The sequence below is a fragment of the Nicotiana tomentosiformis genome, chromosome 11, assembly GCF_000390325.3.
Source record: "Nicotiana tomentosiformis chromosome 11, ASM39032v3, whole genome shotgun sequence".
Lineage (NCBI taxonomy): Eukaryota > Viridiplantae > Streptophyta > Magnoliopsida > Solanales > Solanaceae > Nicotiana > Nicotiana tomentosiformis.
Window position 1 is genome coordinate 117,983,507 of NC_090822.1, and position 72,089 is coordinate 118,055,595.

Consider the following 72,089-nt stretch of genomic DNA (forward strand, 5'->3'; position numbering starts at 1 on the left):
CTATCTCATCTAAATTAAAACGAATGAATTACTAACTAGTGTTTATTTAGTCAAATAAATTTAAAAGCCGTTGGTCAGGTTAATGAACAATTTAGTAAATCTAACTCTTCTAGTAACCTTAGTGACAAACAGCTTTGTGAGATGAAACACTATTAATGATGCTTGTATTTGTGCTTGATTGAGCAAGAAAAATATTTGAACAAATTTGTTTACCCTTAAAACGGATAACAATTGAATTTATACGCGGTTTTAAGGATACGTGGATTGATTCAACACAAGTAATCAAGAATGTTAGATAAACGAATTAAAGATAAAATAAATAACCAAACCAGTTGCGACGTTAAGGCCAGACTTGGACTTGACCTGAACAATAGTTTTGTCCTCGACCGGGCCCTCGATACGAAGTCAAATATATATTTCTATTATATAGAAATGAAAAGATGGTCGACCAAGGGCATATATGTCATTTTAACAAACTCCTGCGTTGTTTGTATTTTTTAAATATTGCATTTCTTAACGGATAATGTTTGATATAAGTGGACCCCAGTACCCCTCATTCCCATAGCCACAACTCTCCTTTTTGCATAAAGTACTGTAAAACTTTTTTCTTAAATGCACTGTATGTCACTGCAATTAGACTATTTTACAGGAAGTACCGTGAACCTTTTTCCTCATTTGATAAAATGATTAATTTTGTTTTAGCCAAATAGAAGTTTTCATAGAGATAGGAAAATTCTTTTTTTATAATAAGGCAACAAAAGGAAGTATTGATAGATATTTACAAGCTTTTCATATTTACCCATACTATTTTACAGCAATTTAAAAATGAAAATTAATAGTTTCATTTATGCACACTATTTGAAAGCGATTTCAAACTAAAAATTTTTATATTCAAAAGTAATTTTAAAAAGTATAGTTTGCTAAACCTCAAAAGTTAATTTAAGTAATGAGATTTGTACTGGGAGGCTATCTTTTATATACTTAATTGATGTAAAAATATAATCTATATGGTTTGAACTCCATTCTTCCATAATAAGTTTTCAACTATCAATAAATTGTCTTAAATATTATCTGTTATAATTTTTACATTGTTTCATTATGAAAATTAATATATGACAATTCTATAAAAAAAAAATTGCTTAAATTGAGGAAAAAAATTAAAATCCATATAATTTATATAGACCTCTATCAAATGTTTATTATTTTATCACCAGTTAACATCATTTTAAATGAGTTATAATAAAATATAATTTGAACTGCTATATTGAATTCCTACCATTCTACCATTTATATCATGTAAAAATATGTAATAATAAAAAACAATAATTTATATTATGTTAATACTTATTTTAGTGCCTATTGTTCTCTTAGTTTGTAGCAGTTAATTGCCTCATTAGGAATGCAAATCCCCTTGGAAGTTCTCTTTGCTTATTGTACAAAAAAAATTTGTAATTTTGATGTATACAAGATATGAAGTAAAATCATAGTTTCTTTTCCATCTTTTATTATATTATAAAGAATGGCATTTCTTTCATCAAGTAGCTAATTGTTTCCACCGTAGAAACACCTGCAAAACCAATTTGGATGTATTCCAGATTAGTTTACAGAAGATAGATTGGTATGCTTTTTATTCTTGAAAATTATTAATATAGACGACACTTGCAACTTTTTAATGTATTCTCTTGTTAAATATTCAAATACATTGGGAAAATAATACCATTGATATCAATTTTTCAATTTGATGTTTGTGTTTGACATTAACCGGAGGTTAAAATGAGTATTATAGCACGTAATCTTTTTATGTTAATTAAAGCAAATTAAACATGTTATAATTCGTAGCTTAATTTTATATAAATTATTATTTATTAAAACAATTATTATGATCCCCAATATCATTCTCTATCCATAATTAAATGGATATAATAATAATAATTCATTTATAAAAAAAAATTAACTGAGCACAGACAAATAACAATTTTAAAATTATAATATTGGGCCCTTACACGGGCCTTTCCTCATCTAGTATATATATATATATATATATAGAATAGTGATTAACATAAGAACTTTTCAATAGCTAGAAAAGCACAGAAGTAAGTTTGTATTGCCTTGATATGCGTATTACAATGTGTCTATTGAATAAAAAACTTTCCATTTATATAGTTTGAGAATTTCATCCCTAGTACAATTCTAAAAAAGGTAAAAATCCTCCTTTCACGTCAATCATTGATACACTACTCATATCGGGAGAGATTCGCACCGTGATATCTGGTTGGGTGCGGATATCACGACCCTCTGTTAGTCGTGTGCGACTGTTTGTAGTACTTTCCGAGGTCTTGGAGCTCGTTTCGAGTTCGAGGAGTGTTGTCTTGTCAGGCTCGGTGATAAGTACCCATTTCCAGCCTCGATTCAAAGAGTTCTCAGATTCGGTCTCTATCTTATAAATTCATACTTCTTACTTCGTTTGACTTACCGAAAATTCGGATGTGCGCTAACCCGGAGTTCACCCGTATAGAGATAGTCCCCTCGTTCCTCAGAGAGTAGGTTCACCGAAACGATCGGAAACGACAAATGAACCCCGGTTCCTTCCTTCAGACATTACAACCGAGATGATGAATAAGCCGAAACGTCCTATCAGTCGCGTCGTTCTAACTTCGAACACATGTCGATCATCGGCTGGTCGCCTCCGAACATGAAACGTTGCGTATTGATTACATTTCCTTCTATAAATACTTCGACCTTTTGTACTTCTTCTACTTCTCAATCCTAGTATCAATATGTGGATCCGCACGGACAACTCACGTGCCATAGTATCAATACCTCATAGACAGGCCCTCGGCCTCACTCAGTCATCAACCTCTCTAGTCTCTCGGGCTCTCGAAAATCACAAAGATCGGCCCAAATAAAGATAACATAGTGCATCAACATGAATAAAGAAGAGACTGAGATATGATACGCAAGTAAAACCATGAACGAGTACAAGACATTAATTAGCAAATAATTCAACAAGTACGCGACCTATGCGGGTCCCAACAGTACCATCACATAGCCTAACCATGATTTCTAACATGATTTGCAGTCAAATTTCTATAACACAGGGAGAGCATATGGCTAGCAACAAGTTATTCAACTTTACAGTTTCATGGAATGGACCAAGTCCCAATTCCTACGGTGCACACCCACACGCCCGTCACCTAGCATGTGCGCCACATCCAAAATACTCACATAATCCAATAATCTAGGGTTTCATATCCTCAGAACTAGATTTAAAATTGTTACTTACCTCAACCGCACAAAAATCCTACTCCGCAATGCCTTTGCCCCTCGAATCAATCTCCAAACGCCCCGAATCTAGCCACAAGCAGTACGATATAATTAATATAGACTAAAAGAATCAATTCCACAAGAAAAACACGAAATTATAAGCCAAAATCCGAAATAGGCTCAAACCGACTCCCGGGCCCACATCTCGAAATCCGACAAAAGTCATAAAATACGAACACTCATCCACTCACGAGTCCAACCATACAAGAATTACTCGAATCCAACCTCAAATCACCTTTCAAAACTCAAAATTTTAGCCTATGAAGTTCCTATCATTTCCCCCCAAATTTACAACTCAAATCCCTAATTAGATGATGAAAATAGCAATAGATTCATGAAATATAGCCCAATCCGAGTTAGAATCACTTACCCAACAATCTTCTCGAAGAAACCTCAAAAACTCACCTCACATCGAGCTCTCAAAGTCCCAAAATCGAAATGGAAATCAAACCCTCGAAATCCCATTTTCTACCCAGTTCTTCCGCATCTCCGGATACACTGTCGCACCTGCGACGCTGCACCTACGAAATTTCTCTCGCAGGTGCGGAAATGACATAAAGGGTTGGGTCCGCATCTGCAATGAAGGGGCCGCACCTGTGTGTGCGCACCTGCGGACAATGGTCTGCTTCTGCGATCACCCCCTCCAGCTCACTCTCCGCATCTGCGGAACTTCATGCGCATCTGTGGGTTCGCAGATGCGGAAATTCCTTCGCACCTGCGACCCCTGGCCATCTCTTCCATTCCCGCTTCTGCGCTCGTTCACCCGCACGTGCGAGTACGCAACTGCGGTCTCCCCACCACAGGTGCGAAACCACCAAATATCATAACGCTTCAGCCATTTGCCTAAGTCCAAATTCAATCTGTTAAGCATCTGAGACACACCCGAGGCCCTCGGGACCTCAACCAAATATACCAATAAGTCATAAAACACTATACGAACTTAGTCGAGCCCTCAAAACACGTCAAACAACAACAAAAATATGAATTACACCCGGATTCAAGCCTAATAAACTTCTAAGCTTCAAATTCCATAAACGACGCCGAAACCTACCAAACCATGTCCGATTGACCTCAAAAGTTTGCACACAAGTCATATTCAGCATTACGGACCTACTCCAACTTGCGAAATCGGAATCCGACCCCGATATCAAAGAGTCAAGCCCCGGTCAGACTTCCTAACAATTCGATTTTCGTCATTTCAAGCCTAAATTAGCTACAGACCTCAAATTCACAGTCCAGACACGCTCCTAAGTCCAAAATCACCCAACGGAGCTGACGGAACCGACAAAACTCTATTTCGGAGTCGTCTTCACATAATTCCGACTACGATCAAAATTCTAAAACTTAAGCTTCTATTTTAGGGACTAAGTGTCCCAAATCACTCCGAAACCAAAAACAAAACCTCCCGGCAAATCACATAATCAGAAACAGATACGGGAAAAACAATAAATATGGGATCGGGGCTAATACACTCAAAATGACCGGCCGGGTCGTTACATCCTCCCCCTCTTAAAACAATCGTTCGTCCTCGAACGAGCATAGAGACATACCTGAAGTGGTGAAAAGATGAGGATAACGGCTGCGCATATCATGCTCGGTCTCCTAAGTCGCCTCCTCGACCGGCTGACCCCTCCACTGAATCTTCACAGAAGCAATATTCTTCGACCTCAGCTTTCAACCCTGCCTATCTAAGATCGCCACCGGCTCCTCAACATAAGATAAATCCTTGTCCAACTGGACTGAGCTAAAATCCAATACGTGCGACGAATCGCCGTGGTACTTCCGGATCATAGAAACATGGAATATTGGATGAACTCCTGCTAGACTGGGAGGCAAGGCAAGCTCATAAGCAACCTTCCCAACACGTCGCAATACCTCAAATGGACTGATAAACCTCGAGCTCAGCTTGCCCTTCTTTCCGAACCTCATAACACCCTTCATGGGTAACACCCAGAGCAAGACCTGCTCTCCAACCATGAATGCAACATCGCGAACCTTCCGATCTACATAACTCTTCTGTTTGGACAGGGCTGTGTGTAGTCTATCCTGAATCACCATAACCTTCTCCAGAGCATCCTGAACCAAGTCGGTACCCAATAACCTAGCCTCGCTCGGCTTGAACTAACCCATTGGAGACCTACACCGCCTACCATACAGAGCCTCATACGGTGCCATCTGGATGCTCGACTGGTAACTGTTGTTGTAAGCAAACTCCGCTAGAGGCAAGAACTGATCCCACGAACCCCCAAACTCCATCACACACGCACAGAGCATAGCCTCTAATATCTGAATAGTGCGCTCGGACTGTCCGTCTGTCTGAGGGTGAAATGATGTGCTCAACTCCACTCGAGTACCCAACTCATGTTGTACGGCCCTCTAGAACCGTGATGTAAACTGCGTACCCCGGTCAGAAATGATAGATACCGGTACGCCACAAAGCCTGATGATCTCGCGGATATACACTCGAGCCAGCTGCTCGGAAGAATAGGTAGTCATCACAGGAATGAAATGAGCTGACTTGGTCAGCCGGTCCACAATCACCCAAACCGCATCAAACTTTCGCTGAGTTCATGGAAGCCCAACAACGAAATCCATAGTGATCCGCTCCCATTTCCACTCCGAAATATCTAACTTCTGAAGCAACCCACATGGTCGTTGATGCTCATACTTCACCTGCTGGCAATTTAGGCACCGAGCTACATACTCTACTATGTCCTTCTTCATTCTCCTCCACCAATAATGCTGTTTCAAGTCCTGATACATCTTTGCGGCACCCGGATGAATAGAATACCGTGAACTGTGAGCCTCCTGTAGAATCAACTCACGCAAACCATTTACATTGGGCACGCATTGCCTGCCTTGCATCCTTAATGCACCATCATCCCCAATATTGACCTCTTTAGCATCACCGTGCCGGACCGTGTCCTTAAGGACAAGCAGATGGGAGTCATCATACTAACGTTCCCTGATACGATCATAAAGAGAAGACTGACACACAAGCCAATACTCGACTCGACTCAGAAATATCCAATATAACAAACTGGCTAGCTAAGGCATGAACATCCAATGCTAATGGCCTCTCTACTACTGGAAGATATACTAAGCTCCCCAAACTCTCCGCCCAGTGACTCAAGGCATCAGCCACCACATTGGCCTTCCCAAGATGGTACAAAATGGTGATGTCATAGTCCTTAAGAAGCTCCAACCACCTCCGCCGATGCAAGTTAAGATCCTTCTATTTGAAGAGATGCTGCAAACTCCGATGATCAGTGTAAATCTCACATTGGACCCCGTACAAATAGTGCTGCCAAATCTTCAAGGCGTGAACAATAGCTGCTAACTCAAAGTCGTGGACAGGATAGTTCTTCTCATGGGGCTTCAACTGGCGCGAAGCAGAAGCAATCACTCTACCCTCCTACATCAAAACACACCCAATGCCGATCCGCGAGGCATCACAATACATTGTGTAAGAACCAGAAGCTGATGGTAGAACTAGAACTGGAGCCGTGGTCAAAGCAGTCTGGAGCTTATGAAAGCTCTCCTCGCACTCCTCCGACCACCTGAAAGGAGCACCCTTTTGGGTAAATTTAGTCAAGGGCGATGCAATAGATGAGAAGCCCTCCACAAAACAACGGTAATAACCAGCCAAACCGAGAAAACGCTGAATCTCCGTGGCTGAGGACGGTCTGGGCCAACTCTGAACCACCTCTATCTTCTTCGGGTCTACCTGAATACCCTCATTGGACACCACGTTCCCCAAGAACGCCATTGAACTGAGCCAAAACTCATACTTGGAGAACTTTGAATAAAGCTTCTCCTCCCTCAACCGTTGTAACACAATCCTCAGATGTTGGGCATGCTCCTCCAGGCTACGAGAGTATACCAGGATGTCATCAATGGATACAATAATGAACGAGTCAAGATAAGATTGAAACACATTGTTCATTAGATGCATGAACGTTGTTGGGCGTTGGTCAGCCCAAAAGACATCACAAGGAACTCATAATGGCCATATCGGGTCCTGAAAGTTGTCTTAAGAATATTTGAGTCTCGAATCTTCAGCGGGTGATACCTTGACCTCAAATCAATCTTGGAGAACACCATCGCTCCCTGAATCTGGTCAAACAAATCATCAATACGCGACAAGGGATACTTGTTCTTAATTATGACCTTCTTCAACTGTCTGTAATCAATGCACATTCTCATAGTACCATCCTTCTTCTTCACAAATAGAACTGGTGTACCCCAGGGTGACACTCGAGGCCGAATAAACCCCTTATCAAAGAGTTCCTAAAGCTGCTCCTTCAATTCCTTCAACTCCGTCGATGCCATACGATATGGAGGAATAGAAATGGGCTGAGTGCCCGGTACCAAATCAACACCGAAATCAATATCCCTGTCGAGCGGCATGCCCGGCAGGGCTGCAGAAAATACATCCGGGAAATCTCGCACCACCGGAACAGAATCAATAGCAAGGGCCTCAGCACTAACATCCCTCACAAAGGCCAGATAAGATAGACAACCCTTCTCAACCATCCGCTGAGCTTTCAAGTATGAAATCACTCTACTGGGAACATAGTCTATGGAGCCGCTACACTCAACCCTCGGCAACCCCGGTATTGCCAACGTCACGGTCTTAGCGTGACAATCTAGAACAACATGACATGGAGACAACCAATACAAACCCAAAATCACATCAAAATCGATCATACTAAGCAACAAGAGATCCACTCTAGTCTCCAGACTCCCAATAGTCACCCCACATGACCGATATACACTGTCCACAATGATAGTATCGCCCACTGGAGTGGATACATGAACAAATAAAACTAGAGACTCACGGGGCATATCTAGATAATGAGCGAAATACGAGGACATATATGAATAAGTGGAACCAGGGTCAAATAATACAGAGGCATCTCTATGAAAAACTGAGACAATACCTTTAATCACAGCATCTGAAGCAATGGCATATGGTCTGGCAGGAAGAGCATAGAAACGGGCCTGGCCGGCCCCTGATCGGCCTCCCCCTCTTGGGCGACCCCTAGCTGACTTGGCTCCACCCCGAGCTGGATGAGCGGGTGGTGGAGTTGCTGGTGCTGGTGCCATCGGTCGAGTACTCTATTGTGGAGCCACTCAACAACCTAGGGTAATTTCTCTTAATGTGACCAAAATCCCCGTACTCGAAACAACCCCTCCTCTGACGGAACTGCTGCTCCTGATGCCCTGAAGAACTACCCGTAGACACCTGAGCTGACGAGGCAGGGTGAGAACTCTGCGCTGGTAGTGCACAGAATGAAGACTGGCCTTGTTGATAGCTGTGTGAACCATGGCCAGATGATGCACCACGGTGAACTGGGCAAGCCGTCTGAGCATGTCTGAAAGGACGATCCCTACCATGGTGAAACTGTCCCTAGAAGGAACACCGCTAAATCCACCCTATCCACGAGGCCTCTTGACCTCCCTCTCAACCCGCTCCTGGCTGCGAACCATCTCAATCTGACGAGCAATGTCGACAACCTCATCAAAAGTAGCACCAGACACTCTCTCTAGTCATAAGCAATCGCAGCTGAAAAGTGAGGCCATCTATGAACCTCCTGATCCTCTCCCTGTCTGTGGGAACCAACCAGATAGTATGACGGGTCAACTCTGAAAATCTCATCTCATACCGCGTCACGGACATATCAACCTGACGATGCTGCTCGAACTGCCTGCACAGCTTCTCTCTGCGAGAATGAGGCACGAACTTCTCCAGGAATAGATCGAAGAACTGCTACCATGTAAGGGGTGTTGCGTCGATCGGCCTACGCCTCTTGTAAGACTCCCACCAACTGAATATAGCCCCAAAGAACTGAAAAGTAGTGAACGAGACCCCACCGGTCTCCAGAATACCTGTCGTACGGAGTATCCTCTGACACCTTTTCCACAAAGCCTTGTGCATCCTCTCCCTCGGTACCACTGAAAGATGGAGGCTGGAGTCTCCCAAACCTCTCCAATCGACGCTGCTCATCATCAGGCATGAAAGAAACCACATAGTCCTGAGCAGCTGCAACCGACTAGGTTGGTGGTGCCCCAGGTGTCTGGAATCTGTATACCACCTGCTCTGGTGTGCGGGCGGCGGGAATCTGAGCGCCTCCCTCGGCCTGAGAAGTGGCTGCTGCGGCCAGAACAGAGACCGCTTGAGCAAGACTGGTACACGCGGTCAGAATCTGAATTAAGGCCTCCTGAAGGCCTGGAATCACAATAGGCATAGGTAGTGCCTGAGTTAGTCCCACCTACTCATCCACAACTGGAGCCTGCTCCTGAACTGGGCAACTGGTGGATCTGCAGGTGCTTCCCTAGCTGCGGTGCGAACTACACCTCTGCCCCTACCGGTGCCTCTACCGCTACCCCGGCCTCTCGCGGCCCTGATTAGTGGTACTGGTGGATGTCTATCCTGCCCCGTAGTACACGTCTTCACCATCTGTGAGAGAATTAGAACAACAGAAATTTAGTCACCAGAATCAAAAGATTTGCACGACAAGAATTCAAGAATGTGAAATTTCCTAAGGGTTCGGTAGCCTCTCGAAGATAAGTACAGATGTCTCCGTACCGATCCGCAAGACTCTATTAAACCTGCTCCTGACTCGTGAAACCTATGTAACCTAGGCTCTGATACCAACTTGTCACGACCCAAAACTAACCTGTCGTGATGGCGCCTATCATGATACTAGGCAAGCCGACATCTCCAAAACACTTTCAACATTTAACAGAAATAAATTAATATATTTAAAATAACCGGAGTCTTTCATAAAAATGGGGTAAAACCCAAAATATAAGTGCGGAAAAAATAAATAGCATGACATCGGGGTGTCACTGAGTCATGAGCATCTAGACATTCAGTCTAATACAAACAGTGTCTAAGTATCAATACAGAAAAGAAAGAAAACATACAAGGAGAGACAAGGTCTGCGGACGCCGGCAGCTACCTCGTAGTCTCCGGTACTCGATCGCGCACGAACTCAACGACCTCCGTGATCAAACACACCTGGATCTGCACATGAAATGCAAGGTGTAGCATGAGTACAACCAACTCAGCAAGTTACAGAAATAAATAAAGAACTGAGAAGGTAGTGACGAGCTATACAAATACAGTTCATTTTCAATAATTCCAGCAACAAGTTGACATGCTTTCAAATCCGGCAGTTCAAATCAAATCAATTTATACAGTTAAAGTGCAGGTAAATCCGGATATAGAATCTTTCAGAAATTTCACGACAATAGGAGATAGCAACTAAGTGCATCAACAAATGAAAAGGCAAGTACAGCCTCTTACGGCAACAGTCACTCGACTCGTCACAACAGCTCAATCACTCGACTCTCAGCCCTCAATACTCACACTCAATAGGTACCTGCGCTCACTGGGAGTGTGCAGACTCCGGAAGGGCTCCTTTCAGCCCAAGCGCTATATTCGCACGAACAACTCACGTGCTGCATGAATAACTCACGTGCTATAATATCAATATGTGGATCCGCATGGACAACTCACGTGTTGCACGGACAACTCACGTGTCATAGTATCAATACCTGACAGACAGGCCCTCGGCCTCACTCAGTCATCAACCTCTCTAGTCTCTCGGGCTCTCAAAAATCACAAAGATCAGCCCAAACAAAGATAACATAGTGTATCAACAAGAATCAAGAAGAGACTAAGATATGATACGCAAGTAAAACCAAGGCTGAGTACAAGACAGCAATTAGCAAATAATTCAACAAGTACACGACCTTTGTGGGTCCCAACAGTACCATCACATAGCCTAAGCATGATTTCTTACATGATCTGCAGTCATATTTCTATGACACAGGAAGAGCATATGGCTAGCAACAAGTTATTCAACTTTACAGTTTCACAGAATGGACCAAGTCCCAATTCCTACGGTGCACGCCCACACGCTCGTCACCTAGCATGTGCACCACCTTCAAAATACTCACATAATCTAATTATCCAGGGTTTCATACTCTCAGAACCAGATTTAAAACTGTTACTTACCTCAACCGTGCAAAAATCCTACTCCGTAATGCCTTTGCCCCTCGAATCAATCTCCAAATGCCCCGAATCTAGCCACAAGCAGTACGACATAATTAACATAGGCTAAAAGAATCAATTTCACAAGAAAAATACGAAATTATAAGCGAAAATCCGAAATAGGCTCAAACCGACCCCCCAGGCCCACGTCTCGAAATCCGACAAAAATCATAAAATACGAACACCCATTCACTCACGAGTCCGACCATACAAGAATTATTAGAATCCAACCTCAAATCACCTTTCAAAACTCGAAATCTTAGCCTATGAAGTTTCTACCATTTTCCCCCAAATTTACAACTCAAATCCCTAATTAGATGATGAAAATAGCAATAGATTCATGAAATATAGCACTTTCCGAGTTAGAATTACTTACCCCAACAATCTTCTCAAAGAAACCTCGGAAAATGGCCTCACACCTAGTTCTCAAAGTCCCAAAATCGAAATGGAAATCAAACCCTCGAAATCCCATTTTTTGCCCAGTTCTTCCGCATCTGTGGACACACTGTCGCACCTGCGACGCCGCACCTACGGAATTTCCCTCGCAAGTGTAGAAATGACGTAAAGGGATGGGTCCGCATTTGTGATGAATGGGCCGCACCTGCGTGTGCGCGCCTGCGGACAATGGTCCGCTTCTGCGATCACCCCCTCCAGCTCACTCTCCGCATCTGCGGAACTTTAAGCGCATCTGGGGTTCGCAGATGCGGAAATTCCCTCGCACCTGCGACCCCTGGCCATCTCTTCCATTCCCGCTTTTGCGCTCCTTCACCCGTACGTGTGAGTACGCACCTGCAGTCTGCCCACCGCAGGTGCGAAACCACTAGATATCAGAAGGCTTCAGCCATTTGCCTAAGTCCAAATTCAAATCGTTAAGCATCCGAGACGCACTCTAGGCCCTAGGGACCTCAACTAAATATACCAAAAAGTCCTAAAACATCATCGGGTCATCAAAACACGTCAAACAACAACAAACACAAATTACATAATGATCCAAGCCTAATGAGCTTCTAAGCTTCAAATTCCACAAATGACACCGAAACCTACCAAACCACGTCTCATTGACCTCAAATTTAGCACACAAATCATATTCAGCATTACGGACCTACTCCAACTTTCGAAATCAGAATTCGACTCCGATATCGAAAAGTCAACCCCTCGATCAAACTTCCCAATAATTCGACTTTCGCCATTTCAAGCCTAAATTAGCTACAGACCTCAAATTCACAGTACGGACACGCTCCTAAGACCAAAATCACCCAACGGAGCTGACGGAACTCCATTCCGGAGTCGTCTTCATACAATTCTGACTACGGTCAAAATTCTAAGACTTAAACTTCTGTTTTAGGGACTAAGTGTCCTAAATCACTCCGAAACCAAAAACAAGACCTCCCGGCAAGTCACATAATCAGAAACAGATACGGGGAAAATAGTAAATAGGGGATCAGGGCTAATACACTCAAAATAACCGGTCGGGTCATAATAGAAGGCCTCAACCAAACAAGACCGAGGTGAAGGAGCATCGAGATACATATGCTCCATTACCAAAGATATCCTTCCCATAGTCCGAGAGGACTGCAAATGGGAAGGCAAGGACGTGGTAGTCCCGGGGCCTAAGGATGATATTACTACCCATGTGGAAGGGTATTTAAGTGTTTACACTTACCCCTTCACGTTAGGCTGGTAGACCCAGTAGTTCTGGCCTTTTGCAAGAGATACGAGGTGTGCTCGGGCAAATCCACCTGTCTCTTTGGAGGATCTAGATCCTCCTACGTTACTTTGTGAACAACACCGAATCTCCTTGGTTCACCCTCGACCACCTACTCCATCTGTACAGTCCTCGAATTTTTTGAGGGGGACTAATCAGGTTCGTTCGTCGGGCCAATAAGGTTCGCTTTTCGAGCATCGACGAGGATCAAGATCGAGGCTGGTACCAAGTTTGTCACACCCAAACCTCGGGAAGCACGACCGGCGCTCAACCGAGTGAACCCGGCTGAGCAAGCCTGTTAGATACTTTCTCCCAACTCACCCATGATCAAGAAAGACGTGACTTCATTAATTATACAGTAGGAAGCTCATTCATGCAATACTAAATTGTTTCATTATCTATTTCGCCTTTCAGTCTCAAATACACATATTCGTATAGTCTGAGTGGAACAAGTGATCAAACACTACATAACTTGTTTAACATTCCCAACACCCATATACAACCCACATAGTGTCTACGGAGTCTCTAAAGATACAAAGGAAAATAAAGATGGTACCGGCAACAAGGCCCCGACTATACCTCAAAAAGTGACCACAATATAAAGAAAAAGGTATAATACATGACCCCCGGAATGAAATGAGGCTCACCGAGCCCGCTGAGAAGAGGATGCAGCACTATCTGCGATCAACATTGTCTGTTATGGAACTACCTGCATCCATTTAAAGATGCAGTGCCACCAGCAAAAGGGACATTAGTACTGTCGAATAGTACTAGTATGTAAAACTAAAACACTGTCTCAATAAAATGAACAATAATACATGGGGAAACAATTAAGAATGCAATATGAGCTTTAAATAACACTAAAACATCAAGTTAAGGATCATATAGATTTTTAAGTCAATCCCCGCAATATTAGGTTTGATGGTTCTTTTAGTGCCAATATGCCACAATCCATAATACCACCATGTTCTTACACGGAGTCCGATCTCGGCCCGATCGACTAGGCCATCTCATTTGAGACGTCAATTATATTTACAATTTCATCCATAATACCACCGTGTTCTTACACGTAGTCCGATCCCGGCCCGATCGGCTAAGCCATCTCATTCAATCAGTCATCTCACTTCATATTTCTTTCCCATTTTTTCAATACAATGGCATGAGTGGCCCTAATTATAAAGTTATTCTTGGTGCTTGGCCGTATTTCATGATTCAAGTTCTTTTTCCATATTCCAACATTATTATTATGATCAACAACAATAAGGCTTCACATTCAAGACATTAAATTCACATATGAGCAATTTGGAATCCAAGGCACATAGAGGCTTTTCACATAATTTAGCATAACAATCTTTAATCGGATTTGACTTGAAGTCTAGGCATTTTTAGCACATATTCTAAGTTTTGAACTTTTCCTCAAATGATGAGATAACATGATGAAAGCATGGAAATAATATTACACATATATTTTCAAAACAAGCACATTCGGGATAGCAATTTCTAGGATGTTCATTTTGGGACTTGCATCGATTTCATGAATACCATGGGACTAAATTCTAAGAAGAGGGGGTTTAGCAAACATACCTTAATTGAGCCTCTTAAAACTCTAAGATATTCCGGAATATTAGCAACTTCAATCTACTTTAGCAATATAGCAAAATTGAACCCAAAATTAGGAAAACGACCATAATTCTAATTCACTTGAGCATTCTATCAAACACTATGTGTGTATTAAGGTTTCATGACCCTTTTTATGAAAGACTCCACCAACCCACACACCATTATTTTCTATCTTCAACTCACAACCTCCCCACATACCTTAGGAACACATGCATGCAAGGTGAGTACTCTCATCCTCATGAATTACCTTACTAATGGCCCATTCTAGTTACATTTTGAAATTAAGAGTTTGGGTGATAGAATCTTACCTCTTAGGAAGAAGACCTAGGTGCCTCTCTTGATAATCTTCAAGGTTTTAAGTGAGGATTGAAGAGCAATTGGATAAAGATCACTGTCTCCCTCGAGGACCCTCTCTCTCACTCTAAACATATCAGAAAATAAGTTCAAAATGGTCCAAGGTAGGTGTTTTAACGGAATAGGGCCGGGTTTTAAAATCCCAAAAATGAAGCTCTGGAAAAGGTTTTGCGGTCGCATATGCGATCGCATAATGGTTATGCGGTCCGCGAAATGACCGCGAAATTAGGGTGCCAAAACTGGAAGGAACTAACCAGGTATGCGGTCACTATGTGGCCCGCAGAACTGTTCTGCAGTCGCATAATGCACCGCAGAACGGTTCTGCGGTCACATAGTGCACCGCAGAACCTCCCTCCAAACAAATCCCAAAGCGAGATATGCAACGAAAGTGCAGCCCGCGAAATGGTTATGGGGTCGCATAATGGGCCGCAAAAATGATATTAAAAATGGCCTAAAAGAGTGCTCCACTCTGCGGCCATTCTGCGGTCCGCAGAGTGGTTCTGCGGTCCGCAGAGTGGTTCTGCGGTCGCAGAACGGACCGCAGAAATGTATCCAGCGCACTGTTCAATCCAGTGCACTGTTCAATCCGAAAAGTCTGAATCGCGGCTCGCAAGCTCGTCGCGAAGAATTTCTATTATTATTAACCTCTACGCCTACTTCGGCATCACGGAATCCGGGTTTTTAGGAAAAATTTTACGGGGCCTTACAGGTGCTTTGTTTGGGTAAAAACTAAAGATTTGATCCCTTCCGAGTTCCTTCCATTTCTTGAGAAGTGGAATGCATTTCGTGAGTGTATTCTTTCCTTAAGTGTCAATTCCCCTTTGTTTCCTTTCTCACCATTATTATTTGTGGTCGTGCAGCTGTTGCCTAGGTTCCCAATTCGGTCCCCCGGCTCAAGGAGTGGATCGAAGGCATCTGTAAGCAGATGTCATATGTCAAACGTGCGTGGCGCAAACTTTTGAAGGGCAGATGGGAGGCTCGTTCTCATGGTAAGGCTTTCCTTTCAATAGTTATTACTATGCCTCAAACTTACATGACGCTGACCTTTTCTCTTTCCTTCGCAAGTTTGCCTAAGACCACCGAACTTAGGCCGCTGGAAGGGGACGAGGATGTGTCATTATCAGTTGATCCCTCCGTTACGGGATAGCCCGGGGCTGCCGGGGGGAGGAGAAGAAAAGGAAAAGGAAGTCCTCAAGCTCCCCGGGTCCCGAGGTGAAGCCAAAAAGAGGGCAGCTTCCCCGGCTCATAAGCCCAAGAAGAATACCAAGTCCCAGGTGCCGGACTCTAACTCGCTTCGCCAGCTCAGGGATGAGTCTGAAGAAGATAACATCTTTGTCTCTCACAGATCGACCCCTACGGGGAATGGGCAAAAATCGAGAAAAGGATCCACGAGACCGATCTTCTTCCGACTCGAGAGGCCAAAGTGGAGACGGGGGTTGCGACCTCCTGATAAGCCACTTCTGTTTCGAAGGAGGCAAATGGTGTGATAGACATCATCGAGACGCCCTCTTATACCGAGTCCATGCTTGAAGAAGCCCAATAGGGTAAGGAAAAGTTAGGTGAAAGAGTTCACGGCTCACACAATCCTCTCCACTCCTTCTTCGATAGCGTGGACATGTCCACTTTGGAAGACTTTTTTGGGCTGGGTGACTTAGAAATCCCGAAGAAGGACACGCCTTTGGAAGTTTGCGGGCCGAGTTTGAGGTCAAAACTGGTGAAATAATTTCCCGCTCCGAGTGTGGACCCGGCCGCAAGAGAACAATCATTCTTATGGTCCCGGAGGATGCTAGGGTTCTATCCGCTCCAGTGGACATAGCCAGCTACCGCTGATTCCTGGTGACCGAGGAGGACCAGGCAAAGATGAAAGAGGTGGGTGTGTCGAGTCTCTTCGATGAGGCATAGCAGGCGCTGAACCGGGTAAGGCATCAACACTCCCTAGTGAATTCCACTTAGGTTTAGATATCTCTTACTATTTTCGTTGTTTTGCAGGCCTCGGTGCTTCACCATGAGAGCTTTCTCCGATACCTCTTTGAAATCAACCAGCTCGAGTTCGAGCTCAAGGAGCAGGTTCAGAAGAAAGATATGTACATGCTTCTCAGTGAGCAACAGGACGGGGCCGTCAAGTATCTTCAGGCCGAGCTCGACAGGGCTCAGAAGAAAGCTTCGACCCTATAGTGGGAACATGCCCACCTGGTTGAAAAGGTAAAGGTCTTTGAAGCTAAAAATGAAGAGCTAATCGTGGTGACTAACAACAAAACCTCACAGGTTCAACAGAAGATCGACCTGATCGACCAACTCTGAGTCGAGATGAACGATGTCCAAACCATGGCCGACGGGTGGAAAAGCAAAATGGACATGGTGGCTTCGGAGAAGGAAACCGCTAAGGCGGAGCTGGCATCAGTTGAGAACCAACTCCGGGTGGCAAAAGCCAAAGCTGACAAGTGGTCTTAGCTGAATGACGATCTCCGAGCATAGCTAAGCTCGGTCATCGCAGAGCGGGATGCCCTCGATAGAGAATATGAGGCATTGAAGTCCACATTGGATACAACCTCTGCCGATGCCGAAGAAATGGTGGCCCAATACAAGGCATATGTGGAGGCAACCGAGATCCACCTGAAGGCAAAGGTCGAATATATGAAGATGTTGTCCCAAAAAGAGACCCTCGAAGAGATCCACGGCCGAGGTTTTGACCTGTCGGCTAAGATCGAGAAAGCCAAAAAGCTCGAGGACGAGGCGAAGAAGCTTTACAAGCCTGAAGGTGCCGAAAGCTCTGAGGGTTCCTAAGGCTCCGAAGGTTCTAGCGAGGGCCCCCGTAAAGACCAGACATAGATGCCTAAGTACTTTTTTTGTTTTTGTCTCATGTATATATTATTTTTTTTTGTTTATTTTGAGGTCATTTTTATGGGGCCTTTGTAAGTATATTCCGTAATATATATATATATATATATATATATATATATATATATATATATATATATATATATATATATATATATATATATCGTATCTTTACTTTTCCTGCATCTTTTCATAATTTCTATTCATGTAATGTTTCTAATGCCTTAGCATAGAATCAAATGTAGTTATATTGTGTTCTCTTTTCAGAGGTCTGAAGAGGGCCCGACTTCGATACAACTTTTTTTGCTCGAGTCTTCGAAAACTCGGTGTGACCGAAAGTTTTTTCAAGATGCTTAAGCAAATTTTAGACGATGTTTTTATCGTGGGTAACCTTTTAGCAGGCTTCGAGTTCTTATAAAGGCCTTACTTTCTGATTACGGGTTTCGGACGTCTCTGAATCATTTTTAGGGTGGTCGTAGCCTTTTGTATTTGGGCACCGCCTAATAGGTTTGGTGACTCCGGGATTTTGTAGCCCGAGTTGTCCGAACTTTCTTCGGAAGACAGTCTCTGAATAGGGGTAGCCCTTGGACTCGATAGTCCTCGAGTAGGGGTAGCTCGTGGGCTCTTAGGATCCGGAATTTGAGAGTCAGGAAAATGCGTAATAGCAAGGCAGAACTTTCTTTCATTTCTTAGTGTGTAAAGTACATGATCAAAAATGCATAAAAACTTGTATCACGGCTAGGGTGTACTATGTGAGCACGGTTCATACGACCATTTGGTCCTTACAGTGAATCCTAACCACCAAGACTTAGCTTCTAGCATAAAAAGTTTTTCCTTTTTCCTTGCTAAAAACCTTAATACGAGGGTAATACAGCCCCCGAGTATTCGAGGCCGAGCTTGAGAAGGCTCGGATACTGTTGACATGAAGTGAACGATCATTGACTCCTGTTTGAGACCGGTCTTCGAATCTAAGTTAGCACGTTTTACTGTTACCTCATTAAAAACCTTGCCGAAAAACTCATTTTAGGACAAAACTGATTCAAGGGAAAAAGAGTGTAGCGCGTGCTTTCAGACCCAATAACCACATCTATACTTGGTTGTTTCCTGCAAGTGTTAGACGATTCATAATATTATTAAAGAGTAATTGAGATCATACCTTAACAATAGTATCATTTTAAGTGTGTCGCGTTCTAGTTGTTCGCTAGTTGCACATTGTTTCCTACTTCGAGTTTGTATGAGCCTTTGCTGGTAATTCCGACGACTGTAATGTTACCTTCCTCAACACCAAGTCCTCAACCTTGAAGTGCCGGAGGTTAGCTCTTCGGTTGTAGTATCTTTTTATCCGCTGTTTCTGGGAGGCTAACCGGACTATGACGACCTCGCGCCTTTCATCCAATTGTTCCAGGCTCGTGATCGTGGCCTCGCCAATTGACTCTTCGATCACATATTAGAACCTGAAACTCGATTCTCCCACTTCGACTGGTATTAAGGCTTCGGCTCCGTAGACCAACAAAAACGGAGTGGCACCGGTACTAGACTTCGATGTCGTGCGATATGTCTACAGGACTTCGGGCAGGATTTCATTTCATTTCCTTTTGGCATCGATCAACCTCTTTTTTAGGTTTTGAAGTATGGTCTTGTTTGTTGATTCCGCCTATCCGTTCCCACTAGGGTGGTAAGGTGTTGATAGTTGTCACGCCTCCTTTTTTCAAAGAAATGGGGAGTTTTTCCAATTAAAGTGACATTATTCGAAATGAGATTATTTATTTAGTTTAGAGTCTCCACTTGGGATAATTATTATGGTGTCCCAAGTTACCGGTTTATTTTAAAATCCCAAATCGAGGAAATTGACTCTATTTATGGTCTGCGAACATAGAAGACCAAGTAAGAAATTCTGTTAACCCAGGAGAAGGTGTGAGGCACTCCTGCGTTCCGTGCTTTTAGCATGGTTGCTCAACAATTAATATTTGGCTTAATTATCTGAATAATACATGTTTAAAACCTATTGTGCATTTTATCTTTTACCGCTTTTAATTAAATATTTAACCACTTTTTAGCATTTACGAAGTTATTTTTTGAACAAGTTACGATATCGTACACTTATTGTTTTGGTACACATTTCAAACTACGCCACGTGAAACGCACCTGCGATTTACAACATATTTATTATTATTATTATTTGAAGTTGTAGTCAAGCCACGTAAAATATACACTCGAATTGGGCTTTATGTATCATGACTATGCCACGGGAACCGTACCCATAGTCACCATGATTACTTAAACGTTCCTAAAGCAAACTATGAATGTTTATAAGAGTTAATCTACTAACAAAGATTTGAGATGGTTTGTGAGAGTTCATAAATTATGGAAGCTCATGTGAGAGAGTACTGTACATTTTTAAATTGATGCTAAAGGGAGTGATTACGCGTGAAAGGCTAGCATTATGGAGTTTTGGTGGTACATACGCCAGCGAGTTACTACACAAATTTGTGAAAACATTTGATTCTACAATTTAAGAAATTGGAGCTCTGCCCTTGTGAGCATTTTAAAAGATGGTTGTTATGGGACTATGTGACCTCAGGCCCAATGGCCTCTGAACGAAAGCCTAATAATGTCCAAATTTGGTTTGACAAATAATTTTGGTATACCATCACAAATGAATGAAAACAATTCAAAATTTAACTGAAAATACGAATACGCACTATTCAATTTTAGAATTACACCATCGACCCGTTCAGAACGGAAAACAATCCAGATTGACTGTAACTGTTGTTTTACTTACATTTTTTGAACTGAATCAAACTATAGATAGTATTCAAAATTACTACGGGCTTTTGACTTCAATTTTCTTGCATACCAGTTTTTTTGTGCATTTAAGCAACACTGGAAACAGACATTATTACAAGCCCAGTTTCAAATGAGTTATCATAAAATTTGTCCATATTATAAAAGACCTTTCAAATCCTAATCTAAAACAATATCCGACTAAAATTAACTATTACATAGATAGCCACTTTTGCACCTGTGAAGCCTCTGAATCAAACCAAGTATTGGTCGAATGTCGAAGCCAAATATTAATGATCCTAATGTGCTAATTATTAACTAACAGATCTGATAGTAAGTCAATCCAAACTCCACATACGACATCATTTTCAAATTAACAACAAATTCAGTCGATGAGTTCTTCATGTAAGCTGTAGAACCAAATCTCATGCTCAGTATTTTATGAATATTTAGGCATATGTATTCAATATATACCAAACCTACTTATCGTGAGATGCACAATGACAGAGAAAAGTATTCAACGATATATACACAAACAAATTTCAGCAAATTTTATAGCATGAGGATGTTAAGACAACAATTACATTTCGAGATTGAAGTTAGTACCTGAAAAACAGCAATGAAGCTGAAGCCAAATCCTGAACCCAGAAAAGTGAAGCCAAATAGCAGAACAAAAGAAACAAACTGAGAGAACCTTCATCTACTTTTTTTTATGTTTCTTCTGAAATTTAAAAGGCTGAAATCCCAGAAATTTCTTTACTAAAAATGAGAGTGAAGATGAGTGAATTATCTGGAAAGGTACAGAAATAGTGAGTCGAGTGAAAATCAGTGAGTATGAGTGTCAATTCTCTAAAGTACAGAATGAAAAAAGTGTGTGTATCTGCAGGGGGAGAGTCCTTTTATATTAAAAATTAGATAATCAACTTAACATGTGCCATCCCTAAAAAATAAGGAAAATGCATCTTTTCTCAACAGACTTCGACAACTGTCCCATTTAGATATTCTTCTCTATTTTATAGCCCCTTTTACTTTTATGTTTTATTCTTTAACCCCCAATTTGACTTAACTTCCTTGCATTTAGTTCCCACATGATCACTTCTAGAATGCTCAATCAGTTAAACATGATTCTCCTAAATTTCCCTATTTCATTTAACTTCCTCAAATTTCTAATGTTTATAAACAAACTATAACAGGAAAATCAAGCGGATACAAAGATCAAACAAAACAGACAATTATGCAAATTAACCTAAAAAATAATTTAACAAACAGTCTGTTCCAACATCTAAACTAATTCAAAAATCAATTATCCTAACAACTCATGCAATTAAATTAACTACCATATAATTAAATATTAACCAAATCATGCAAAATATGAGATCAACTAATCTTGAATCCTAATTGGTCTGAATCATTTTTAACATTTGAGAAGAGCGACGAAAAACTGGAAGAAGAGAAAAATTACTTAATAGAAGAAAAGAAATAAATTACCTATTGATCTTTAAACCAAACAACAAGGAGTGCCGAAAGAAACTGGACGGTCAACAACGACTTTGATCAAAATGTGACCTACGAGATACGGCGTGAAACTTATATCAACGGATAGCTCTCATCAAGAGCTTTCGAATGATGTAAATTTCAACCATAAACGGGTGAAATCCATCTAGCAATCAAGAAGGAGGAAAGCGGCGGCTAGGGTTTAGTTTCAAGATCTGAAAATCGACAAAGACAGAGGGGATTTGACAGGGAAAGTTAAGGGATTTGGAGAGAGAGGGTGGGGATTATTTGGTGAACATTTAAGGTTATTTGGAGGCGGTGCCGCCAGAAATAGTTTTGGGTGTAGGCGTCTAGGTTTAGGTGATGAAGGAGATGAGGAATTTTGGAGTGGTCTCTAGGGTTTGGGGGGTGTTCGGACAACTATAAGAGGTGAAGGGGTTAGTTCATGACCGTAGGATCTGGGAAAATGAAAGGTTAAGATTGGATATTGATCTTTTGACTGAAAACGACGTCGTTTGGCGTTCAAGAAGGTCTGGACCGGATGTTTTGAGGGAATGGAGTTAGACGGGTATTTGGAACTAACTGGGCCAACTAGTTTGGCCCATATGCAAACCTAAAAATCTAAACTAGCCCTCTTTCTTTCCTTTTCCTTAATTTTCAACTTTTATTTTTCAACTTTAGCCATGACAATTAACATCCTAAATTGAAACAAATTTTCTTAATTAACCTTTTCCTTCATCCTTACTTAGTATTAACCAATTAAATTATGAATTAACAAAATTAACCTATTAATGGGTAAAATGAGAACAACCAATGTATATATTATTTTTAAAATCTAAAAGTGACATGGACGAATGAAAAAAAAATTGATATTTTTCTATAATTTCAAATGCTCCTAGTGATGCAAATAACATATCGACGTAATGAAAATGTGATCAAATAACAAATAAAATTCCCTAAATTCTACAGACCCATTACAAACTATTTTGGCTATTTTTTTGGAGTAAATTCGCATAGGGCAAAAATTACGTGCTCACAATAGTATCTTCTTAATCTTGTGATCTTCGAAAAATTTATTTACCTCGTTGTCGATATATCGTTTCCCATTATCGCACACGACGTCGTCTGGTATCCCAAATCGACATATTATGTGGTCCCAGATGAAGTCAATGACTTATTTCTCTCGGACCTTTTCGAATGCTTGAGCCTTGACCCTTTTGGAAAAATAATCGGTTATGAATAATATGAATTGAGCTTTACCGGGTGCCCACAGTAGGGGACCGGCGATATCCATTCCCCATTTCATAAACGGCCACGGGGACAGGACCGAATGGAGTAGCTCTCCTGGTTGATGGATCATCGGTGCGTTTCTCTGGCAGTCGTCGCATTTTCGTATGAAGTCCTTCGCATCTTTTTCTATTTCGGTCCAATAAAAGCTGGCCCTGATTAATTTTCGCACCAAAGATTCTGCCCCCGAATAGTTTTCGCAAGTGCCTTCATGAACTTCTCTCAAGGTATATTCGGTGTCTTCCGGTCTCAAGCATCTGGATAGCGGGCCGTCGAACATTCTCCTGAACAATGTCTCTTTGACCAAGCTAAATTTGGCACCCTTGGTGCGCAGGGCTCTCGATTCTTTGGGATCCGAGGGAAATTTTTCAGTCCTCAAGTAGTCTATGTACTTGTTCCTCCAATCCCAGGTTAAACTCGTTGCGTTTACTTCGGCGTGGCCTTCTTCTATCACCGACTTCATAAGTTGTACTATTATTCCCGAACTGAATTCATCGTCATCAACCGACAACCCCAAGTTAGCCAGAGCATCGGCCTCACTTTTCTGATATCGAGGCATGTGTTGTAGGGTCAATTATTTGAATTGATGCAGTGTTACCTGTAACTTCTCTAAATACCTTCGCATTTGTTCCTATTTCACTTTGAACGTCCCATTGACTTGATTTACCACGATGAGGGAATCGCACTTAGCTTTGACCACCTCGATCCTAAGGCTTTTAGCCAATTCGAGACCTGCAATTATGGCCTCATACTCGTCCTCATTGTTAGTCAATTTCACAGTTCTAATAGACTGCCTAACTGCATTCCTCGTAGGAAGTTTCAGCACGATGCCGAGCCTGGACCCATTTGCATTCGAGGCACCATCCGTAAAAAGGGTCCAAATTCCCGAGGTAATCCCCGAGGTCAGCAATAATTCTCTTTCGACTTTGGGTACTAAGGTCGGCGTAAACTCGGCCACGATGTTGGCCAAAATTTAAGATTTTATGGCGGTTCGGGGTTGATACTCGATATCGTACCCGCTGATTTCGACGGTCTATTTGGCCAACCGGCCTGAGAGCTCGGGCTTGTGCATGATGTTTATCAATGAGTAAGAGGTTACGATATATATTGGGTAACATTGAAAGTATGGTTTTAACTTACTGGAGGCGCTTAGCAAAGTGATCGCCAATTTTTCCAGGTGAGGATACCTTGTTTCGGCCTGGCCTAGAGTTCTAATGACATAGTAAATAGGAAATTGCGTACCTTCCTCTTTCCGGATCAAGACTCCACTTACCGCCACCTCGGAAACTACCAAGTAAAGGTACAATTATTCATCCGCATTCGGAGTGTGGAACAGGGGCGGACTCGAAAGGTACCATTTGAGTTCTTTCAAAGCTTGTTGGCATTCCGAGGTCCAGAAAAAGTTATTCTTCTTCTTTAACAGTGAGAAGAACCGATGAATTTTGTCCGAAAACCTCAATATGAACCTGCCCAGGGCGGCTATACGTCCGGTCATCCACTGAACATCCTTGATGTTGCCCACCATGGTGATGTATTCTATTGCTTTGATTTTGTCGGGATTGATCTCGATCTCTCGATTGGATACCATGAACCCAAGGAATTTTTCGGATCCGATCCTGAATGCGCACTTTTCCGTATTCAGCTTCGTATTGTATCTCTTCAATATGTCGAAGGTTTCCTGTAAATATTTCAAATGGTCCTCTGCTCGCAGGGAATTGACTAATATGTTGTCAATATAAACTTCCATTTATTTTCCTATATGTTCTTCGAATATCCGATCTACTAGGTGTTGATAGGTGGCACAGGTGTTCTTTAATACGAAAGGCATTATGTTATAACAATAGGTGCCAAATTTAGGGATAAAGGAAGTCTTTTCTTGATCGCCCGGGTCCATCCGAATTTGGTTGTACCCGGAATAGGCATTGAGAAAACTGAGTATCCCATGCCCGGCCATCGCGTCGATCATCCAATCGATGTTAGACAAAGGAAAAGAATTCTTAGGGCATGCCTTGTTCAGATCTTTATAATCCACACACATTCTTAGCTTATTTCCTTTCTTAGGTACTACCATTACGTTAGCTAACCAGTCTGGGTATTTAAATTCCCGAATGGATCCTATTTTAAAGAGATTAGAAACCTCGTCCTTGATGAATGTATGTTTGACCTCGGACTGGGGTCTCCTTTTCTGCTTAACCAAATGGAACTTCGAGTCCAAACTCAGCTTATGAGTGGTTACCTCCGGCGGGATCCATGTCATGTCAAGATGGGACCAAGCGAAACAATCTATGTTAGCTATAAGAAATTCAATGAGTTTTTTTCAAGATCGGGAGTTAACCCCGTGCCCAGGTATACCTTACGATCGGATAAGTGTTCGATCAATATGACTTGCTCCAGCTCCTCGACCGTCGATTTGGTGGCATCAGAATCATCGGGAGCTATGAACGATCTAGGAACTCCGTAATCATCATCCTCTCATACTTCTCGCTCTTTTAGTTCGGTTGGGACCGGTATCGGTGATTGATATTTAATTTCTTCCTTCCTGGTCGACTCCGTGTTCTTTGATGTCGAGAGCACGGGCACCGGGATCACCTCGTCGACTGTGAACATTTCCTTTGCGGCCGGCTGCTCTCTGTAGACCGTCTTGATTCCTCCCGACATAGGGAACTTCAGTGCCTGCTGTAATGTTGAGGGTACTGCCCTCATGGTGTGAACCCATAGCCTTCCGAATAGGGCATTATACATCATGTCTCCTTCGATCACGTAGAATTTTACATCTTGCACCGTCCCAGCGGTGTTCACTAGCAAGGTTATTTCTCCTTTAGTAGTTTTGCATGTAATGTTAAATCTATTCAACACCTGGACCGCCAGTACTACTTGCTCTTGTAACCCCAACTACTATATGGCCCTTGATCTGATGATATTGGCCGAGTTTCCTGGATCAATCAACACACGTTTAACTCGATATTTGTCGATAAGTATGTATATCACTAGTGCATCATTATGAGGTTGTACGAAGCCCTCGGCATCCTCGTCGCTGAACAAAATAGTTCCCTCCAGGACGTAATCTCGGGTGTATTTTTCCCTCGTGATGGATACTTTAGTGCGCTTTATCATTGGCCCCTGTAGGACATCGACCCCTCCAATGATCATGTTGATGACGTACTGAGGTTTTTCTTGTTCGATCTGTTTATTGGAGTCCCTGTTCCTGAAGTGGTTTTTGGCTTGATCACTCAGAAATTCTCGGAGGTGCCCGTTATTAAACAACCGGCAACTTCTTCTCTCAATTGTCGGCAGTCCTCGGTCATGTGGCCATGAGTGCCATGATATCTACACACCAGGTTAGGATCTCTCTAGGTAGGGTCAGATTGCAATGGTCGAGGCCACTTGGTTCCTTGATGCGCCTAATGGCTGATACAATGCTGGCTCCATCAACGTTGAAGTTATACTCTGATAATCTTGGTGTTTCCCTTACCCCGAGCGGCCTATCGAAACCATTTTTGCTCATCAGACCTCAGCTATTGGGCCTCGATCGCTTCTCTTTTCGTTCCTTGTAGAGTTACACCCTGCTCGTTTCCCCTTCGATCGGTATTGTATGGTTGATACCGATCTCGGACTGGCCTTGATTCATGATCGACAACTCTCTTAGACCTGTCATCAGTTCTGATGGGATAAACGGACCCAGAAGGGGCCCCGAGCTGGTCGTCCTCGACTTTTATTTTTAACTGATACCTGTTGTGGACGTCGGCCCAAGTTACCGCCGGGTACTCTATCAAATTTTGGTTTAGCTATTGTGAAGCCAAGGAGCTTCGGGGGTTAAGTCCTTGAGTGAATGCCTGAACGGCCCAATCATCCGCAGCCGAAGGCAAGTCTATCCACTCTATTTGAAACCTTGACACGAACTCCCTGAGCATTTCGTTGTCTCTTTGCTTAACATTGAAAATGTCCGATTTTCTGGTCTCGACCTTGATGGCCCCGGCATGAGCCTTCACAAAAGTATTCGCGAGCATAGTGAATGAGTCAATGGAATCTGGGGGTAAGTTGTGGTATCATATCATTGCTCCTTTCGAAAGGGTTTCCCCGAACTTCTTTAGTAACACCGACTCAATTTCTCGTCTTCCAAGTCCTTTCCTTTGATGGCGCATGTGTAGGAAATCACATGCTCATTCGGATCCGTGGTTCCATTATATTTTGGAATATCGGGCATACGAAATCTCTTCGGGATTGGCCTTGGTGCCGCTCTTGAAGGGTGAACTTGCATAATTGATGATGTGATAATTCCATTTTTACTTGAGTGCTAAGCTGCTAACTGTATGTTACAAGTTTTAATATAAACATTTACACCACTAATTGGCGAAAATGAGCACCCATTAGGACACATTTGTTGGGGGTAATATTAACATTAAAATTGGATACAGACACCATAGTTTGATTTGATATATCTTGTGTCTCTTCACGGCTGGATTAAGGCTTTATGGGTTTTGTGAAAATTTCTTATGAGTGCAGTATTGTTCAAATTTGAAGTACATGATGGAAAAAACTAGTTGTAGTCTGAGATTTTAAATGGTCTTTAATCTGTTTAAATCCATAAGAAGAAACGAAAAATGCAGTTGATTGTTAATGCATAGTATCAGAGATTGGCTGCACATACAGTGGTATACACATTAGTATAAATTGATCCAATATGTGTCTTTATGTTATTGCGCTTTGATGAGAAAGCATAAGGAATGTCTTGAAAAGAACCATCTAATATAGTAGGAATAACTATTGTTGTAAAGACATTGTACAACATATTGCAATTATGTGATATATGTCAATTGTTTAGGAGGCATATATAAGGGCTAAACGCTGCAAAATATAGTAATATATATATTGAGATCAAGACAGGATAAAAAGGAGTTGAAGTTAAAATTCAAGTTTGGCCTTTTAAGTTTACAAAGAAATAGAAAAGAATTTCTTAGTAGGGAAAATGAATTCAGTTTTGTTAGCTGTGATGTGGTGTGTGTGTTTCAATCTCTGAGTAACTCTATTTCTTGATTAGGTGGATGTGATTGGCATTGATTAAGCTCAGTTCTTTGAGGAACTTTATGATTTCTGCTGCAATGTTGTTGATCTTGATGGGAAGACTGTAATTGTTGCAGGCCTAGATGGAGATTACTTGAGGTACTCCTCGAATTCTTAAAAATTAGTCTCCAAATCTTTGTCATAAACTCCAAGTTCTTTAGCAGAAAGCTGTCTCTAATGTGGTGTCTTGAGCCAAGGGACTATCGAAAACAAGCTCTCTACCTGTATAAGGTAGGAGTAAGGCTGCAGAATAACTATCTTTCCCCAGACCCCACCTGTGGGAATACATTGGGTTTGGTATTGTTTGTGCTCTAATATGATATTGGGTACTTGCTTGCAGGAAGAGTTTTGGATCAGTGCTTGATATCATTCCACTTGCTGATACTGTGACAAAGTTGACAGCAAGATGTGAACTTTGTAACAAAAGGGCATTTTTCACCTTTAGAAAGACTAGTGAGACTGAAACTGAGCTTATAGGTGGTGCTGATATGTACATGCTTGTTTGCCGTCAGCACTATGTCAATGGATAATCTGTCAATGAAGCTGCAAAAATGGTTCTTGAATCTCTTAAACTGCCAAGTAACCTTATATTAGAAACAACTATTGTTACTCCACAATACTTGCTCTCAACTCTTCTAAATTATCAATTGTCTGAAATATTGGTTTTATGATCATGTATCTTTCTTCAGTATATAAGTAAATAAAATAGTTTGCTTTAGACTTAGTATTCGTATTGTATTTTTGCGCAATTAATGTCAAATAGCATTGTGAACTAAAACTCTATTAATGGTTCTTGTACTTGTGCTTGATTGAGCAACAAAAATGATTGAACAAATTAACATGTCTATGGCTAAGAGAAGGAAAAACTAACAACATACTCGCATGATGAAATATCAAACAACCACATAATTTATTTAATTTTGACCCAACTCCAGTTTTGTTCAATAAATTGTTAGACTTAAACTGTGATGTGTATTTTACGGTAACCAATGATCACATAAGTTCTCCTTATTTTCCCACGTAAAGTTTGTATTACAAGAATTCATCATAAATTAACAAATTATATGCTTAACTGTCAATCTATTATAACTCTTCTTTATTCGAGTTTCCCTAGAGCAATGTGATCAAGATCACACAAGGTGAGTTACAAATAACTAAAGTACATCCTAAAAAAGAAAGTAATGTACATCCTCAAGATAGATTAGGAAAATCATCACTAATGAAGAACTTGCTAATCACGTTTTACTTTAATTCACAAATAATGTTAATCTGATGGCAGTTGATTTCGGAACAAAAAAATGTATATGTAATTTTTAAACAGTTCCTATTTTTTTTTAACAAAGTTCATTCATGTCATTCTTTTATTTACTACTAGTCATAGAGTACATGCATTGCCCGCGTACCTCGCACCAATAAATATAATTTTATAAAATTATATAGTAGATGTTTTCATTGTATGATTTATCAAATGGTATTTTTAAAAGTAAATTCTTGAATAAAGGAAGGAAGATACCTGCTTTATAAAAGTCCTCATATACTTTTTTATTTGAAATTTTATTAGGAATAGCTTTAGGTTCTCGCACCATTCTTTATAAGCAGATATGATTATTATCAGGATAAAGAGATTATGTTGAGTAATACTTTTACTTCATTTAGCTCAATTATGATGGATAATATTAGTCACGCATTTTTCTAGCTTGATATTTTTTTCAATTACATGCTATAGCTATCACCCATATAGATTTATCGATGCCAGAACTGCGAAACTTCACGATAATATATTTGATAAAATATTTTCTTAAAAGGGAATTACTTGAGTTGACAATAACTATTAATATTTTTCACATTAGCTAGCAACCTAAATAACAAATACGCTCTGGCTCAGGGGATAATACCATAGCTTATAATTGAGACACATGATTCCTTATTAATGCTAGATAAAAGAATATATTTTCCATGATTAGTCCAAAAAGAGTAAATAAGGCAACTACTAATTGTCATGACCCAAAACCTAACCCGTCGTGATGGCACCTATCGTGGTACTAGAAAAGCCGACCTTTTCAAAACACTTTTCAAATTTAACAGAAAAGAATTAAGACATTTAAAATAACCGAAGTTTCTCATAAATACGGGATAAAACCCAAATAAAATACAAGTGCGGAAAAATAGTCCGATATCGGGGTGTCACTAAGTCATGATCATCTAGAGAACCAAACTAATACAACCAGTGTCTAAGTATCAATACTAGACACAAAGAAATATAGAAGGAGAGACAAGGTCCTGCGGACGCAGGCAACTACTTCGTAGTCTCCGGTACTCGATCGCGCTCGAACTCAATGACCTCTGTGATCAAACACACCTGGATCTATACATGAGAAGCAGTGACGAGCTATACATTACAGTTCATTTCAAAAGTTTTCAGTAAAGAGTGAACATGCTTTCAAACCCTGTGGTATAAGTCAAATCAGTTCGCGGTCATATAAAACAGATATGAATCTTCCAAAAATTTCACAACAACAAATATAACAACTAAGTGTAACAATAAATAAAAGCAAGTACAGCCTCTCGAGGCAACAGTCACTCAACCCATCTCAACAGCTCACACTCTCAGCTCTCAGCCCTCAATACACACTCTTAATAGGTACATGTGCTCACTGGGGGTGTTGAAACTCCTGAGGGGCTCCTACAGCCCAAGCTCTATAATCTGCACGTACAACTCACGTACTGCACGGACAACTAATGTGTCATAGTATAAATATCTGGATCCACACGGACAACTCGCGTGCTACACGGATAACTCACGTACTATAGTATAATATAAGGATCCGCACGGACAACTCACGTGTTGCACAGACAACTCATGTACTGTAGTATAATATCTTACAAACAGGCCCTCGGCCTTACTCAGTCACGAACCTCTTTAGTCTCATAGCTCTCAATAAAGAAAGGGAAAATAGCCCAAATCAAAGTGTTACAGTATATCATACGAGAAAATAACAGAGACTGAGGTAAACATGTACAAGAATTACTATGACTGAATATAATTACCGTGAGCAGGAATATAGCCTAAGCATGATTTCTAACATGAAAGGCAGTCAAGTTCTAGTAGACAGGAATGCATATAAACACAAATAAAGGCTATTAGACTTCACAGTCTCCCGGGACGGACCAAGTCTCAATCCCTCACGGTGTACACTCACACGGTTGTCACCTAGCATGGGTGCCACCTCCAAACAGTCACATTATATGAAACTCCGGGTTTCATACCCTCAAGACCAAATTTAATACTGTTACTTACCTCAACAGTGTAGAACTCCTACTCCGAAATGCCCTTTCCTCTCGAACCGGCCTCCAAATGACCTGAATCTAGCCACAAGCAATAAAATACGATAAATATGAGCTAAAGAATGAATCCCACAAGAAAAATACCAAATTATGGGCCAAATCCCAAAATTCACTCAAACCTCCCCCCTCCCCCCCCTCCCGGGCCCACGTCTCGAAATCTGACAAAGTCAAAAAACTAGAAAACCCATTCACTCACGAGTCCATACATATTAAATTTATCAAAATCTGACATCATTTGGTCCCTCAAATCCTTAAATTAAACTCTACAAAATCCCAAGCCCTAACCCCCTATCTTCACCCCTAAATTCCACTAATTAGATGATAATACAATGGAAAAACACCATAGATAGGAGTATTAGAGACTAAGCAACTTACCTCACTGAAAACCCTTGAATCTCCCTTCAAAATCACTCCAAAAGCTCCAAAAACCGACTTGAAAATAGTGGAAATGAACCAAAATTCGCGAAGTGTTCTATTTATAGTTTCTGCCCAGGTCTTTCGCACCTGCGGCTAAATATGCGCACCTGCGGTGCCGCATCTACGCAAGAACCTCCGCACCTACGGAAAATTATTAACCCCCCAACTTCGCACATGTGTTCCATATCCGCATCTGCGACCACGCAGGTGCGGAAAAGGCCTCGCACCTGCGGCCACTGCCTGACCTCCTCACTTCCGTTTCTGTGGGCACATATCTGCATCTGCGGACTCGCAGATGCGACCTCACCTATGCACCTGCGGACCCAGCCTACCTCAATACTGTCTGTACCTGCGAATTCCCACACGCGCCTACGACCTCGCACATGCGGCTCCCCCTCCGCGGGTGGGGAAATACCAGTAGCAGCAGCTTCAGCTACATTTTTCCAACTTTGAAATGGCCACCAGATCCACATCATAAGTCATATCACCCTCCAACTAAACCGTGCTGGAGTCTAAAACATAGGACGGATGGACAACATACTTCCGGAGCATGAAAACATGAAACATTGGATGCACACTCGACAAGCTGGGTGGCAAGGCAAGCTTATAAGCCATCTCCCCTAGCCTCTGAAGCACCTCAAAAGGCCAAATGAAATGGGGCCTCAACTTGCCCCTCTTCCGAAACCTCATAACACCCTTCATGGGTGATACATTCAGCAAAACCTTCCCCCAAACCATAAACGACACATCACAGACTTTCCTATCCGCGTAGCTCTCCTGCCTAGATTGCGCCATGCGAAGCCGCTCTTGAATCAATTTGGCCTTATCTAATGCATCCTGGACCAAGTATGTACCCAAGAGCCTAGCCTCACCCGGCCATCCTACCGGAGATCTACACCCCCTCCCATATAAAGCCTCATACGGAGCCATCTGAATACTCGACTGGTAACTGTTGTTATATGCAAACTCCGCGAGCGGTAAGAACTGGTCTCATGAACCCCCAAAGTCAATTACAAAAGCGTGAAACATGTCCTCCAATAACTGAATAGTGTGCTCGGACTGCCCGTCCGTCTGAGGGTGAAAATCTGTGCTCAACTCACCCCGAGTACCCAACTCTCGCTGCACGGCCCTCCAAAACTGCGATGTAAACTGAGTAACCCTATCTGAAATGATGGAAATTGGAACACCATGCAGGAGAACAATTCTCGGATATAAATCTCGGCCAACCGCTCTGAACTGTATGTAGTACCAATTGGAATGAAGTGCACGGACTTGGTCTGTCGATCCACAATCACCCAAATAACATCGAACTTCCTCAAAGTTTGTGGGAGCCCAACTACAAAGTCCATGGTGATCCGCTCCCACTTCCACTCTGGGATCTCTAACCTCTGAAGCAAGCCACCCGGTCTCTGATATTCATACTTAACCTGCTGACAGTTAAGACACCGAGACACAAATCCAACTATATCCTTGTTCATCCGCCTCCACCAATAGTGCTGCCTCAAATCTTGGTACATCTTCGCGGCACCCGGATGGATGGAATACCGCGAGCTATGGACCTCCTCAAGAATCAACTCCCTGAGCCCATCTACATTAGGCACACATATCCGGCCCTGCATCCTCAACACGCCGTCATCACCAATGGTCACATCCCTAGCATCACCTCGTTGAACCCTGTCTTGAAGAACGAGCAGGTGGGGGTCATCATACTGACGCTCCCTGATACGGTCATAAAGAGAAGACCTGGAGACCACACAAGCCAATACCCGACTCGGCTCCGAAATATCCAATCTGACAAGCTGTCCTGCTAAGGCCTGAACATCCAATGTCAAGGGTCTCTTTGCTACTGGGAGATATGCTAAACTCCCCAAACTCTCTGCCCGGCAACTCAAAGTATCGGCCACCACATTGGCTTTCCCCGGATCAAAATAGTGATATCGTAGTCCTTAAGAAGCTCTAACCATCTCCGTTGACGCAAAGTTAAGATCCTTCTGCTTAAACAGATGCTGTAAACTCTGGTGATCAGTATAGATCTCACAATGAATGCCATACAAATAATGACGCCAAATCTTCAAGGCGTGAACAATGGCTGCTAACTCAAGATCATAGACAGGATAGTTCTCTTCATGGGTCTTCAACTGGCGCGAGGCAAAGGCAATCAACCTACCCTCATGCATCATAACACATCCAATACCTACCCTCGAGGCATCACAATACACGGTGTAAGAACCTGAAGCTGATGGCAGAACTAATACTAGAGTTGTGGTCAAAGCAGTCTTGAGCTTCTGAAAGCTCTCCTCACACTCATCTGACCACCTGAATGGAGCACCCTTTTGGGTCAATCTGGTCAAGGGCGATGCAATAGATGAGAAACCCTGAACAAACCGACAGTAATAACCAGTCAAACCAAGAAAGCTCTGAATCTCTATAGCTGAGGACGGTCTGGGCCAACTCTGAACCGCCTCTATCTTCTTCAGATCCACCTGAATACCCTCATTAGACACCACGTGCCCCAAGAATGCTACTGAACCAAGCCAAAACTCACACTTGGAGAACTTTGAATAAAGCTTCTCCTCCCTCAATCTCTGTAATACAATCCTCAGATGCTGAGCATGCTCCTCCTGGCTACGAAAGTACACCATGATGTCATCAATGAATACAATAATGAATGAGTCAAAATAGGGATGGTATACACTGTTCATCAAATGCACAAACGTTGCTGGGGCATTGGTCAGCCCAAAAGACATCACTAAGAACTTGTAATGGCCATATCGGGTCCTGAAAGCTGTCTTAAGAATATCCGAATCCCGAATCTTCAGCTAGTTATACCCGGACCACAAATCGATCTTGGAGAACACCCTCGCTCCCTGAAGCTGGCCAAATAAATCATCAATACGAGGCAAAGGATACTTGTTCTTGACTGTGACCTTGTTCAACTGTCTGTAATCAATACACATCCTCATGGAATCATCCTTCTTCTTTACAAATAGAACCGGTGCACCCCAAGGTGACACACTAGGCCGAATAAACCCCTTATCAAGGAGTTCCTGAAGTTGTTCCTTCAACTCCATCGGTGCCATACGATACAGTGGAATAGGAATAGGCTGAGTGCCCCACACCAAATCAATACCAAAGTCAATATCCCTATCAGGCGGCATGCCTGGTAGGTCTACAGGAAACACATCCGGGAAATCACGCACCACCGGAACAGAATCAATGGAAGAAGTCTCAGCACTAACATCCCTCACAAAAGCCAAATAGGATAGACAACCCTTCTCAACCATACGATGAGCCTTCAAGTATGAAATCACCCTACTAGGTGCATAGTCTATAGAACCGCTCCACTCAACCCTCGAAAATCCCGTCCTCGCCTACATCACGGTCTTGACGTGACAATCTAGAACAACATGACATGGAGATAACTAATCCATACCCAATATCACATCAAAGTCAACTATACTGAGCAGCAAAAGGTCCACTTGGGTCTCCAGACCCCCAATAGTCACCATGCATGACCGATATACGCGGTCCACAACAATAGTATTGCCCACATGAGTAGATACATGAACATATAAAACTAAAGACTCACGGGGCATATCCAGAAAATGAGCAAAGTATGAGGAAACATATGAATACGTGAAACTAGGGTCAAATAATATAGAGGCATCTCGGTGGAAAACTGAAACAATACATGTAATCACAACATCTGAAGCAATGGCATCTGTTCTGGCAGAGAGGGCATAGAAATGGGCCTAGACACCCCCTGATCTGCCTCCCCCTCTCGGGCAACCCTTAGCTGACTGGGTTCCACCCCTAGCTGGCTGAGCTCCACCCCTGGTTGGCTGGGCGGGTGGTGGAGGAACTGGTGCTGGTGCCATCGGCCGAGTACTCCGTTGTGGAGTCCCACCCAATAGCCTAGGACAATCTCTCATAATGTGACCAAAATCTCTACACTCGAAACAACCCCTCCCCCCCCCCCCCCACGAAACCGCTGCTCCTGATGCGCAAAAGAACTACCCGAGAATACCTGAGCGGGCGGGGCATGATGAGAACTCTACACTGGTAGTACACTGAATAATGACTGGCCCTGCTGATGACTGTGAGAACCATGGCCAGATGATGCACCATGGTGAAATGGCCGAGCTGACTGAGCATGTCTGAAATGACGACCTCTACCGTGCTGGAACTGACCCCCAGAAGGAGCACCGCTGAATCCACCCTGACCACGAGGCCTCTTAGCCTCTCTCTCAACCCTCTCCTGATCGCGAACCATCTCAATCTGCCGAGCAATGTCGACAACCTCATCAAAGGTAGCACCAGACACCCTCTCTCTGGTCATAAGCAACCGTAGCTAAAAAATGAGGCCATTTATAAACCTCATGATCCTCTCCCGGTATGTGGGAACCAACCAGATAGCATGACGGGCCAACTACGAGAATCACATCTCATACTGCGTCACAGACATATCACCCTAGCAAGGCTGCTCAAACTGTTTGCGCAGCTCCTCTCTGCGGGACTGAGGCACGAACTTCTCCAAAAAGATCACAAAGAACTGCTGCCAAGTAACAGGTGTTGTGCCAACAGGTCTACGCCACTCGTAAGTCTCCCACCACCTGAGTGCAGCCCCGGGAAATTAAAAAGTAGTGAATGAGACCCCATGAGTCTCCAGAATACCAGCTGTACGGAGTATCCTCTGACATCTGTCCAAGAAATCCTGGGCATCCTCTCTCTCTGTGCCACTGAAAGGTGGAGGCTGGAGTCTCCCAAACCTCTCCAACCTACATTGATCATCCTCAGGCATAATAGAAACCACATAGTTTTGAGCAGTTGCAACCGGCTGGGCTGGTGGTGCCTCCAACGTCTGGAGTTCCTGAACAACCTGCTCGGGTGTGCGAGCGACGGGAGTCTGAGTGCCTTCCCCGGCCTGAGAAGTGGTTGTGGCCGTCGAGATAGAGACCGCCTGAGCAAGACCGGTACACGCTGTTAGAATCTGAGCTAGGGCCTCATGGAGGCCTGGAATCACGATAGGCACAGGTGGTGCCTGAGCTTGTGCATCAACAACTGGAATCTGGTCCTGATCTAGGGCAACTGGTGGATCTGCAGGTACTGCCCCAGCTGTTGTATGAGCTATACATTTGCCCCTACCACGGCCTCTACTGCGGCCTTGGCTGGTGGTACTGGTGGCTGGCCCTCCTGACCGGTAGCACGAGCCCTCACTATCTGTGAGAGAATAAAATAACAGGTGTTTAGTTACCAGAATAGACAGGTTTGCACGACAAGAATCCAAGAATGTGAAATTTTCCTAAGGGTTCTGCAGCCTCTCGAAGATAAGTAGAGACGTCTTCGTACCGATCCGCAAGATTCTGCTAAACCCGCTCATGACTTGTGAGACTTATATAACCTAGGATCTGATACCAACTTATCACGATCCAAAACCTAACCCGTCGTGATGGAGCTTATCGTGGTACTAGGCAAGCCGACCTTTCCAAAACACTTTCCAAATTTAACAGAAAAGAATTAAGACATTTAAAATAATCGGAGTTTCTCATAAATACGGGGTAAAACCCAAATAAAACACAAGTGCGAAAAAATAGCCTGACATCGGGGTGTCACTAAGTCATGAGCATCTAGAAAACCAAACTAATACAACCAGTGTCTAAGTATCAATACAAGACAGAAAGAAATATTGAAGGAGAGACAAGGTCCTGCGGACGCCGGCAGCTACTTCGTAGTCTCCGGTACTTGATCGCGCCTGAACTTAAAGACCTCCGTGATCAAATACACCTGGATCTGCACATGAAGTGCAGGGTGTAGCATGAGTACAACCAACTTAGCAAGTAACAGAAATAAAAAAGGAGCTGAGAAACAGTGACGAACTATACAGTACAGTTCATTTCAAAAGTTTTCACTAAAGAGTACATGCTTTCAAACCCTGTGGTATAAGTCAAATCAGTTCGCGGTCATGTAAAACAGATATGAATCTTTCAGAAATTTCACAACAACAACAGATAACAACTAAATGCAATAATAAATAAAAGCAAGTATAGCCTCTCGAGGCAACAGTCACTCAACCCATCTCAACAACTCACAATCTCGGCTCTCAGCCCTCATTACAAACTCTCAATAGGTGCATGCGCTCACTGGGGGTGTTCAGACTCATGAGGGGCTCCTACAGCCCAAGCGCTATAATCTGCACGGACAACTCACGTGCCATAGTATAAATATTTAGATCCGCACAAACAACTCACGTGCTGCACGAACAACTCACGTGCTATAGGATAATATAAGGATCCGCACGGATAACTCACGTGTTGCACAGACAACTCACATGTTGTAGTATAATATCTCACAAACAGGCCCTCAGCCTTACTCAGCCATGAACCTCTCTAGTCTCATAGCTCTCAATAAAGAAAGGAAAAATAGCCCAAATCAAAGTGTTACAGTATATCATACGAGAAAATAACATAGACTGAGGTAAATATGTACAAGAATCACTATGACTCAATATAACTACCATGAGCAGGAATATAGCCTAAGCATGATTTCTAACATGAAAGGCAGTCAAGTTCTTGTAGACAGGAATGCATATAAACACAAATAAAGGCTATTAGACTTCACAGTCTCTTGGGACGGACCAAGTCTCAATCCCTCACGGCGTACACCCACACGCCTGTCACCTAGCATGGGTGCCACCTCCAAACAGTCACATTATATCAAACTCCGGGTTTCATACTCTCAAGACCAGATTTAAAACTGTTACTTACCTCAACAGTGTAGAACTCTTACTCCGAAATGCCCTTTCCTCTCGAACCGGCCTCTAAATGACCCGAATCTAGCCACAAGCAATAAAATACAATCAATATGAGCTAAAGAATGAATCCTACAACTAAATTATGGGCCAAATCCCGAAATTCACTCAAACCCTGCCCCGGGCCCACGTCTCGAAATCCGACAAAGTCACAAAACTAGAAAACCCATTCACTCACGAGTCCATACATATGAAATTTATCAAAATCCGATATCATTTGGTCCCTCAAATCCTTAAATTAAACTTTATAAAATCTCAAGCCCTAACCCCCTATTTTCACCCCTAAATTCCACTAATTAGATGATAATACAATGGGAAAATGCTATAGATAGGAGTATTAGAGACCAAGCAACTTACCTCACTGAAAACCCTTGAATCTCCCTTCAAAATCACTCCAAAATCTCAAAAAATCGACTTAAAAATGGTGGAAATGAACCAAAATTCGTGAAGTGTTCTATTTATAGTTTCTGCCCAGGTCTTTCGCACCTGTGGCTAAATATGCGCACCTGTGGTGCCGCATCTGCGCAAGAACCTCCGCACCTGCGGAAAATCATTAAAACCCCCAACTTCGCACATGCGTTCTATATCCGCATCTGCGACTACGCAGGTGCAGAAAAGACCTCGCACCTGCGGCCACTGCCTAACCTCCTCACTTCCGCTTTTGCGGGCACCTATCCGCATCTGCGGACTCGCAGATGCGACCTCGCCTGCGCACCTGCGGACCCAGCCTACCTCAACATTGTTTGCACCTGCGAACTCCCACACGCGCCTACGACCTCGCACCTGCGGCTCCCCATCCGCATGTGCGGAAATACCAGTAGGAGTAGCTTCAACTGCATTTTTTCAACTTCAAACAATCGGTTAACAACGCGAAATCACCCCGAGCCCCTCGGGACCTCAACCAACCATACCAACAAGTCATATAACAACATGAAAACTTAGTCGAGCCTTCGAATCACTCAAACAATATCAAAACACCAAATGACGCCGAAACCTACTAAATCATGTCCGAATGACCTCAAATTTTACACACACGTCACAAATGACACCACGAACCTACTTCAATTTCCGAAAATCTATTCCGACCCTAATATCAAATATTTCACTGCCGACCAAAATCGCCAAATTTCCAAGTTTCGCCAATTCAAGCCTAATTCTACTTCGCACCTCTAAATCACATTCCGGACGCGCTCCTAAGTCCAAAATCACCTAACAGAGCTAACGGAATCATCAAAATTTGAATTCGAGACCGTTTATACATAAGTCAACATCCGGTTGACTTTTCCAACTTAAGCTTATCCCAAAGAGACCAAGTGTCTCAATTTACTCCGAAACCACTCCGGACTTGAACCAACTAACCCGATATAACACAATATAGCTGAATTACATAAAAAGAAACAGAAATGGGGGAACCGGGGCTATAACTCTCGAAACGACCGTCCGGGTCGTTATATTAAGTTTTTAATCTGTTTTGATTTCACCGATCAATCATTTCTTATGGAAATAATTGCTTGTGTGCAGTAAGATTAATGATTTAAATCTCCAGAAGTCAATTTATATATTAAGTTATTTCATTGGTAATAGAAATGAAAATAATTGCTTGTGTGCAGTAAGATTAATGATCTAAATCTCCAGAAGTCAATTTATATATTAAGTTATTTCATTGGTAATATAAAACTAATTAAAATTTTATCTCACGGTTATAAATTATTAATATTTTTGTGCGGTATGATTGAAAAGAAAAGGAGAATTTTCTATCTACACAATACATAGATCAAAATTCCAGTCATGAGATAAAAATATATACCAATTAATTATTACACCATATGCGAATAAGTATTCCCTATTGGATTATCACTTGAAAAAATTTCTTTCCTTATCATGTCTCCTCACTAAAATCAAAGTGTTTTATTGTAATATTGAAAAGTCCTATTTCATATTTCTACTAACTTAACATTAACTAAAATGGATTAAAAAATTTGAAAATAAACGTCTAAAATATCACACTTTTCTGACACAAAAAAGGCGCACGCACACGCGCGCGCGCACACACACACTATTTGTTCGCCAGTTCTCCGTTCTCGCTTTCTCTTTTGCACAATCGGTTGGTCGCATCCGCATATGAAATTCCCGATTTGCCCTCAACCATGCCGGCTTCAGCATCATCGGCGCCGCCGCCTCCGACTCACAGCCGTCGCGAGGATCTAATCGGAAAACTGAGCTCTTCCTCCACCGATACAAAGCTCAAAGCCCTTCGCGACCTCAAAAATCAAATCATCGGTAACCGTACGAAGAAGCTTTGTTTCCTCAAACTCGGCGCCGTTCCTTTAATTACCTCTATCCTCTCTTCCTCCTCTTCCTCCGCCGGCACGGCTGGTTCTTCATGTGCCGATGATGACGTGGAACTCAACGATTCGCTTATTATTCAATCGGCTGCTGCTATCGGTAGCTTTGCGTGTGGCTTTGATGACGGCGTTAAAGCTGTTTTAGATGCCGGTGCTTTTCCTCTTCTTCTTCGCCTTATTTCTTATCCTAATGATAAGGTAATTTTCAAATTTCAATTTTTTTTGTTGCTTTTTTTACTCTTTTTTTGTTTGCGTTTTGGCTCTATTATGAAGCAAATTATAGATGTATAATTTCTTTCAACATTCAATGCTAGATTTTTAAAATCTTATATTTGCTTAATTCTTCTGTTTGTAGTACCAGAGTTGTATCTTAATTTCGAATATTCAGCCTTTTTCCGCGCTTACCTCTAATTTTCAGATAAAAATCTTTAAAAAATTAGGTGAAATAGATTTCTTCGTTAATTTTTAGAATCTGTACTGAAAATTTATAACTTAGAAAATGTAAAAGTTTGATTCTTTATATTTTTTCTTTTCCCTCTTTGCTTGATTTTAAAATAAGTTGAAAGTAATTAAGGGGAAGAGTAGAGCAAGTAGTTGTTTTACTGTTCTTCAGACGATCACATCGGCCTTACCTTTTGACTGATATGTCCCATAATCATTTTTTTACGAGTACACATGATTGCCATTATCTCTGTGCTTATCATTGATGAACTGAGATCTGATGCAGGTAGTGGATGCTGCTGCTCGTTCCCTTAAGTTTATTTATCAGTCAAAGTTAGCCCCAAGGTATGATTTTCTGCAGGGGAATAATATGACATTTATCTGGTCGCTATTGAATAGTGAAAATGAGAATGTGACTGGACTTGGTGCAAGTATCATTACACATTCTTGCCAGACAAGTTTTGAGCAGAAGGCATTAAGCGATTCTGGGGTTTTAAAGAAACTCACATACATGCTTGGAGGGTCTGTAACTCAAACAGATGCTAGTCTAGAGTCTGTTGCCACTATCCTTAAGGAAAATCCTGATGTCGTTTCAAAGTTCACGGAACCTGAAAATGGAGGAGCATTGGAGACTATTACTGAATTGACCAAGGATAAAAGTGCCCGGACAAGACTGCTTGCTTGCATATGCTTGATTGTCATAAAGAACTCTGCTCCTTCTTGCCTTCAAAATTTACGAATCAAAACAAAATTGATATTAATACTACTTGAGCTTCTTGAGGATGATCAAGTTGGAGCCGAAGCTCCTTTTGCCTTGTCTAGTTTAATTGCAGAAAGGGAGGATTTGCAATTGTTAGCATTCGAGGCAAATGTTATTGATAAGCTTGTCAACCACCTGCGAAGAGGTCCAATACAGTCGAGACGTTTAGAGGGTATACTTATTGCATTGGCTAACATGTGCTCCAGACTGGAACGGTGCAGGGATCGGCTTCTGTCATTAGAGGTCAGTTGCTTCACAATGCATAAAGACTTGTTTCGTCGTGTATATTGTCATTGTGTGGCAGTGAGGCTGCAAGGGAAAAAAATTAATTCTGATTTCTGCACTTGGGCCTTGTATAATTCTGTAGAACTAAGCTTTTAAATGATAAATGCTGATAGATTCAGTTGAAATGAGTATGTTAATTCTACATTTTGTAAAAGTAAGTGGCATAACTTTCATTTAATTTTTTGTATTTGAGCTGCAACTGAATCACATGTATCTGAATCCTTAACTGTTCACTTTGCTCAAATCATTGAACTTGAATTGAAGTGTTGGTTAGATTTGAGCTCAAGTTGCATGCTTGAACACATATATGATAGGCTTGAGCTCGTCTCATAAGCTTGGCAGTTGATTGAAACTATGGATTGAATTTGAGCTCGGATCATCAGTCTTGTATAAAATATTCTTTGTAAATAGCTAAAGTTAAATGATGAGCCTGGTTTTGGTACAAGGTAGGACAATAAAGAAGTGTTTTGAGATGCAAAAAGCGCAAAGTAACCGGACTGCAAGCGAGAAAGGAAGTGCGCACCTCATTGAAGTGAAGTGCATATTTTTGCAAACATACACAGAAGAATCACCGTCATGCACAAAATAAGTATTCATACCATTAAATAACCACTTATATTAGGTTACAAAGTCGAGTAAACATAATATAAGCATAGAGTCAATGCAGACAAAGGTCACCAATATATTTTTTATGTTAAAAGGTGGACAAATGCGAATTAATGCTCAAAAATCAAGTCTTTACACAACAAAAGAAATAGGAATTAATCCTCTTCCTTCTCAAGATTGATCATATCCATCAATATCTTATAATTGCCTTTGCCCTCTTCCTCCATTTTCATATTTTTTATCTACCAGAGTCTGTTTTGATGAAGTAGAAGTTGCTACTCCTTCTTCTATTTATTGGAGCTTTTATTTTCGCTCAAACCATACAAGTCCGCGTCACTTCACTTCCCTCAGCAACATCACCTCAAGTCAAAGCAGAAACATCTTTCTCATCAAATACTAGACTGGAATTGACTAGCAGACAAACATGGTCGAGAACTAGGATGTGCTGCTGCAGATGAAACATGCTCAGGATGTGTCCAAATTAAACTTAATTGCATTAACAGTTGAGGTTGCTAGAAGTTTTGTTAGAAAAAAAAACAGCAGACACATTAATGGAGAACCAGACAGTGCTTTAACAAGCAGAACACGCTGAAGATGTTTGATACTATGCTTAGTTGTGTTAATGACTGAGGCATGCTGATCTGAAGTGTGTCATAATTAAGTCTGGAGGCCTTTCTATTTAGGAACCTTTGAGTGATGTGGAGGACATACGCCAAATTTTTGATAGTTACATCTATTTATTGATGCAGGCTATGAAGCTTGTAGGTGATGCCCTGAGTCACGACAGTGGTGAAGTGCGTGCTGCAGCATGTATATGTTTGAAAAATGTTTCTCGCTCAGTCAAGGTTTGTGGTATTAATAATAGCCAAAATTAATTTTTAATAATGGCTATTCATGTAATGATCTTTGCTGACAAACTACTTCTCAGAATCTTAGCACAGGTCTATTTATGAATGAAAGCTTTGTTGTTCCCTTGGTTCGGCTTTTAGTTGATGATTTGACCTTTGTCCAGGTAATTTTTTTTTTTTTTTTTTTTTGCTTGTGTTCTCATATGAGTCTGTTTTTGCAACTTTGGCACCATCACTGATGCATGACTGCTGGCTTTCATGTCCTATATGTCGTTGAGCATTATCCATTATAGAAGTTGTGTTGATTGGTTTGAAATTGTATGTTCGTGTTAGGCTGGGATGGGCATTGGTGCATTAATAAAGTGAAGCTTAGAAGATTCTGACCTTGTGACAGCAATGTTAATTATATAGCGCTCTTGGTTTTAGTGACTAATAGGTCATACTAATTAGTTATGATAAGGTTTAGTAGTTGAGGTCCTGTGATCACGAAGAGTTCTTTAAGTTTGATTGCAGATTTGTATGTTAGTATGGGGTGAAGTGTGGGATTTGGAGAATATCTAATTTTGGAGGAACCCCAGTGTGTCCTGAGTACTAGAATGAAATGATCCAAATGGAGCGGAATGAATATAAAAGATTTATGTAGTTGATTCCAGCTAGTTTGGGATTGAAATGTGTGTTTTTGTTGTAGTAATAGAATATTAACAGCTCGCACCCTCCAAGCCCTTGCTTTCAGGATTGGGAAGGTGGGATGGGGTGGGGGAGTTTCTCTTCCTCTTTTTTAGACCAGTTAACATAGGAGTGCTACATGTGAGTAAGACACGCAAGAAACTCACAATTAGTTAGGATATTCTCTCGGGCACCACGATAACACTTGTAAAGTGGTGTTTAAAGCATTTAATTTACAACTCAATGCCAACTTTGTCACAGGCTTAGCTGAAGTGTGCTCCTTAAAATTTTGCAGAGAGTTGTCAATTGTATTCAGTTAATACTTTAGAGGATCTATGAAAGCCATGTTTACTGAGATTATTGTAAGATGTTATATACATGCACCCTTTTCGTTGTTTTTGTTTCAACTGTTCAAAGAGATGCTGCATCTGATGACTTGAAAAGCTCTTTTGCACTAGTGGTCCTAATTTTTCTTAGGTTGAGCTATTGAGAATTTCATAATATGCTCTTCAATCCTCTACTAGCAGGTTTCTGCCCTTGATGCCATCAGCAACATAGCGATTGATTTTTTGGCACATAAGACAATGTTTATGCAGTGTGGAGGTGTGAAGCAGCTTGTTCAGCTTTCGAAGTCAATGGATTCAACTATTAGGGTAAAAGCCGTGTGTGCTTTAAGGAACCTGACATTCCTTGTGAACAACAAGTGTAAAGAGGAAATTCTATCAGAGCTCACACAGTTGACTCTGAGAAGCCTGATCTGTGGTAATTTTTCTGCTATTATCTGGTACCTGGCAAATGTATGGTTGTACAGAGAGATCTTCATTAGATGTTAACACTTTTGGGTTGCAGATCCTGAGGCTTCTGTTCAAGAGCAAGCTCTAGCTTTGGTTCGTAATCTTGTTGATGGGCCTCTAGATTCTATCCAGCACATCTTTGCTGAGGACGCTCTTCTGCTGCATGCTGTGGGACAGCAACTGCAGAGTGCTTCAAAAGCTCAAGTCCTCATTCAGGTAAAAACTTCTGCTCTTTGTAAAATGTTGATGTGTCAATCCTTAAATGTATGCTTAACTATGTTGCTCGGACTCTCCAAAAATGTTGATTGGTGCGTGTCGGATCCTCCAAAAGTAGTGCATTTTGGAGGATCCGACACGGGTGTGGCAGCTGTTTTGAAGAGTCTGCGCAACATATATGCTTAACGACTAGAAGTAAATCAGGTTCTAAGCAAGCTGCTGAAAATTTTCTGGTCATTCTGCCAGATCATCATTATTATTTTTTTATAGGAAAGATTTTCATAATTGTTTGTGCAGATGATGAACTGTAAGGATTTGATTAATATGTTAATACTTGGGGAGGCCGATATTAAATGTGTATCAGGTTGTGATGGCGATACTGGCAAAAAGATCTGTTCCTTATGTAGTATATAATAAAATAGATATCACTAGTGGTGGAGGTGATATCTTTAGGTGGCTAAATATTTTTTTTTTCTTTTGGGGATGAACAAAAATTGTGCTAATGTGCATAAATCCATACAGGGGACTGTACTATTTTTTTGTTGCCTTATAGGCGAAGAATTTAAGATAATCATGCTTCCGAAAGCTCGGTTGTCCAAGTGCAGATGTGTGTTTGCTAGAGAAATGTTGTAATTGTGGATGGCTTTGAAATAGCAGTAATTGCATCAAGTTATAGATTAAGGTTGATTTGGTCTTCACGCACCTTGGCATGTATCTCTTGATGCAAAATTACAATCTCTACCACTGTTTGCTGTCAGATCATCTTTGGTTGAATAGAATGCTGTAAAATAGTCACCAAAAATAGAAACAAATTGCTTATTTTGTGTGTGAGAATGAACTTCACACGAGTACTTTCTTTATGGAAGAAGAAGATTAGGCATTTCAAGCAACAAATGTTTTATTTCTCAATTCTGCTTACACAGGTAACGATGCTTGTTTTCTTTTCTGATAAGTTCCATTGCTAGTTTTCTTTATCAACAGATTACTTAACTGATGCTTCGCGAATAATGTCCAATTAATTATGGGTTCTGAACATCTCTCTCTCTCTCTCTCTCTCTCTCTCTCTCTCTCTCTCTCTCTCTCTCTAGGGTATGTACGTCTTTACAAATGTGGCATCTGGAAATGAGGTGCACAAGGAAGCTGTTATGCAAGAGCTCTTTCCACCGTTAGCTAATGATTCTGAATCAATTATGTTCAAGTTTTTACATAGTGATGATAGCCGGTTACGTACAGCTGCAGTTTGGACTCTAGTGAACCTTACTTCTCCAAGCAGTTCTGGTGCATCTGGCTGGGTGATGAAACTACGGAATGCCGGCATAGTTTCCCAGTTGAAAAATATGGTCAATGATCCTTGCCTTGATGTAAAGGTCAATGCAATTATTCGGATTAAACTATGTTTAGATTATTCGTTTGCTTGTCATTTAAATTTTGTTTGAACTCTTTGTGCAGCTTAGAGCGAGGACAGCTCTAGGGCAATCAATGACTTCTGGTGATGGTTCTACATGACTATTATATTTTGATCCTTAATTCAGTGGTTGGTGAAAGATTCTGGTGCAGAATGATGCTTGGGCTTCAACATGTTTTATATAATGCCATGTCTGCAACCTTTGGGACCAAGGAGAACATGGTATGCGTTCGTCAAGGTCGACTTAAATTTATGATTAATCAAGTCGTAGGAACATCTCTGTAACTTTATAAATAGGCATAGAGCTCTGGTTTTCCATAAACAATGAGTACTATACATACCTCATGGGGCTGTACAGTTCTGCAAAGCACGTGATAGAAATAACAAACCTCCTCCTTTCTCAGTAAATGGAAGTTTATGAAAGCTTTCAAATGCATTAGATATGTTTAAATTTTAATCAAGAATTCTGAGGGAAGTGTGAAAAGATGCTGTCTTGGCATGGCAATCTGTGGTTATTAGTAATACGAGAATGGTTATAAATAATATAGATCCTTATTCTTGACCCGTATATTTAGTCAAGTTGGAACTAATTGGCAGATTTTGGTTACTTGTTTAAAAGTTAACTCTCCTATTTTGCTTTCTTGAGAATCTTAAGGAAAAGAAAGAAGACCATTCAAATTTGTATCTCCCTGCTGAAATCTTCAAAGTCAATACATTGTCTAACCCCAAAACATACCATAAATACTGTTGATTAACTCATCAAATTTCAGATATGCAAGAAATAGTAGGCTTTGCATGTAATTTTATTAAATCTGTCTTAGCAAGGGGTCTAATCCAGGAAAAGCTAATTGACCAACAAAACCCACCACCTCGTTCTGAGTGGTAGACATGGTTTGTAGGTTTTTAATCTTTGTCGGAGATACGTTTAAGTTTTAACCTACTAGAAAGTGACCAGAGAGTGGTCAAGTTTGCTTCTGCTTCAACCTTACTTCTTGTTGCAGGTTTAAGCTTTCACTCCAGCATTTTTCAAATTCAAGGCTTTTGCTTGGAGTTGCTCGACTATTGATTGTGTGGCCTATCAGGCCGTATTCAACTGTACCATTCTGTGCCCCAGCAGGAATTTTGTATCTTTTTTCCAAGTGTAATATTGTTAATGATTGTTGCAGCTTTTATTCTGTATTCCCCCTAAAAGCCCTTTCATTTCCCTATTGTTGGGGTCTGGTGCTGGGGATAAATAATTAGGTATCATTATTGTGTCCTCGTCTCTCTTTTTTTTTCATTTTAGGGGGTTTAGTTTTAGTATTTAGGTTGCTTAAAACACGAGGGATTGTGTTAATATCTATTTACTTGTTTTGCTGAGAAGCGGTACTTTCTATTTAAGAGAATTTGCTTCCTTGATCTACCAATAGCACAAGGTATATACTATTGAAATCCACTGTCGACTTGAAAATTAGATTCCACTTCACCTTTTTTTCTGGCTTGAGTGTTTGTACTGAAGACGATGGCTGAGTTTTGAAACTTGATGCATTATTAGCATTTAGCCATGAGCCTTTTCATATATTTGGAGAATTGACCTCAGCTACCCTCTTTGCTGAATGCTCTGCAAAAGATGAGTGTACAATCCGGAAAACAGAAGTGTCTGGTTGACATGGCTATTTTAGATTGCTCTGTACTCAGCAATCAGCATCTCTAATAGGTGAACTGAAATCTTATGCATGAAGTACAAATATATATAGTGATGAAATGTGTGTTGATGGGCTCGGGCCAACTTTAGGCTTGGGTAGTCCATGTGAATAGGGTCCTTCGCAGGGCAGGCCCCTTACCACTCGAGCCAATCAATGAGCAACCCTATGGGCAGTTGGCATCTCTTTGCAACTCAGACAACGAGTCGAGCATAGTTTGGCATAACATTATCTAGTTTCTCTCAAAGATTTATACCATATAGAAGTATCATTTCTCGAACCTTTTTTACTCTTCGTGAAGTTGATGTCCTCAGCTTTTAATTTTTGAGTGAGATTATTAGTTTGTCTGTCCTGCATTTCGGACAGGTTGGAACTGATTACATGAACCAGAGTTCTTGATTAAATTGCCCCTCCAGTGGCATTATGTCCCTCGTATCTGCATATTTTCAAGTTTCTTCTGTTTATGTGATCTTGGACTTTGTTTCTGGTGCCTTAGAAGAACCTACATATGAATCGAAATTAGGTATCATGTAACATAACCTATATATGCTTTTGGAGTTGCCTCTGATTCTTGTTCTCGGTTTTGGTTGTCTTAGTTCTCTTTTATTTGTCCCAAAAAATGCTACAGCATTCCATAACAAACTCTAGAACATTAATGCAAGGTGCTCATTTGTCCTCTACTAAGCTACATGTTCGATCACGTCAGTCACAGTCTCTGTTCATTACTTGAGCACAAATTTACCTAGTATCTTTTGCCTATTTTTCATTCTGTCATGGTAAGCAAATTTCTATTCCTCTCTATTGGTACGAATGTCTTATAGCCTGTTTGGCCAAGCTGAAAAAATCAGCTTATTTTGAGAAGTATTTTTTTCAAAAGTGCTTTTCAAAAAAGTACTTTTGGAGAAAAACAGTTTGTGTTTGTTTAATCAATTTGAAAAGCACTTTTGAACAATAATTTGTGTTTGGCCAAGCTTTTCAAAAAGTGTTTTTATGTGTCAAATTACAAATAAGGACACGAAGAGATTTGCTTAATAGTTAATATTATATAAATAGATAAATAATTACAAATATTTATTGCTAAAGATAATAATTAAGTTTTTTATATTATTTAAGTAAAATATAAAAATAAAATTGAAAAGTACTTTATTCTTTCAAGATAATTTAAATATATCAAAACATCATCCAATAAATATGAAAGTTCATCCCAAAAGTCATTTTATATTACTTAATAGTTTAAATTAAGTAAGGTTATTTTGGTATATATAATTGTATACGGTCGAAATCGGGCATACACGATTTCATTGGCAGGGGAATTGCCTCGAGGGTAACCTCATAATAGATCGGGCTCGAGCTCGAAGATAGAACATCAAGCCTGGAGATCGAAGTGTTCATTGAGATCGAGGCCAGCAACAATCGAGATCAAGCATGACTGACTTCGAGTAAGGTGTAATAACGGAATAGCGAGATATCAGTAACCGGTCGAAGATCACGGCGAAAATCCCGGAACAGATCAAATCAAAGCGGTTATTAGTGCCAATCATGGGATCTACTTCCGTTATTAGAGTTGTACCTTATTTAGGATTCATCTATTATATAAAGAGGGATCCCATTCACTTGTGAGGGGGACAATCATTATTCACTAATAAGAATATACGCATACGATGCTTTCTTTGTTTTACTTACTGTTCATCGTTGTTTGTTCAATCCTCTACTGTTCTTATTAACTAGCCTCGAGACTATCTTGAATCGAGGTCGAGGCATTGTTTGCAGACCGGTTTGATTTATTTTATTGTCCAATTTATCTATTTAATTCGTTGTTTATCAATTGGTACTCGTTTAAATCACATATCCTTAAAACCACAATATAAGTTTAATTGTTACTCAATTTTTAGGATAAACAGTTTGGCGCCCACCGTGGGGCTAAGGATAATAGTGATTGTTCAGTACTGATTATGCTAAAACACACTATTTTACGCTTGTTCTTGTCAAGTATCTTTGCTTTCAGGTTAAAGCATGTCAAACTCACAAAACATATCAATACACGGTGACAATGGCCTCGGATTCCATGGTGAAAACGAAAACGTGATTGCTCCATGAGTCGAGGTGCCACAGGCTAATCTCGGGGGAACACCGGTTGCCAACCCAGTCGATGTCAGTCCGTATGTTGCTCTAAACGCGAACCTAGACACAGATCTCGATGGGAGTGTACGTAGAGAAAGCCGATCTAGTGGCCAAGGAACACAGGGCAGAGGAGACGAAGGAGTCAATCTCCAAGTGATATTCGAGATGCTTCAGGCTCAGCAAGCCGCTATTGCTCAGTTACAAAATCAACTTAGAGCTCCGAATAGGGTCGAGCCGGAAATTACTCGCCGTACCGAGCTAGTACCGGAAAGGTTGAATGGTAACGAATAGGGGACTGATCCTGCGGTAATAAAAATGCTCGAGGAGCTCACCAAAAGAATTGAATCAGGGGAGAAGAGAATCGAAGCCAACGATAAAAAAGTGGAGACATATAACTCTCGAGTTGATCAGATACCGGGGGCACCGCCAATCTTGAAAGGGATGGATTCGAAGAAGTTTGTACAAAAGTCATTTCCTCCAAGTGCGGCTCTGAAGCCTATTCCAAAGAAGTTTCGTATGCCAGACATACCCAAATATAAAGGGACCACCGATCCCAACGAGCATGTTACTTCATATACATGCGCCATCAAGGGTAATGATTTAGAAGATGATGAAATCGAATATGTGTTGTTGAAAAAAAATCAGAGAGACCCTTTCGAAGGGAGCAATGATTTGGTATCACAACCTGCCACCAAATTCCACCGACTCATTTTTCATGTTAGCAGATTCTTTTGTAAAGGTACATGTCGGGGCCATAAAGGTCGCAACGAGGAAATCAGACCTTTTCAAGGTAAGACAAAGGGATAATGAAATGCTGAGGGAGTTCGTGTCCCGATTTCAAATGGAACGCATGGAGTTGCCACCGGTCACAAATGATTGGGCCATTCAAGCTTTCACCCAACGGTTGAATGAGCGGAGTTTGATAGCATCACGTCAGTTGAAACAAAATTTGATCGAGTATCCAGTTGTAACTTGGGCAGATGTGCACAATCGATATCAATCGAAGATCAGGGTCGAGGACGACCAATTAGGAGCCCCTTCCTGTTCAGTACATCCAAACAGGTCGGCAGTTTAAAATAAGAGGGACGTCGATAAGGAGCCAAGGTCGACTAGAGACCGATATCAACCATATACCACATATCGAAGGAACAATGGTTCAGGATGCAATTCCGCCCGGAACGATCGAAGAAGTGATTGAGGATAGAATTCTCGGGGACTTATGAACAAAAGTGGTTTTGAAAAGTATGACGATCCCACATAGGCACCTCGGTTATTGGAATATAACTTTAGCATCGATGCATCGGGCATTGTATCGGCAATCAGAAGGATCAGAGATACTAGGTGGACCAGACCCATACAAACCGATCCTTTCCAAAGAAACCCAAATTTGATGTGCAAGTATCATGGAACGCATGGTCACAAGACCGAGGATTGCAGGCAATTAAGGGAAGAGGTAGCCCTTCTATTCAATGAGGGCCACCTTCGAGAGTTCCTCAGCGATCGAGCCAAGAATCATTTCAGAGAAAGGGACGCCAACAGGAAAAATGAACAGGAGGAATCCCAACATGTCATTCATATGATCGTCGGTAGGGTCGACATTCCACAGGGACCCATATTCAAATGCACTAAAGTATCAATCACTAGGGAAAAACGAACCCGAGATTATGTGCCCGAAGGCACTTTATCATTCAACAACGAAGAAGCAAAAGGCATTTCTCAGCCCCACAACGACGCTCTAGTAATTTCTATCTTATTAAATAAAGTTCAAGTTAAGCGTGTTTTAGTGGATCCAGGTAGCTCGACGAATATCATCCGATCGAGGGTCGTGGAGCAGCTCGGCCTATAAAATCAAATTGTGCTCGCAGCTCGGGTCTTAAACGGCTTCAATATGGCCAGTGAAACAACTAAATGTGAGATTATTCTACCGGTGAACGTGGCCGGAACCATTCAAGATACCAAGTTCCACATAATCGAGGGCGACATGAGGTATAATGCCCTGCTCGGAAGGCCTTGGATCCACAATATGAGGACAGTCCCTTCGACTCTCCATCAAATGATGAAATTCCCGACGTCGGACGGTGTAAAAACAGTATACGGGGAGCAACATGCTGCAAAGAAAATGTTTGCAGTCAATGAGGTAACATCGATATCGACACTATAAACCTCGAAAAGGTCGAGCATCAAAGGTAAATAGGAAGTCAAATAGCAATCACAGCCACCAGCCTCGATCGAATCGGGGAAGCAGGAGATAGAAGAAGAAGAGGAGGATTTTCTGACCCCTCGAACTTTTATTGTTCCCGAAGATTCTGACGCCACCAAATCAACGGTCGAAGAGCTGGAACAGGTTATATTGATCGAGTACCTGCCCGAGCGAAAGGTATACCTGGGAACGGGATTAACCCCCGAACTCAGGAAAAAGCATATTCAATTTCTTATTGATAATATAGATTGTTTTGCTTGGTCCCATTTAGACATGACATGGATCCCACCGGAGATAACGACACATCGGCTAAGTCTGGACCCTAGGTTCAAACTGGTGAAGCAAAAGAGAAGATCCCAGTCCGAGGTAAAGAATGTATTCATAAAGGACGAGATAACAAAACTTCTCAAAATAGGGTCCATTCGGGAGGTAAAATATCCCGAATGGTTAGCCAATGTAGTTGTAGTCCCTAAAAAAAGGAACAAACTTAGAATGTGTGTAGATTATAAGGATTTAAACAAGGCATACCCCAAAGATTCTTTTCCACTGCCCAACATCGATCGCATGATCGATGCCATGGCCGACCACGAGATCCTTACTTTTCTTGATACATATTCCGGGTACAATCAAATCCAAATGAACCCGGAGGATCGAGAAAAGACTTCACTTATCACCAAGTATGGAACATATTGTTATAATGTAATGCCCTTCAGGCTAAAAAAATGTAGGAGCTACTTACCAATGCCTAGTAAATAAAATGTTCGAAGAAAAAATAGGTAAATTAATGGAAGTTTATATTGATGACATTTTAGTTAAGTCCCTGCGCGCAGAGGACCATTTGGCTAATTTGCAGGAAACATTCGAGATTTTAAGGAAATACAACATGAAGCTCAACCCCGAGAAATGTGCTTTCGGGGTCGGTTCGAGCAAGTTCCTTGGATTCGTGGTATCGAATCGGGGGATCGAGATCAACCCCGATAAAATCAAGACCATCAAAGACATCACCATCGTAGACAGTGTAAAAGCCGTGCAGAGGCTAACTGGACGGATAGCTGCCTTAGGCCGATTCATTTCGAGGTCGTCGGATCGAAGCCACAGATTTTTCTATCTACTCAAAAAGAAGAACGATTTCGCCTGGACCCCGGAATGCCAACAGGCATTAGAGGAATTGAAGCGATACCTATCGAGCCCACCACTGATTCACACTCCAAAGGAAGATGAGAAATTTTACTTGTACTTGGAAGTATTAGAAATCGCGGTAAGTGGTGTCCTAGTTCGAGAAGAGCAAGGTACGCAATTTCCCGTTTATTATGTAAGTCGAACCTTAGGAGAAGCAGAAACTAGATATCCACACTTGGAGAAATTGGCACTTGCGCTAATAAGCGCCTCTAGAAAGTTAAGGCCATACTTTCAATGTCACCCTATATGCGTATTAACAACTTACCCACTTCGTAATATTTTGCACAAGCCCGAACTATCGGGCCGATTGGCCAAATAGACCGTTAAACTCAGTGGGTACGATATCGAATATCAACCTCGGAAGGCCATCAAGTCTTAAATTTTAGCGGACTTCGTGGCCGATTTTACGCCAATCCTCGTACCCGAAGTTGGAAATGAACTCTTGTTAAAATCGGGTACATCATCGGGGGTATGGACTCTCTTCACAGAGGATGCTTCGAATGTGAAGGGGTCCGGGCTAGGCAACATTTTGAAGCCGCCCACGGGTAGCACCATTTGGCAATCTATCAAAACTTCTAGGTTGACTAACAATGAGGCCGAGTACGAGGCCATGATTGCAGGTCTCGGGCTAGCTAAAAGCTTGGGAGCAGAAGTCATTGAAGCCAAGTGTGACTCTTTACTGGTGGTGAACCAAGTAAACAAAACCTTCGAAGTTCGAGAGGATAGAATGCAAAGGTATTTGGACAAACTGCAGGTAACTTTGCACTGTTTTAAGGAATGGACTTTGCACCATGTACCTCGAGAACAAAACAGTGAGGCTGATGCACTTGCAAATTTGGGGTCATCAGTTAAGGAAGATGAGATCAGCTCGGGGACTGTCGTTCAACTCCCGAGATCCGTGATCGAGGAAGGTCATGCCGAGATAAACTCTACAAGCTTAACCTGGGATTGGAGGAATAAATATATTGAATACTTGAAGAACGAAAAGCTCCCATTGGACCCTAAAGAGTCGAGGGACCTACAAACCAAAGCTGCTCGATTCACATTGGCTGAAGATGGAACATTGTACAGAAGGACATTCGATGGACCATTGGCAGTATGCTTAGAACCAGAAGACACCGATTATGTTTTACGAGAGGTCCATGAAGGCACTTGTGGGAACCACTCCGGCGCCGAATCACTGATTCACAAAATCATTAGAGCAGGATACTACTGGGATAGTATGGAAAAAGACACTAAGGAGTTTGTTCGAAAATGTGATAAATGTCAAAGGTTTGCACCGATGATCCATCAGCCCGAAGAACAACTTCATTCAGTCCTATCCCCATGGCTATTCATGAAATGGGGAATGGATATCGTCGGCCCTCTTTCATCGACCCCAGGTAAAGCTAAGTTCATTTTATTTATGACTGACTATTTTTCTAAATGGGTTGAAGCACAGGCGTTCAAGAAAGTGAGAGAGGAAGAGGTTATAGACTTCATCTGGGATCACATCGTATATCGATATAGGATACCCCCCGAAATAGTGTATGACAATGGAAAACAATTTATCGGCAGCAAAGTGACGAAATTTCTCAAAGACCACAAAATAAAAAGGATATTATCAACGCTGTATCACCCTAGTGGGAACGGACAGACCAAATCAACGAACAAGACTATCATTCAAAACCTAAAGAAAATGTTGAACGACGCTAAGGGGAAATGGAGAGAAATTCTACCCGAAGTCCTTTGGGCATATCGAACAACATCAAAGTCCAGTACGGGGGCAACCCCGTTCTCCTTAGCATATGGCTCCGAAGCCTTGATTCCAGTCGAAGTCGGGGAACCCAGTGCCAGGTTTCGACATACAACAGAAAAGTCAAATCACGAGGCTATGAATACTAGCCTCGAATTATTGGATGAAAAACGAGAAGCCGCACTCGTTCGAATGGCTGCACAAAAGCAACGAATCGAAAGATACTACAATAGGAGAACCAACCTTCGCCACTTCAGAGTCGGGGACTTAGTCCTGAGGAAAGTCACCATCAACACTCGAGATCCTAATGAAGGGAAGTTCGGCCCAAATTGGGAGGGACCCTACCAAGTCCTCGACATCGTCGGAAAGGGATCTTATAAGCTCGGCACGATGGATGACGAACAACTACCAAATAATTGGAACATATCGCTTCTCAAACGGTATTATTGCTAAGGTATGACTTTATCCCCTTTTTTCATTTATATATTCGACGCTATCGCACTGCAGGTGTTCGATCGAAGACATCGAGACCTCAGGTTTTAAAGCACGCGTTGCACTCTTTTTTCCTTAGATCGGTTTTTATCCCAAGTGGGTTTTTCCGACGAGGTTTTTAACGAGGAAACAATTATGTGCTACCTGAGGACAATTCAACGGTATCCAAGGCTTCTTTACAATCAACCTCGAATACTGGGGGGCATCACCCTCGGATGTCACACTTTCGAGGAAAATACTTCGTGTCAAAGGGTCTCGATAGATAAACTTTGTAATGGGCCAAACGGTCGAATGAACCGTGTCCGTATAGATTAGTCGAGCCCTGATTGAAAAACATGTACGCATGTATAAATTATACAAAGAAGCATTCTTTCTATATCAAACATCTTGTGTCTCAAAGAAAATTTTCTACTATACAAGCTCCATACTTATGATTTTGTGAGAAATGGCTCAAGGGCCAAGTGCAAATATACCTCGTACACTTAGGGACTGCCGTCGACGATCGACATATTCGAGTAATCTAAACTCAAATTCATAAGACCTCAAAGAGGCACCCCTCGATCTATAGGCCAAGGACATCACTCTCGGGGACTAACACTTCGAACAAGTTCGAAGTGTTATTGGGAAATAAGCCCAAGAGGCATACCCAAAGGCTACGGATAAATTAAGGCGTCTCGGAGACGTCTGAATCCCACAATAAAAATAGGCCTTCAAATTCTTTGAAAAACCGGTTAAAAAAGGCTACCCTCGGCAAGTAATCAAAAGGGCTTCGATGAAATCAGCCCTCGAGAAAACTTAAGAGGTATCAAATTATCTTAACCCAAACGTGCTAAGGCACAAAAAGCAAAGGGGTTTCAATCGACATCGAACCCTCAAAAAACCCAATGGGTAAAGAATACATGTTAAGGCATAAAGAAATTTTTTACTAAGTCTTCTAAGCCGAAAAGGGGAAAAAATAGCCATCTTTTAGAGGCCATATCAGCCCAATCTAAAGAGCCTAAGGGCCAATACACTTAGAGTTCGAGATTTTGTTCTCACTCAATTCGGACCTAAGGGTTCCACTATTCCGAGCTCAAATAAAACTGACTTGAATATAGCTCGAGGATTCATCATTATTTGATATAAAACCTTAAGAGGTCTGTTACTGTGAGTTAGAAACTTACTCGAACTCGGCTATAAAAATAGTACAATTACGGCTTTGATCAAGCCATCCGAAATCAAAATCCCGAACATATTGTTGAGCTCGGGGACTCGCCCTCGCTTAACTTAAAACCCTAAGGGTTTGTTCTACTTTGAGTTCGAGCTATTGCTCACTCGATTATAGAGGCTACAGCAACCCGATTGCAACAAAGTTTTCACAAGGCAAAGGCAAAATAGAATTTATCATAAATCAGAAATCGGAGACGAAACGGAAAGAAAAGGAATCTTTCATATATGCAAGGTATTTACAAAGACCACACATGGTCTTACACAAGGAGAAAAATTCTTAAGTGCCTAGTCCGCCTCGGGAGCCGCATCTTCGGGAGCTTTATCTTCATCTCCTCCGTTCTCGGATCCACTCGCAGAGTCTTCATCATCAGAAAGCAAAGCTCCGGCCTCGTCCTCCGAAACCTTCGCACTCTCGATATCAGTCGTGAGGTCGAAGCCACGAGCATGTACCTCCTGAAGAGTCTCTCTCCGAGACTGGCGCCTAGCATGCTCGGCAACACAGAACAATCTAACCTCAGCAGCATCAGAAAATTCCTTTGCCCGAGTGTTAGCGGCTTCAGCGTCGGCTCGGTAGGAAGCCACGAGCGCCTCTGCCTCGGATGTGGCCCTTGCAAGCTCAGTGGCCAACCGAGTCTCAAGCTCTTCAACCTTCTGGCTCGGGACAAGTTCTCCTCATTCACACTTTGGAGTTGACGCTTAACCGAAGATAGTTGGGCCCGAACCCATCTTTCTCTGAGGCGAGACGGTCCATATTCTGCTTCCACCCCAAAGTCTCCGCCTCTTTCATCTTGGCCTCCTCACGAAGCTGCTCAACCAATTCGGCCTTCTGCTAAACCTGCAGGATCAAAATGTTAGTCGCCAATATCAAGTTAATACATAACAAGCTCCCAAAAATTTACATTACCCGTTCAATGAGCTCGGTCTGATCTTGATGAGCTCTTGTTAGCTTGGCTCGAATACTCATGATCTCCTCTTTGTTTTGCACATAGAGGAGTTTGAGGGCGTCTCTCTCCTCCGTAAGCTTTTTGAGATCAGCCTCACATCGGGCCAGCTCAGCTCGGTATTTGGAGGACGCTTCTCGGTGGAGCGCCGTAGCCTGTACAAAAAGGAAGGAAATCAGACTTAGAGAAATAAGAACAAACGCAAGCATGGTAACAAGGGCTAAAACTCACTAGGTTCAGAAGTCGCTGAGCCTCATCAAAAATGAGTGATGCGTCCAGGTCGGAAACATCATCGACCCCCGCGAATCAGCCGCGAAATATATCATCCCTTTCGAGGCCGTCCCCACAACAGGGGTCCCTATGGACCGGGCATCCCGAAACTGCCCCCCCCCCCAGAGAACGTGGGGTCGGGCGGCGAATCATCAATGTTAATTGCCCCGAGCGAGTCACTTAGGGCATTCTCTTCTCTTTGAAGGGCCTCAGAACTAGACCCTTCGGGCACACCCGCCAGTTGCTCATCACGGCAGGAGGCATCATCAACACCCGATGACTCGGGGACTCTGCTCGGACCTTCCTCCGAGATTACCTCGGTCTGCGGCTGAACCTCCTCGACCGTCACCAGCTCAGCAGTTCTCGAAGCTTCGATGCCTTCCCTCTTCCGAGCCACCAGTAGGCAGTCAGCATCTTCTCCCTCATCGTCTTCATCTCGTAGTGTTTGGACCACAACGGTAGATAGAACGGCGGGATCAGTCTTCGACTTTCGAGCCCTGCTTTTCCTGGGCTTTGGGGTATCTCGAGGTGAGGCCCTTCTCCTTTTCTTGTCTTTGGTCGGCTTCGGGACCTCCTCTTCCCCAGGGGGCGGCGGCCTCATGACGACATTATCTCCAAGACCTGTATGAGAAGATATCAAGTTAAAAAGAAGTATTTCACAGGAAAGCATCAAATACGGACAGGGGAACTTACCATGATTTTTGGCCTCCTATCGACCCTTGGTCAAATCGCGCCACGAGCGCTCAGCATACGAAGAGGTTGAAACTAGTTGTCCAACCCAACCTGCAAGGTCCGGGACTGCACCAGGAAACCAGGGGGAAGCTGCACCATAAAGAAGAATATAGATGAGAAGAGATAAAGGAAATATAACAAGTAATCAAACGTTATCGGTGAGGTTCTACTTACGCTTCATGTTCCATTCTTCGGGGAATGGCATCTTCTCGGTGGGGATTAAGTCGGAGGTCCTGACTCGGACAAACCGGCCCATCCATCCTCGTTCCTTTTCCTCGTCTATGCTCGAGAACAACACCTTCGTGGCTCGGCGCTGAAGCCTTATCAGTCCGCTCCGATAAAGACGGGGGCTGTATAGCCTAATGAGATGATCGAGGGTGAAAGACATCCCCTCGACCTTGCTCGATAAGAATCTGAGCAAAATGACAATGCGCCAAAAAGAGGGGTAGATCTGGCCTAGGGTTACCCGGTATTGGCGGTGGAAGTCGATTATGACAGGATCGACGGAACCCAGTGTGAAAGGGTAATTATACACACTTAAGAATCCTTTCACATGAGTGGTGATGTCCTCCTCGGGGGTAGGAATCACCACCTCTTTATTCTCCAAGTGGCAGTCTTTTTTCACCTGCTCGAGGTCGCCTTCAGATATCGAACAGATGTATCTAGACATGGGCTCGCATCGGCCAGGAACCGAAGAGGGTTTTTCGACTTTAAAGTCGGAAGTAAGTTCATATGGCCCGGGGATGCAATCTTCGATACGTGGCTCCACCGGTGTTTTGTCATCGGCCGACCGCGATAAGGAGGCCTTTTCTTCTTGAGGAACGGTCTTTAATGTTTTTGTCATTTCTATATGAGGTTTAAGGAAGAAGAAGGCGGAATTTGTGTTTTAATAAAAGATTGACAAACGAAAACCAGCAAAGTTGATGAACTTGAAGAGAATAGAAGAGCTTTTGAAGATTAGAAGAAGTTTGAAAGTAAAGTTTGAGAAGATTATGAAGGTGGTCTATCTATAATAGCCACTTTGATGGTTTGAAAGCACTGGTGGCCAACCATCAACTGGCGTTAATTAATGACTTTGGGAACTGTGCAGACGCGACGCTTCAATCGCTTACGTCACGATGTTGACGTCATAATTAATCGAGGTATTAAATCGAAGTCTCGAATTCATTTCTTCCCGTTACACTCCAAAAATCGAGGGGACTATCTGTATACGGTCGAAATCGGGCATACCCGATTTCGTTGGCAGGAGAGTTGCCTCGAGGGTAACTTCATAATAGATCGGGCTCGAGCTCGAAGATAGAACATCAAGCCTGGAGATCGAAGTGTTCATTGAGATCGAGGCCAGCAACAATCGAGATCAAGCATGAATGACTAACGGAATGGTGAGATATCAGTAACCGGTAGAAGATCACAGCGGAAATTCCGGAACAGATCAAATCAAAGCAGTTATTAGTGCCAATCATGGGATCTACTTCCGTTATTAAAGTTGTACCTTATTTAGGATTCCTCTATTATATAAAGAGGGATCCCATTCACTTGTGAGGGGGACAATCATTATTCACTGATAAGAATATACACATACGCTGCTTTCTTTGTTTTACTTACTGTTCATCGCTATTTGTTCCATCCTCTATTGTTCTTATTAACTAACCTCGAGACTATCTCGAATCGAGGTCGGGGCATTGTTTGCAGACTGATTTGATTTATTTTATCGTCCAATTTATGTATTTAATTCGTTGTTTATCAATTGATACTCAGTTTTTAGGGTAAACAATAATATTTTTCAAAGAGTATTTTTGGTAGGAAGAAAAGTCGAAATTGCTTCTGCTTCTGCTTCTGGAGACTATTTCTTTTTTGCTTTTTCAAAACTGCTTCTGCTTCTAGCCAAAAACATTTTTTTTTTCAAAATAAATGCTTGGCCAAACACCTCAAATTGAGGAAAAAAGTATTTTTTGAAAAAAAAGAAGTACTTTTGGCATGGTGAGAAGCTTGGCCAAACATGCTATTAATCAGATATAGGATTTACCTTTTCTAAGGGAGTACTCTTTTGACCGACTCTTTCAACAGCTGCGACATCCATCACCGTGGATCATTATAAGAGTTTAAGTTCTATGTACAAGAATATTTGCATAATCAAGTTATTTATGAGGTGATTATTGTATTAAAAGCATAAATTTTTAACTTGATAAGCTTGGTAACTAACCTGCTATAATTAATAGCGGAGTCAGAATTTTCACTAAAGGGATTCAAAATATAAAGAAGTAAATTCACGAAGAAGTCAAGGGGGCCAATATATATTACATGTACATAAAAATAATTTTTTAGCGATTGTCTGGCGAAATGATGTCAATTGACACCCCTTAAATGCACGTGGCTCTGTCACTGCCTATAATAAGTTAAATTACACTTGATAGTGTAAAGAAGTTTTTATATTCTCACTGTATATAACTCAGATTATGCAGCAACAGATAGCGTTCTTAGTTAGCTTAGGAGCGGAGGTACGAGACAAAAAGGGAGTTTCCGTCGGAGGTACCACACAAAAATGGGAGTTTCCCTCTACTAAGCTGTTTCCACTGGACTTTAACAAATCCTTATTATAATCGTTAGTTTAGTGGCCACTCCACCCCCCACAAGTAGGAAATGTTTTTGAAAAGAAGTATCACTTGCGTCTGTCAATACCCTTGATGAGTTGATGAAGATATACATGATGTACATTATGAAATTAATCATCTTACATATACATGTGATAAAATTTAAGATCTCAGAAGAGAACCAATAAGTTTCTTCCCATTGTTTCATAAAAAAAGTTTCTTCCAATTGTTGCTAAAACTAATGAAGAACGATATTAATATTGGCGAAGAATGAAGATACTATTAGCATTACGATAATCAAAGGGATAAGCGTTGTTTTCGAAAGACCCATGGCTCAAAGCAAGCATGTATAATCACTACAATATAGGGAAAGAAAAAGGGACATTATAATAATCTCATGAAAACTGAAAACCATATCATTAGCCAATTCAGTGCAAGTTTGTCATGATTGTAGTTTCAGTTTTCACAATAGAAGAAACTCAAATTCCACTTGCAAAGGAGTCAGGAAGAGAGAAAATTTTCAGGAATGTATTTTACATTAACATCTTCCAGAGAAAAGACCACAGAATAGAAGTTGGGAATTGCAGTGCAACAAAGAAACTGCAATTTCTAAGACTCCAGGCTGATCTATCATTTCCATAAGAAGTCAACTAATCTTGAATTATACTGAATATATATATATATTTAAAAAAAAAAAGAAAAGGGCAGCCCAGGGCACGAAGCTCTCGCTATGCGCGGGGTCCGGGGAAGGGCCGGACCACAAGGGTCTATTGTACGCAGTCTTACCCTGTATTTCTGTAAGAGGTTGTTTCCCACAGCTTGAACTCGTGACCTCCTGGTCACGAGGCATCTAACTTTATCAGTTACACCAAGGCTCCCCTTCTTGATATACTGAATATGAAATACGAAATCCCTTTTATATACAGCTTAAGTTCAAGAATCCCGGTGATCTTGGAAGAATACAACATAAACTAATTTGCTGCAAATTTCAGTGAGAAGCTAATAGAATCTGAAAGAGAAAAGTGAAGTGAAATCAACAGTGCACAATGAGTTTCTTTCACCCAACTCTCTCCGAGTTCGTGTCATCTGATGGCCAAATCACAGTTTCCATGAGCCGTTCACGCATCACTTCCACATTCTGATCAGATATTCGGTTGTAGATCTCCTCGTGATCACATTTCTACAATAGATCAGCGGCAAAAATAAAATAAAACAAATAAGTATGACAGTTCCATGTCCAAAAGTTTTGAAGCAAAAGCGTTTTTCTTCTTACTTTTATCCATTTCGCATACAGACTGAGCCGTGTTACCATCACTTTTTCAGCGAGTTCTTGCTTCTCCTGTCAAGAATATCGTAAGAAGTTGTCAGCTCGCTTTCTTTTTCTTGTGAGAGTGATTTCTTTTCTCTTTTTAAAATCTTTGTCAAGAGCTCGGAGGTCATTTCAAAGATGCAAAGTCCATAGTTACTTAAATTAAGACACTTGATGTACATAAATGGAGGTCAAGAAGACTTACCTTAGCAAGGTTGCGAATAAAACGCTTCCCATCCCTAAGCTTATTTAGTGTAACATAACTGTTGAATAACAGATAGTCAAGAAACGAAGTGAACAAGCTCAAATGTTTGACATCAGTACTGCAGTGATTACTGCTCTCTTTAGCCATAAAATATTAAGATCAAGGGAAATAACTCAAGATTTAGGCATTTCTGTTTGATAATCTGAGAGCCAGTAGACCATAGGACACACTCTTATTCATTTAAAAAAAATACTTTTGAGAGGAAAATATGTACTTACTCATTGAACCATTGATATTGTGGAGAGTCCACTTCATTAAGTTGGTTCAAAATAGTCCTCACTGCTTTAAATGTGAAGTAGTTAAGAATTTGCTGCAGAAAAAATGCAAGTGTTTCAGATTTTGTTAAACAGCAACATATGAGAATACAATTATATTGGCGTCAACGTGCAGGATGTGAGACATATAGACATATAAATGAAGACTTCAGAATCAAATAAGGAATATGTCATATTTGGAAGGTATATCCCAAAAATCAACCCGACTAATTCCTTCTGCCAAAAACTATCTTTAATGTAACAAAACTTTTGGTGATATATCTTAAAAAGTTGTGTACAACCATTGAAGTAATAGACGAACGAAGGTCTACTATTCGACCAGGTTAATCAAGCAGATTGAGTGTCCTTTCCTTTCCATGTTTTTCAGGATGACAACATTAGAAAAGGTCATTGCTACTTGCGTAATCATCAATATTGGTTTCAACATGACATATAGGGGTAGCCCGGTGCACAAAGCATCCCGCGTTCACGTAGGGTCCGGGGAAGGGCCGCACCCCAAGTGGGTGTGATGTAGGCAACTTAGCCTGATGCACAGTGGCTGATTCCGCGGCTCGAACCGATGACCTATAGGCCATACGGGTTACATGACCTATACCTATGCTTTTATTGCTCTAGAACGAGAAATTCAAATAGCAAGAGTCTCAGAAAGAAATAGCTCTTGAACTAACAATATCATCTGTCGGAGAAGAAACAAAAAGTTGGATTTTTGTCCTCACAAAGTTGATCCAAGTGTAGCATGCCATTTAGAGGAACATAATCGAAAGAGTTTATCATCACATGACTGTGCCACCTTCTCTATCTCCACTCTCCAGTATTGTCTTATATGTGAATCTTTGCATAACTATTTCAAAGAGAAAGTATAGTCAACCGTCCCAGGGCTTTGGGTCAATGGCAAAGGTAGTACAACAAGGGATGTGCGGTAGGCGCATGTCAAGGGTTCGATTCTACTTGGAAACCGGGTCTGGTATTTAGTTGGAGAAGGGTAGAGGGGTGGGACCATTACCCACCGCCCACCGGATTGCGAAGCTGAAAACAACAGATGACCATTCTAATTTATTCATAAGCACAGTTAAAGAGAATCTCACATTGCCAAATCCAGTTACAACTTTCCAAAGAACTACCAATCTTATCATCAGCTAGTAAGTACCATAGCGACGAACCACGTAAGGATGGGAAGAGCAGGGGGATAGTACAATAGACTGCGTTATGATACATTTGATCCAGATCTTTCATACAATGCAAATATCAATAACACAACAAACAATTCAAACAGTTTACCTTCCCCATTAAAGAAAGATCAATAAAGAAAAGGCAAAACCTGAAAACTCACAACAAAGAATTGAGATAGTGACTAAGTTACTCATTCCGTCCCTAATGCTAAATTTGATTGGGGTGAAAGAGTTTCAAGAAAGAAAGTGATAGAGGAGCACACGTAAAACTGGAGGGTTCAATATTCCTCCATCTCAGCTCGTTTAGCCCCTGCAAAGTTGGAACTTGGAAGGAATTCATGAACTATAAATACTTCTCCTCTCCTTGGGTTATATCAAACAACGAGAGGTCAATTACCAAAAACTCCACCTAAAGGAAGTAAAACGATAAGTTTCTCACCACTCTACTGTGCTCGTTTTTCCGTTTTGGAACAAATAATGGTATTGAACTTCTAAAAGATCCCAGCTACAAGTACCATATAGTGTAGTTTCTGCAACTAGATCATATTTTGGTATTTGTTTCACCAAGATGGTGGTGTAAACGCATTTTGTATCATTGCGGAAAGAAGGGAAATAATTATAACTTATGTTTCAAATAATCTACCAGTTATCGCAGTAGATTAACTCCGCCTACATGAGCTTGCTCACATTGCCAGTCCCAAGGCGGATAAAGGAGGAGGGTTGTGGTAGGCTGACAACTTGCATAAAGCTAGTCAATTTATGATGAATCCTCATACTACAAAAGATTAGCTTAAATAGAGCGACATGGTTTGTTTTGATTCATATAGCCAACCCCAACCTACTTGATATTGAGTCATTGATGTTGTTGTTGTTTAATTGCAGTAGATTCTCAACAATTAGTGACCAATCACACATACAAATTGACTAGTTATGCATGTTTTCTTCGAATATACTGTCAAACTTCTTTATAACAATCGCGTTTGTTCCGGTATTTTTTGGATGCTATAGTGATGTGCTGTTATAAAGGACATATATTATAGCATAACATAAAAAATTATTTCCGAGAAAAAGTTGGTTTTTATAGTGCATGTTTGTTATATAGGGATGTTTTTATAGTGCCTGTTTGTTATATAAGAATGTTATTATAGAGATGACTGACAGTAAAAGCATAAACAAATGTGCTAAACATGGGATCTCATAACACATTTCAAACATCAATAACTTCGTCTCAATCTCAAACTAATTAGCGAAGATTATATGAATCCTCTACTTCAAAAAAAAAACTTAAAAGATTAGAGCTTGCTCACCGTTTTGATATCATCAAAGCCATATTCATACTGCCCACCTAAATCACTGACAACCACAAGATTCCTCCTACTCTTTTTCTCCTTCTTTAAATTCTTGTAATTACCCTTAAATGCTTTTGCTGAAAACCTCAAATCTACAAAAGAACTGCTCAATTCCATTGAACCTAAGCGTGGCAATTGCTTCCTACCAATTGAAGAAGAACTCTTATGCAAAACTGAATCCCCAACACTCAATTTGTTGCAAGTTGGCAAAGCATCCAAACACAAACAAGGACTAGAATGTGAATCCACTATAGATGAACCCACAACAGACAATGCCCCCACCATTTTAACCAAGATTCAAAACCAAATAATAATTCAAGAAAATTAAAAGATACCCAAATGAAAATAAGAGGAAAAATTAAATGGGGTTCCAAAAAAATTGGAGCTTGACAAGTGAATTCACAAGCTCATGCACTTAGATAAAGAAACAACTAGGTGCAAAGTGAGGGGAAAAAAATCAAGAAGTGAGGTATTTCTATTTGGACAAGCAAAAGGAAAGTAAAAGAGTAATTTTTCCTTGAAAATGTTTATTTATCAGAATTGCGAAGATTTTTGAGGTCCAAATTGTTCCAACCACATAAGATGATTCAACCTAAGGACCAAGAGATTCAAATAAAAGGTGTGTTTAGCTTTCTTGGTTCACCTTCCTACACACAGTTGGACGGTTTGGTCCCAAATTTGTTGGTTTTTTTTAGCCACGTGTAAGGACCAACGACTGGATTTTAACTACTATAATAACTAACGTGTTCAATTTTTTGAAGGATTCCCAACTGGCGTGCATGTTACTTGTGGGGAAAAAAATTGTTACTTGTGGGGAAAGTGGAAAACAGACATGTCAAAATATAAGAAAAATATAAAAGAATACTAATATTGAAAGTATTAACAAACAGTAGTAACCTTGACAGGAGGATGATGCTGTCGAGGACTAGGGTAGTAGGTTAGTAAGTAGTCGAGCGTTCTCTTTATGTCTTCTCAGTTCGATATGATTAGTGTTAGTATTGAAAGTATTAACAAATAATAGTACCCTTGATAGGAGGAAGCGACAGTCGAGGATTAGGATAGTAGGTTAGTAGGTAATCAAACGTTCTCCCTATGTCTTCTCAATTCGATAGCATTAGTGTTATAATGTTATCTCTTTATTTTTAGATTGTTATTACTACTTGGTGTTTACTTGCTTTTTTGGCTTCGATTTTTCTGTTTTATCTTGTTGTTGTTACTTCTTTTTATTCTTTCTTTAGCCGATGGTTTATCGAAAACAATCTATCTACTCTTTTAAGATAGGGGCAAGGCTGCGTACATCTTACTCTCCCCAGACCTCACTCGTGGGAATTCAGTGAGTTGTTGTTGTTATTGTTGTTGTACACAAATACATTACTAATATTAAAATTTACGTATCACAGGCTCAATAGCTTTTGTTTAAATCATGTATATGCATTAGTCAATTTGCAAATAAATATCTATAAATATTTGATTATGAATTCATTATTAATGTATATTATCTTAAATCATTATAAAAACTCATAAACTTCCAAAAGTAGTATGAAAAGGGATGATTTGCAACAACATAGGATGTCCAAAAAAAACTCATAATCTTCGAATTCTAAATCCGTCTCTCAATATCGATATATAAGTCGATACAACTTAAGTATACTGGTATCAAGCATACATGTGCACTAAGAATTCAATTATATGCGATTCACTTAGCAAAACAACTACGATTATCACTATATTAATTAACTTCAACCCAACAGTAATATCCAAGAGACCACAGTTGCAAGATAATTGAGTATTTGACCACTAACTTCCCTTCTTGAAGAATTAACTTTTCGTGTAATAACTTTTAATTTTACTTTGTCCAAAATATATAGGCAAAGATTTAATTCCGAAATCCCAATATGAAAATGGTGGAGCTACACAGCTAGTGACGTTAAATTTAATAGTAGTAGATTTCGACAAATCTGTTAATTTTCGGATTAAGGGCCAATGTTAACTTTTTCTCTAAACATCAGTGATTATCTCTTTCATCGGGGTCTCCCGAGTATTTGATTGTTATTTATGTTGCTTTTACATGATTTCCCACTGTTGCGATTTTTGTTTTCTCTTCTTTAATGTGGTGCTTATGCTTCTTCTCTGAGCCGAATGTCTATTGGAAATCTCTATTTTCACAAGGTAGGAGTAAGGTTGCGTACACGTTACCATTCTCAGACCTCACTATGTGAGATTATACTGGATATGTTGTTGTTGTTGTTGTTGTTTATCAGTGATTAGTGCGCCTTGCGCGTATACCCCGCACTAATAAATATAAAATTTTAAAAAATTACATAAATAATAATATGTTTGAGTTATAAAATAAAAATTAAATAAAAAATATAAGTTCATGACAATGATGAATGTATGATTTTAGCATTGTGTTTGTGGCATTCAGCTTGATTTTTCTCCAAATGGTAATGTCATATTTATTATGCGTATGTAAATCATTTTGGAGTTGAGAGACTAAATTTTGAGAGAAGATTCGCGAGAGACAATTTTAAGAATAATTTCATGCATTTTTTTCGCGTTGTGACGATTATTGCCTCTTTTTTTTAAATGCATCTTTATAGATTTTTTTTTCCAGAAAATTGACTCTTGAAACAATAATGAAATCAGTAAATGCAACTAAAATCCAAATTAAAGACAAATATGCTATAGTTTCCGTCTAAAAGTGCTTGTGTTGTTAGAAAAATAAAAATATACGACAGACAAAAATTCTTTTGAATAAACATCTTAATTTTTATAAGGTAAAATCTGAATAGATTTTAAAGCCTTAAATTTTAGACTTTCTGTCTAGTTTAAATAAAGAAAGATTTAATAATCATATTTTTAGTTATTTTTAATGTGCTAAATAGTAGGAAAAATTATTAAATAACTACTTTGTCCGGTGTGAATTCTATTTTTAAGACTAAAAGAGGCGAACAACATTTCACTAAAGACCTTCGTGCTTTTAATATAACTGGTATGAAAGTACGCGTTCTGCGCGTACCCATATTAATGAGTATATAATTTTATAAAATTATACAAATATTATTAAACAATGTGTTAATTGAGTTATACAATAACAATAAAAAAGTGTCAATTCATTATTGTGCTTTTGCAACTATTTATCTATTCTGGTTATGTTATGGTATTCATGCTTAACAAAGATTGAAAAAATAATATGGAAAATTACCTCTAGAATAATTATATTTGGATAGGTTGAATTTGTGTGATTAAAACATAAATGCATTAATTGTCGTATAAAGAAACGCAAGTGTCTTTTATTTTGACAATGTGTTGAACTTTTTTCTAGTAAATCTTCCAAAAGAAAAAAATTAGTCTTAGTAAAAAACTAAAAATTGATAAACATGTCGTAAGTTGTTTTCCAAATATTGAAAAATTATTATTCATGGTTGATATTTAAAATAAATAAATAAATAAAGAATTATCAGTTTATGTAGAACTTAAAAAAAGTCACAGATACTTATTTTCTCCTACGGTTAGAACAAATGCCAAAGCAACTTTAATTAACAACCACAATATTACTTTGCTATTAATTCTCTTTAGTTTTACAGTTTTGATATCACTTGTCTTTTACAAACTGATATGTTATACAAAACAAATATGAAAAGATTTTATATAATATATTTATTATTAAAACTTTTTAAATCATTCAATAAGGAAGAATTTAATACATAGTATTTAGTTGATTTAAAAAATACTAAAGTTTAGGGGGAAACTCAATTGACGATAAAAGTTTGGATCTTTACACAAATATGCGTGGTTGCAATTTAACTTTATTTTTATCTAATTTAGTTTACATATGATTAAATAATTCTTAAAAAAAGGAGTAAAACTTAGACATAGATGCTTTCTACGATTCCTAATTAATTATAAAGATCATTAAACCTAGGAAACTTAAAGTAGAAGAGTAAGATTCTTATCAGTTTTTGCATAATTAGGAATAAGCGTGGTAAATTCACAAAGATCTTCGTCTTCTAGTAAAACTTAAAGTAGAAAAGTATGATTTAAATAAGGAAAGTTTTAACAATAAAAATCTTGTTGATTTTAGTATCCTAAATAGTAGGAAAAATAATCAAATTACTATTTTGTCCAATATGAACTCTATTTTTAAAGAATAAAAAAGGCGAACAACATTTTGTTATGGACCTTCGTACTTTTAATATAATATAGATATAGATATAGATTATATCTCTGTCAACGAGCGTATATAGAGGACCAAAATAAACTAACCCCAAACATTAAGGACCATTTTGTCATTTTCTCAGTAACTTTATATGTCACTTAACCCCCTCTATATGTCAATAGAGGTAAGAAAATTAATAAAAATTGAAACGACGTCGTTGGACACGTTGCAGCTTACCACATAAACGAAAACGCCATTCTAATTTCCGGTTAGTTCCAATTGAAGAACCCTAAACTTTCCCCCAAAACCCCCGTAAAGAAGCACCAAAGACATAGGGAAAAATCGATCTGGAGCTCCAACAAAATGTATTACAGAGGGTAAGCATCCAAATTCTTCTTTAATCCCATGTTTGATATTTATTTATATTTCCTTATTTTTATTTTTTTGTAATATTCCTTTTTTTTTTTTTTTTGGTTATTGGGGTCTGTATGATTTTGTTGGATTTTATTTATAGCTTGTCCTTTATTGTGATTTTGATTGTTTTCTCTTAGTGGGTCAAAAGTGTAGGATACATTCTTGATACATTGATATAAATGTTAGGGAAATCATGCTTAATTACTGAATTACTGAATTTCCTAGCATAGACTTTGTATTTTGAGGTCTTATGAGATACCCACCAAGGAATTTGCTTGCTTTTTGTTGTTGTTGTTGTTGTTGTTGTTGTTGTAATTTACACTTGTATAGTTGACCGAAGAAGTGATGTTGATGCTTTACAGAGGCTGATCCAGGATTTAAACTTTATGAGTTTGAGATGCCACTGAAAAATACGGGAGTTAGTTATAATTATGAACTAATTAACTAGCTCTTTTATTGGTTATTGGGACATTAACACTTACTAATAAGAGTTTTCGTTGATCTATGAACGGGAAGAATGAAAGCAAGC

General features: G+C 40.8%; 4 protein-coding genes and 3 long non-coding RNA genes across 10 annotated transcripts in view; 3 read left to right on the plus strand and 4 right to left on the minus strand.

Moving 5' to 3' along the window:
- Positions 1-3,060: 3,060 nt before the first annotated feature.
- On the minus strand, positions 3,061-13,307 carry LOC138900795 (uncharacterized). Of its 2 annotated transcripts, XR_011412068.1 has the most exons (3): positions 11,354-13,300; positions 10,258-10,357; positions 3,061-9,787 (listed from the first exon to the last, which is right to left on the minus strand). It is a non-coding gene; the product is annotated as an uncharacterized lncRNA (long non-coding RNA). The 2 variants fall into 2 exon arrangements; XR_011412067.1 differs by lacking the exon at positions 3,061-9,787 and having other exon boundaries at positions 10,090-10,357; positions 11,354-13,307.
- Positions 13,308-20,637: 7,330 nt separating this feature from the next.
- LOC108943256 (uncharacterized) lies at positions 20,638-22,577 on the minus strand. Its single transcript, XR_004504087.2, has 2 exons — positions 22,179-22,577; positions 20,638-21,480 (listed from the first exon to the last, which is right to left on the minus strand). It is a non-coding gene; the product is annotated as an uncharacterized lncRNA (long non-coding RNA).
- A 5,843-nt stretch (positions 22,578-28,420) lies between these two features.
- LOC104085527 (uncharacterized) lies at positions 28,421-29,003 on the plus strand. Its single transcript, XR_011412204.1, has 2 exons — positions 28,421-28,631; positions 28,873-29,003. It is a non-coding gene; the product is annotated as an uncharacterized lncRNA (long non-coding RNA).
- Positions 29,004-41,120: 12,117 nt separating this feature from the next.
- LOC104107617 (uncharacterized) lies at positions 41,121-48,868 on the plus strand. 2 transcript variants are annotated; one of them, XM_070188537.1, is made up of 9 exons: positions 41,121-41,645; positions 42,175-42,891; positions 44,289-44,384; positions 44,468-44,551; positions 45,581-45,815; positions 45,903-46,063; positions 47,152-47,430; positions 47,513-47,690; positions 48,470-48,868. In XM_070188537.1, the coding sequence occupies exons 1-8, from the start codon at positions 41,250-41,252 to the stop codon at positions 47,567-47,569; spliced, it is 2,025 nt and encodes a 674-aa protein (XP_070044638.1). In that variant the 5' UTR covers positions 41,121-41,249; the 3' UTR covers positions 47,570-47,690; positions 48,470-48,868. The 2 variants fall into 2 exon arrangements, with proteins under 2 accessions (XP_070044638.1, XP_033514929.1); XM_033659038.2 differs by having other exon boundaries at positions 41,124-41,645; positions 47,152-47,424.
- Positions 48,869-58,371: 9,503 nt separating this feature from the next.
- On the minus strand, positions 58,372-60,285 carry LOC138902074 (uncharacterized). Its single transcript, XM_070189884.1, has 5 exons — positions 60,204-60,285; positions 60,015-60,119; positions 59,614-59,918; positions 58,991-59,182; positions 58,372-58,737 (listed from the first exon to the last, which is right to left on the minus strand). The coding sequence occupies exons 1-5, from the start codon at positions 60,283-60,285 to the stop codon at positions 58,372-58,374; spliced, it is 1,050 nt and encodes a 349-aa protein (XP_070045985.1).
- Positions 60,286-63,518: 3,233 nt separating this feature from the next.
- On the minus strand, positions 63,519-67,514 carry LOC104111121 (chaperonin-like RbcX protein 2, chloroplastic). The gene is made up of 5 exons (XM_009620732.4): positions 66,946-67,514; positions 64,413-64,504; positions 64,135-64,192; positions 63,894-63,959; positions 63,519-63,800 (listed from the first exon to the last, which is right to left on the minus strand). Exons 1-5 carry the CDS (start codon positions 67,270-67,272, stop codon positions 63,678-63,680), a joined length of 666 nt encoding a protein of 221 aa, XP_009619027.1. The 5' UTR covers positions 67,273-67,514; the 3' UTR covers positions 63,519-63,677.
- A 3,837-nt stretch (positions 67,515-71,351) lies between these two features.
- LOC104111122 (uncharacterized) overlaps positions 71,352-72,089 on the plus strand; it is an 8,607-nt gene continuing 7,869 nt past the window's right edge. Inside the window, exon 1 of one of the 2 annotated variants that reach the window (XM_009620733.4) lies at positions 71,352-71,523. In XM_009620733.4, the coding sequence (XP_009619028.1) occupies positions 71,510-71,523 (14 nt within the window). In that variant the 5' untranslated portion in view covers positions 71,352-71,509. The remainder of the gene's footprint in view (positions 71,524-72,089) is intronic. The other variant, XM_033659965.2, reaches the window with a different exon arrangement.

Coding starts and splice junctions, on each gene's coding strand:
- LOC138902074 (XM_070189884.1), bottom strand. CDS start 60,285: ATGGGCCGGTTTGTCCGAGTCAGGACCTCCGACTTAATCCCCACCGAG. Junction 60,120..60,203: donor CGAAGAATGGAACATGAAGC/GTAAGTAGAACC, acceptor TTTATGGTGCAG/CTTCCCCCTGGTTTCCTGGT. Junction 58,738..58,990: donor AGACCGAGCTCATTGAACGG/GTAATGTAAATT, acceptor GTCCCGAGCCAG/AAGGTTGAAGAGCTTGAGAC.
- LOC104107617 (XM_070188537.1), top strand. CDS start 41,250: ATGCCGGCTTCAGCATCATCGGCGCCGCCGCCTCCGACTCACAGCCGT. Junction 42,892..44,288: donor ATCGGCTTCTGTCATTAGAG/GTCAGTTGCTTC, acceptor TTATTGATGCAG/GCTATGAAGCTTGTAGGTGA. Junction 44,385..44,467: donor ATGTTTCTCGCTCAGTCAAG/GTTTGTGGTATT, acceptor ACTACTTCTCAG/AATCTTAGCACAGGTCTATT.
- LOC104111121 (XM_009620732.4), bottom strand. CDS start 67,272: ATGGTGGGGGCATTGTCTGTTGTGGGTTCATCTATAGTGGATTCACAT. Junction 64,505..66,945: donor GCTTTGATGATATCAAAACG/GTGAGCAAGCTC, acceptor TTTTTTCTGCAG/CAAATTCTTAACTACTTCAC. Junction 64,193..64,412: donor CAATATCAATGGTTCAATGA/GTAAGTACATAT, acceptor GTTATTCAACAG/TTATGTTACACTAAATAAGC.